General features: G+C 56.6%; 1 protein-coding gene across 1 annotated transcript; it reads right to left on the bottom strand.

The window, feature by feature from the left end:
* Nucleotides 1-1,505: 1,505 nt before the first annotated feature.
* On the bottom strand, nucleotides 1,506-49,557 carry C2CD2 (C2 calcium dependent domain containing 2). The gene is made up of 14 exons (XM_042954510.1): nucleotides 49,231-49,557; nucleotides 40,035-40,133; nucleotides 29,459-29,578; nucleotides 25,779-25,883; nucleotides 23,856-23,978; nucleotides 22,309-22,432; nucleotides 20,512-20,617; nucleotides 17,836-17,900; nucleotides 15,949-16,073; nucleotides 15,281-15,455; nucleotides 14,208-14,321; nucleotides 11,833-11,960; nucleotides 9,941-10,250; nucleotides 1,506-2,333 (listed from the first exon to the last, which is right to left on the bottom strand). Exons 1-14 carry the CDS (start codon nucleotides 49,501-49,503, stop codon nucleotides 2,071-2,073), a joined length of 2,130 nt encoding a protein of 709 aa, XP_042810444.1. The 5' UTR covers nucleotides 49,504-49,557; the 3' UTR covers nucleotides 1,506-2,070.
* Nucleotides 49,558-50,471: the final 914 nt, after the last annotated feature.

The following is a 50,471-nucleotide window of genomic DNA, read 5'->3' as shown; positions in this document are numbered from 1 at the left end:
TCACAGTATCCACAGGACCCGTTTTCCCACTGCCCGACCCTCACGCACGCTCCCGCCCCCTATTTTCTCTTAAACTCCCTGCTAAGTCCCTGTCCTCTGTGACTTCAGGAAGGGCCCTCGGCTGGAGAAGATGTGAGTGCATCTCGAGGAGGGGCTTCTGGGCCTCGATCAAGTATACGGGGCTCTCGCGTGCCGGACAGACACACGGAAACATGGATCTCCTGGACACCACGCTCCCCCTTTTGTGTGACGGTCCCGCTTCACACACGGGACAGACGCAGCCTGCCTGTCACTTGCCCGCGACCCGGGAGGGGCTTCAAGTCACCAGGAGGTGGAAAACGCAGAGCCCTTAAAAGTTAAAACGGTGAACAAAATCCTCGTGGGGTCAGTCAGGAATGGGACATTGTCTTGTTTTGAGCGAGAAAGCTCCCGTGTAAAGCTCAGAGACCATCACGTGGCATAGAGTTGATCTGAACCGCAAAATCAGACAGAAAACGGAGGACCGGAACATCGTCTTTAAAAACAGCATATGGTGAAGAAAGCCATTTTACAGTCACTTGATTAATTCCTGGGACACGGGAAAAAAATTTTAAATACGTATTTTTAAGTAAAATTCTTAACGTAGTCTTCTAATCTCTCTCCCTCGAGAAAAAGGGGGGAAGAAAGTTCTATAATTTTGGTTTTCGAAAAGGTTTCTGTGTGTCAGTAGCTCTCTTACCCCTGAAATACCAGTGTCAGGAAGAACAAAAATGTTTGTAGGAAGGAGTCCCCCCCCCAGTTTCCTATCTGTGACAGAAGTCGAGGCTTCATAAATGGCCTTTTAAATCTTATTGGAAAAAAGTGAATCTTATTGAACCATCAAAGCCTTCCACACAGATGACCACGGCCCTACCAAGCTCGTCCCCGCGAGGCGTGCATTCAGGAGGCACCGGCCAGCGTGCAGGCCCGTGGAGAGACGCACGGGCGAGGAACGTGGTCTGAAGGGCACACGGGGATACGGACACCGTGGGCCACGCTGATCTTTTCTTCCCACTGGAAATCAAAGCAGGCGTGCGTCCCCTCCAACACGTGTCAAGCACTGTTCACAGAATCCTGGAGAGCTCCCGGAAGCATGCGAGGCAAGTTTGGCCCATTTGTTACTATTCAACTTGAGTTCCATCCCTAAGCCTCACACCTGAGACCTAGAATGAGTTTTCTCTTTTGTCCCAGAAGTACTTTGTTTCAGCTATTGGCAACATTTGGCAAACTAACTTTGGACTAAAGAAAAAAAAAAAAAACCCGGTGTGGGTGGTCACCGTGTTCCGTTAGCGGTCACTTACTGCCCCGACTTCATTCCAGAGGCCCCTCCCTGCACTCCCGTGTGGCAAGTACCCCAGCAGGGCAGTGGGAAAAAAAGCCAGGAGTTGACGGCCCCATGGGAATCCTGAGCGCTTCTGAAACCACAGAGGAGACCGGAAAGACCACGTGGGAACTCACAGGCCTCCCGTTTGCGAAGGAAACACGAGTGCACAGGATAGATCTAGTGTTTGCATACTTTTCAAGTTATATGGCTAATAGCAAAGGCAACTCTGCTCCTACCTTTGTCACAGTGTCTCCATCACCACCACGATGTCTCTACTGACCCCCAATCCCGCCTCCGTCCCACCTGTCCGCACTCGGGGCCGGCCGCACTGTGTTGCTCTGAGCAGCCAGTCAGGACAGGTGACCCATCCGTTCCAGTCACAGTGACAGCACAGAGGGACACCTCCTCTTCGCGACGCGGTCCGGGCACGGACCCAAGATAACACGCGTCGGGGCACAGAGTGGGTGAGGTGGAGTCCCCCTCACCGGCCCCGTCACCGTCCATTACTGGAGGTTCTCCAGTCCGTTATGCAAGTCTCCCAACGTCTGACTTCAGCTCTTTGACCTGAGCGCAGCCCTTTGGCATCTGACTTGGTGAGTTTTCTCTGGGGAAAGCCTCCTGGCTGGAGACGCGGATCTTCGTCCCCCTTTACAGGATGGCAGTACGACCCGGCCGGACGGGGCGGCCGGCTGACAGCTTGCAGCTCTCTTGCTGCGTCCCGGGGGTGCTTAGGGGGGCACGCGTCTTCCCGCGTCCTGGTGGGGGAGGCCGCCGGCCGCGGGGTCCGCCGGGGCCCCGTTCATGGCGCTCTTGCTTCTGTGCCTGGAGAGGAGCTTCTTGTTGAGGATCCTGGTGAGCGTCGCCCCCTTCCTCCGGGCCCCCTCCGGCTGCTGCAGGAACACGAGGTCGTTGTGCGACTGGCTCATGCCAGGGTCCTTCTGTTGATGTCGCCGGCGGAAGAACAGCTTTGCGCCCTTCCTTAAAATCCCTCCTGGAAGAGGAAAGCAGAGGGGGGCGGTCAGGTGAGCTGAGGAGGAAACGCCGGGGCCACTAATCCGAGTGGAAAAGACAAGCAAGGAGGTTCGAACTACTCTAATGAGCAGTTTCTTCCATGTGCTGTCACTATCCACACGGGAGGGAAACGGCCGGAATCTGGCCCGGACCACACGTCAGAGTTTTCAGGGTGAAAAGACTTGGAAGGGAGCCCGGGCGGCTCAGTGGGTGAAGCGTCTGACTCAGGTCATGATCTCACAGATTGTGAGTTTGAGCCCCGCACTGGGCTCTGTGCTGACAGCAGGGAGCCGGCTTGGGATCCTCTCTCTCTCTCTCTCTCTCTCTCTCTCTCTCTCTCTCTCTGTCTGCCCCTCCCCTGCTCGTGCTCCTGCAGATCTCCCTTTCTTTCAAAATAAATAAGTAAACTTTATTAAAAAAAAAAAAAAAAGACTTTGAGCCAAGAAGCAGTGAGCTGGACTGTCCGGTGCATCCCGGGGCAGGGACGTCCGTCACCGACTTCCGAGTCAAAGCAGACGGCGGCAGGCTGTCCCTACCTCGGGTCCCCTGGCCACTCACTCTCCTGCATTAGGAAGGTTGTAAATGGTGAAGAAGTGCTATGTGCCCCCGAAAAGAGGGTCCCGCTATTAAAACACAAAAATGGTCTCTGAGAACAAGGGATACGTATCCGCTGTCTTAGGAGAGTTAAGATCTCTTCTTTCAGGGAGTTAAGATGTTGTTTCACTGCAGACCCCACCGTACGTGCCTCGGGGTGTCGTGAAATGTCTGTTTCGGGCTTGTTTCTGACTCACAAGACCTCAGCTTTGTGCGCCTCGACCTGCCTGCAGGATGTCAGCTAGCGGAACACGGAATACAAAAACGGCAGCGGCAATGACTCTTCAAAGACCCAGGGCGAGCTCGCGTAGCCACGGGGCCCGGAACCCACTACACGAACTCCCTCCGGCACGCTCCTGCCCGGGGCGCCCCCAGCAGGGTCCGGGAGCCTTTCGGGCCAGCCTGTGGCGCTCCTCGCATGTGCGTGTAGGCGTGGAGGGCTTCTGGAGGAGGAGCCTTGTGGCTCTTTGGCAGCCAACTATTTTCCTGACAGAGCCCGTGGATGCTTCGGTAGCCGTGACACAGACCAAAGCCACCGGTGTCTGTCCAGAGGGGACGAAGGGCGCCTGCTGGCTCTCCCACGTGAAATGCGTGTGGACGGCGGTGGAGTATGGCCCCGCCCTGTCTGTGGACAAAGCAGCACGCCCGTGACTTTAAGGGATCTTAATTGGATCTGGGGCCAGGGGAGAACTTGCCCTTGGCTCTGTCCGGGCTCAGCCGCAGAACAAGGCTCGAGAGCCCCAAGGTATAGGCTGAATGTCATCTGATCGGAGCTGCCGGAAAGATCTTTTGGGTTTTTTTCCATTTTCTCTTTGGATGTAGTCAAACGGCCTATTGGGAAGAATCATGGGGACGTTTCTACAACTGTCTAACGTGGAGAGGCTGCGTGCGGGGGGGTCCTGCGGACCGTGGGAATGGGAGTACAGACGTGTGAATGGCTTCACTCCTGCCGCGAGCCTGAGGTGCCGCATCTGGGGACCACGAAGGTCCGTTCCCAGAGCTGTTCAGGTCCCCCTAAGAATGCAGCGTATCACGAGAAGTCACCAGTTAGGGCGTGTTATTGCACCAACCGCGGCCACCAACCGGACTGGACTTTGGCCAGCGGGGGGCATTACACTGGTACCTGATTAATTACCCCGGCATGGTGACAGGCTCCAGCCGGAGGGTCGCAGGGGCCGAGGGAGTGTTTCTGACACGGGGACCTGCTTTAGGTTAAGCGTGGGGTCCCTGAAGGGCATATTAATGTGGGCTCTCACCTGGAACAGAGGAGGGGAAGGCGGGATCCGTTCTGTTAACTTAGAGTGCTCTGACCCCACACCCCCGGTCTCCCCAGGGGAACGGAAGCCCGAGGGGGGGCAGGCTGGCCCCATCCCCGGGTCAGCTGGAGGCCAGCAGTAACAGGTGCTGTCCTGGAGGGCCCCGTCTCCTAAGCCCGTCCTAGGTGTCCCCGCACTGGAATTTAGTCTGGGGTCTGGAGCCAGGGTCTGAGGTGTGAGCAGGGGTGCTGTTATGGGTGGGGTCGCGTCCCTCCAAAATTCCTATGTTGGGGTCCTGATCCCCAGCACCTCAGAATGTGGCCTTATCTTACAGATGGGGTCCTTACAGAGGTGATTCATCCACAGGGCGTCAAGGCAGGTACCACACCAGCGTGGCTGTGCCCCTACAGAAAGAAGAGATGTGGACAGGCACGCCCACGGGGAGCGTGCCAGGTGGAGGCAGGGATGGGGTGACGCTTCGATAAGCCAAGGAAGGCCAGAGACACTGACAAACACCAGAGGCCTGGCGAGAGCATCCTGGCCCACAGGAGCCACCAGCCCTGCCCACGCCTCGACCTCGGGCTTCTGGCCTCCAGAGCTGGGGGGACTGTCCACTGCTGAGCACAAGGCTGTGTGGATCGCAAGAGGCCAGCCCGCCCTGCAGGGCACAGCGTCTGGTTCTCGAGAAGCATGGGTTTGCACCAGATTCCGAGGGAAACCTGAACGCGGGGAGAGGCAAGAGGTAGGTGTTCAGATTCCCTCAAAAGGGAATCGGCACGTTGTCAAGCAACCCCTTTAACTCGTTTCAATGAAATTGCACTTGAAATAACTAAAATTCAAATTCCTGCCATATCACGATGGCATATCAAGGACCCCCAACCTGTGAATAAAACTGGAAAAGCAGAAAGATCTGTGTGCCGTAGTCACTTTGAACGGTCCTGCCGGCCGTGGTCTGTCCCACAAGCGAAGGTCTGCTCCCGTGCGTCCCACAGATGGGGCCCATCGCGGGGGGGGTTTTCTGTCCTTCCGGGCCCCAGGCAAGCTCTCAGAACAGGGCTGCTGTTTTGTTAAATAGGACTGTTCCAAATCAATACCAGAACCGATGATGTCCTGGGTCCCCTGGTAAAGTCACTTGGGGGACTCACCAAACCTGTGTCTTCTCTAACTTGATAGGACTTGTCACGGCTTTCTGGGGACAATACCTCCTGCTTGGATGGAAGGGTCATGTGAAAGGAGGGACTGAGGTTTGCAGATCTATAGGCTGGAGCCCCGCTTCTGTCTCCCAGAGACCTCTGAGAGAGATCTCCTCCCCAGCGGTGACGTGCTCTGCCCCACTAAATGGGCCCCAGTGCAGAAAGCCTGTGTTCTCACACCCGGCTCCTCTGTGCTCCTAAGGACGGTGTCTGAGCTGGCCGGGGTCGGGGGGGGTGGGGGGTCACACCGCCCAGCAGTGGCCAGCAGGTGTCTGGTAGAGGGCGCATCCGTGGCGGTCACCAGGGGGGCCTCCAGAGAGTGAGACGGGTCTCAGCTCCCAGAGGCGTCACAGAGCACAGCCCTGCGCTCCAACGCGGGCGTGGACAGGCTTTCCGGAACCACGTAGATCCCGAGAGGCGTGCTGGTAGCGTGTGTCGGGCAGGACGTTTTACGGACACACGGCCGTCTCCAGATCCACGGTTTAACTCCTCAAACGTGAGGAGTAACCAGAGTAAGCGGAGATCATCTCCTCTGCATTTCCAAATAAAAACGTCAAAGCCTGTTGAGCCTTGGGCACACATCACAGTTACCCTCGGGGTAAATAATGACGGAGGAACAAGGCCACGCGTGTGGCACTGACTCCCGCACTCCGCGGTGGCGCGAGGGGCACCGGACTCTCCCGTCAGCTGAGAAGTCACGCCGTCTGGAGCTCCCTCACCTCACCATGGCCATGCAGCTGTGTCTTCTGTGTCAAGGTGGCCAGCGTGCCCAGGGATTCAGTCAGACCCTCATCTGTTAGGTGAATGCACTCGGCAGATGTGGGGGTAACACCCGCATTCAGCTATCCCGGACTGAAGCACATTACCCCGGATGATGTGGACGGGCCTCCTCCAATCAACTGAATGCCTTAGGAGCCAACCCCGAAGGGCTCTGGGAGAAGAAGGGATGGTCCCCTGCCCGCCGGCCCCGCCCACAGATTTCAGACTGTCAGAGCCCATAATCGCGTGAGCCAGTTCCTTGAAATGTAGAACCGATTGGTGCCGTTCCTCTAGAGAACTCTGGCCAAGACAGTAATAGTTTGGTATGTGACGCTTGCCTCTGGGCCCCCAGAACCCGTCCCCTTTGCTGATGGGGAAGCTCACAGTGCCCAGGCCAGAGGAACTGGAGAAGTCTGGATTTCATAAGCCCCTTTTTTCCAGATTAGCTCAGCCACACCAGCAGTCAGGAGGCAAGACTCAGACCTCACCCACACTTTAAAGATCCCTTAAGGACAAAATCTGGAGAGAAGATGTGCAATGTGAAACGAATAGCCAAACGCTTAAAGGGGGGGCAGAGAGGAGAAAAATCTTTCCCTGGTTCTAACAAGGTTAAAAAAAAAAAATCACAAACACACTGAAAAGTAAATAGGAAGAAATTTGAAAATGATTATTCTAAATTATAGCTTTACTAGAGCAAATGTTTGCAAATCTACGCTTGTCTGTCTGCACAGACCCTGACAGACACAAATAGCTCCGTGAAGAACCCATCTCAAAATCTCATACGTAGGAAAGCAATGACCAAAAGCCACGTCACACATTGTAGTTTGCTGCCCAAAGAACAGCTTCTGAGTTCGAGCTAAGCCCCACATAGTCTGTTTATAAGCGACTGCTTGTTAGAACCAGAGCTCCGCTAAGGGAAGGGGCGTATGCAAATCACAGCGAGCGAGGCTGCGTGCCCCCCATCTAGGGGCACAGCGCCCGCGCCCCACCCGCGTAAAGTGCTGTCCCAACCCAACCAGGCCACTTGTACGGAGGCAACTGTGAACACACACTGGAGAGGGACAGGAAAATAAAAAGGAAGGGAAGGGGGCGGGGGGGGGGGGGTCAGCTTCCTGCTGTTACAAAATACGCTACTCTCGTGGCGAAACCGCACCTAATTTAAAAACACGTATAGAAGACAAAAGTAACTTACTGTGTAGGCAATCAATTCTGGTTGGCATAGCGATCCTCTTAAGTTAGAGGGAATGAGCGCGAGGTGACGAGAAGGAAGAGGTCAGAGGTCAAAAGAAAAGTGCGCGGGAGCAAAACAAGAATGACAGACAGTGAGTTCCAAAGCACCGTGCCCCACGTGCGGGTGAAGTGACAGGGAAGGACGTCTGGCAAGAGTCTGGGGGCTCGGATTGCTTTTTTTTTTTTTCTTTTTTTACTTTTTAATATTTATTTGTCAAAGTCTTCATCCGATACTTTGGTTCTTACTCGTGGGGGAATACACGTGGCGTAACCTTTGCCATCTCGGCCGTCTCTAAACACGCGGCCACGTTAAGTAAATTCCCATCGTGCAGCCCGGCTGCATCGACACCGTTAAGCTAGAAACAAGCCCACGTGTGGGGATAAACTGGCTGCGACCTCACAAGATGGACATTTCCAACCCGCGGGGTTCCAGAACTCCAACTATGCTGGCAGGTCTTGGAAATCTGTGCAAACCCACATAGGTGGTTCTTGGGCCAGAAACTAACCTTCAGTTATTTAACGTGGAAACGAGAGGAAACCCCACAGAGCCACTCCCTGGATCCCCAGTGTTGAAAACTGGTGCAACACAAAAGCTATTTGGCATCCGTTAACACATAACTGTCCAACGTCTCACGGAGATGCTGTGCCCAAGTCGCTGGCACTTAGGTCCCCAAGAGTGCCCTTCTTGAGGGGTGCCACCAACCTGGCCAGTGGCGGGCAAGGAGAAGGGCGGCCACGGAAGGGATCCCATGGGAAAGAACCTTCTGGAGGGAAAAGCAGAGGAAGGAGGAAGCGACGGGTGAGGGCAGGGTGGTCTCTGAATGGACTTGGGGTCGGCGAGGCGCGGCGGCCGGGGTTGACGTGGGAGGGCAGGAGGGCAGGCTGGGAGGTTGGGGCTCCGTGAGAACAGGCAGCAGACTGCTGGCCACCGGGAGAAGGAAGGGAGAGGAAGGGGCGCCCCACCCTGCACCCCCTTTGCTACCCCACCCAGCACTCGCGGCCTTCCTCCGGTCCAGGGGGGCTCCCTCGGGCCGTGCTGGCCCCAAGGGCAGGCCAGAGGGGTGCGTATGCGCCTGGCAGACCGACAGCCCGGAACCTGGGCTGCGCCTTCTGAACAGGAGCGAGGGAGCCACCAGAGGGCAACGCACAGGTCACCCAGGCTCAGCGCAGGGGCACTTAGCGGCCCGGGGTCCGATCTTCATCCCGTGGCTTAGAAGTCCTGTCCTCCTTCCCTCTTTCCTTCTCCTGGCTTCCAGCCGCTCCCCACGTGTGCCCACCCTGCTTCGGCAACCAGGGGCCTCGTGGGGACGCACGAGAAGCAGACGGGAGGGAGTGGGTAGGGATGAACGCAGAGGCCTCCAGCCGGGTTCTCAGCCCCGACAGCAAGGACACAGGGCCACGCACCGCCACGAGGCGGCCCATCCCGCACCCCACGGGGCTCCGAGCTGCACCCCGCCTGCTGCCTGTAGCACCCCACTCCCAGCTGTCTCGGGACGCTTGCCGGTGTCCCCTGAGTGGGGGGCACAACCGCCGGGTCTGAGAACCACTGGTCCCGGCAGCAAGAACGGGGTGGGGGGGCGGGGGCAGTGGGAGACAGCCACGGAGCAGCTCACCGGGGTCCCCGACCTCAGGAGTGACTGGGACGTCTGCGTTCTCAGCGGGGCAGGACTTGGCGCTGAGGTGCACCCACGACTCCCAGCTCGGATCGGGCACCTGCTCCCATCCTGTCTCTGCACCGGGGGCCCCTTACCACTGCCCGGGGGGTGGACCCACCCTCATGCGCCGAGGAGAAGCTGAGCGCAGGAGGCGTGACGCCTCCAGTGGAGAACAGACCTCAAGCCCCCGGACCGCGTTCGCTCAGAAGGAACCTTTACATCACCATCGTGCCGAAGCGCTAAGTACAACTGAGCACACTGAAGAAACGTACAAGTTAAAGCCCCGATTTAGGGCTAATGGAAAACAACGGATTATCCTAATGATGTGATTCCTCGGCCCTGCACACACGTTAAGTTGATGGTCGTCAACTTAAAACTGACCCCAGTTTCTGGGGTATTCCTCTCGCCCTGGGCCCTAGCAGGTCCGAGTGGTGGGGTCTGCCCTGGTTTTAGTGAAGGGAGGAGATTGAGACACAATGATACAGGTGAGTATCTGCACAGCCGAGGGAAGCCGGGTCTCTGGCGGCTACGTGTGGTGTCTCTCTGGCCCCACTGTGGGACATGACCCCCTCTAAATGCCCTAGATAGTTCTACTGGGCGGGGGTGGGGGGCAGAGAGAGGAAGGGGCCTCTAGGCATGACCACAAGCTGTTCCCCCCAGCCCCCCAATGCGGAGAGATGGAAGGATTCTCAATGTGGCCCCTGCCCAGAGGCTCTAGTCGGGCCCCAACCTCCTGCACAGGGGTGCTCGCTGGGGTGGGGTGCTGAGGAGGGGGTGGGTTTGCGCAGGGGAAGGGAAGCGGGTGATGGGAACCGAAAGTCAGCTCAGAAACTGGCAGGAGAGATCAGCCGTCGGGTGGGGCGGGCGGCGGGGGGACGAGAGGGGGGTGGGCGCAGGTACCTTTATGCTTCTTGGCAGCATCCGGCTCTGAGACACTCAGGGAGCTCTCCGACAGCTCGTCCCCATCGGGGTCCAGCGGGGCCTGGCTGTCCCACGCCGGGGCCTGTGACTCCTGGTCCAAGTCCCAGGAGCCTAGCTCGCGCTCCTGGGGCTCTGGGGCCGGCGGGGCCGGGGCCGGCGCCTCTTCCTCCTGCGGGGCAGAGACGGCAGCCGCCCCCGGAAGGGACGGGGGGTCCTCCTGGGGGTTGCCGTCCACGGAGGCCGCGTAGTCCAGCATGAGGGCGGCGGCATTGTCCTGAGATAGCGAGGTCTGTCCCGGGACAAGAGAAAAAAGCCAGCATGAGGGACGACGGCAAGGACACACGGAAGGAGGGCCGGCACGGAAAAGCCCGGAAACCTCTGTCCAAACATGCTGGGGGTGATTCCAAAGAGTCAGAAGTCGCCCACGGCTTGTCTTCCAAGGGGGCGGCAACTGGGTTTCCAAGGGACTGAAGTGCGGTGACTATGGGTCTCCGCTCACAGCAGAGGGTCGGGGCCCCTGGTACCAGGGGCCCTTCACACGTGGAGGGGCATCGAGGAAGCAGACACCCTTCTCCAGCCTGCGGGAGGGAGAGCACTTCCTTCTAGGAGGCGGACAGCACGCTGGAGGGGGGGGGGGGTCACGGCATGTGGGCTACAGATTCTGTCTTTTCACACTTATCCTACAGGACTTTGTTTTCTGCTGGCAGAAATTGCTCAGCATACATGTCGTAGCCTGAGAATCCGGGGTGCTCCTCTCAGCCGCGGGGCTGGGTGGCTGCAGGGCGGGAAGGTGGTCGCGAGGGGCCTGGGGCGGGCCGCTGTCTGATGCCCACACTCTGCCGGCTTGCGGCGTGCCCACTGGCTCAAGATGGGACAACCTGAGCGTCCGCAAAGAAATCGTAACTGCAGGGGGTTGGATATGTTGAACGTGCAGACCCTTGGGCTCCTAAAGAGCCACAGAAAGCATAGAAGACGTGGTCAGGAGACCCCGTGGGTCCCTCACAGCCGGCCGGGACTCAGGAGAACGCAGCCTTTGGGCCTTGGCCCTTCTGGGGACGCCGTCGCCCCCTGCTGGCTGAGGCCGGAAGTGCACTCAGGAAGCCCAGAGAGGCCCCCACCTGGGGCCTGGGGCCTCGGGGGCCGTGTCACGGCTGCCCGGCAGGCGTGGCAGCTGGTACGTGAGCACCAGCCACCGAGGCCCCGAGTACAATGGCAACACTGGTGACGCACCTCTGGCACCTGCCACGACCCACTGCGGCACGACTTCTAGACCCGCCACGCTCATGGCCTCCGAGCACCCCCCTCCGTGTTCAGAACGTCGTCTTCCTCGTCCCCCATGACTTCCTGGTCTCCCAAACGCCCCTCCGTGGCCCATTCCTGGCCCATCTGAGATGTCAAACACGAGTACGGGGCTGTAGCGTGGCTCCCTGCCCTGAGGGGCCGGCCCCTCTGGCACCCAGCAGGGCAGGAGAAGGGAGGGAGTGGAGACTGGGGTATGTTTTAGACAATCTGCACGTCTCTCTGGCTGCAAAAGGCATAAACACTCGCTGCAAAAAAACTTCAGTGGTTTGGAGGCGTGCGACGTGGGAAGTGGACGCTCCCCGTCATCGACCAGCGAGAGGGCAGAGGCTCGGTCCCAAAGGGGCCCCCCGGGCCAGAGACCTTCGAGCTGCCTCATCAATGGGACAAGCTGCATCCACACGACACCGTGAACGACCCACTTGCTGGGTCAGGAAGAGAACCTGCCATTTGCACGGAACTTTCCGGACGTCGTCAAGAGCTCAGGCTACCTTCCCCAAGGAGGAAGCCAGCCCGCCGACAGACGCAATCCGCGCCCCCCCCGCCCCGCCCCCGCCAGCACATGGCCGCACCTTGGAGATCCCTGATATGATGATGGTGCTTTTCTTCCGTGGAGACTTGACCCTCAGCTTCGAAGACTCGCTGAGCTGGCGGATGGCGACTTCCGCCACGGGGTCCGAGCCATTCAGAACCAGGAGCTCTGCGGGAGGGAAGGCAGCACTGAGCATGTGCACACACGCCCCCTGGAGACTGCCAGGGCTGACGGAAATGGTCCCCAGGCAGAGGTCGGCAGATACCTTCCGGAAGGGGCCAGAGCCTAAATGGTTTAAGGTTTGTGGGCCGGCGGGTCACCGGGTCCCGGCCACTCACCGCTGCCTCTGTAGGGTGAGAGCAGCCAGAGCTCTGCCAGGCTGGGCTCTGAGGCAATTTATGAGCAGGACCAGGGCCACATTTGGCTCACAGACCACCCTCGGTCCACGGCTGCTTCTGGAAGGTTCCACGTACTCACTGATGCACGTTTACTCAGATCCCTGCGTTTTCTTTTTTTTTTTTTTTTTTTTCAATGTTTTTTATTTATTTTTGGGACAGAGAGAGACAGAGCATGAACGGGGGAGGGGCAGAGAGAGAGGGAGACACAGAATCAGAAACAGGCTCCAGGCTCCGAGCCATCAGCCCAGAGCCTGACGCGGGGCTCGAACTCACGGACCGCGAGATCGTGACCTGGCTGAAGTCAGACGCTTAACCGACTGCGCCACCCAGGCGCCCCGATCCCTGCGTTTTCTTACACGCCAGTCATACCTCCGCAGGGTTGACGAGAAACAAGTCAAGCAGGTAGGCTGACAAACAAAAACACCTCTAACCTTGTGGAAGATTTGAACTCCGCAAGGCAATGAGGCTGCCCCTTTTCCCTCCCGAGGGACTCAGCACCTAGCATTCACGTGAGCCAGTTGGCCAAGGCAGCTCCGTCCCGTGGTTCCTACCAACCCCACCGCCGGCCGTCGTCTGTGGGATGCTTAGCACCTGGCAGGTGCGGTACAAAGGGCTCCGTGCACATTGTTTCGTACAGCCATCCCGCAAACCCCAAGAGCCAGGTGCCTTTTTTATCCCCAGTGGAGACACGGGGGACCGTCAGGGAGCCAGGGAGGCGGCAGAACCGAGAGGCTCAGCAGGTCTCGGACGCAAAGCCGGAACGCGTAACCTGACTGAAGTAGCTCCCGTGACGCCAGAGTCAAACGAGGCCATTAAAGGGGCAGGAACGTGTTCACAGGAACACCTGCCGCCTCAGTTTCGGCTGCGGCCCGAGGACAATTCCAGAGGAAGAAGCAAAGGGCCAATGAGGCCAAGAGCGGCCTGGCCACGGACCCACAGTGAGAAGGGAGAGGGTGACAAGAAGGGGTGGGGCGAGGATCCCCCCCCACCCCACCCCAGGAGAGAGCTTCACTGTCCCGCCCAACACCCCACGCCAAGCCCGGAGGTCCTGAGCTGTCCTCCGAAGTCCCATCAAAGTGCCAGGGGCGCCCGAGAAAGTCACTAGGGCACCTGCGGCACAGGGAGCTGACCTCGGGGCCGGCCCCACGGCCCATGCACCAGATGGGGAGCCCACCATGGAAGCGTCAGCCCGGGCTCCTTTAAAAAGGGACCCCTGTGCAGGGGAAGGTGTCCCCACGGTCGCTGGAGCACACTGCCCCTGGCAGGGAAGGGGGCGTCAGGAGCGGCCAGCACGGCAGGGACACTGCGTGCGTCTAGGAAGCTGCATTGGGGGAACCCAGCGGTTTGCAGAGAACCACGGAAACAGGGACGGGGCTGAGGGAAAACGAAGAGCTCCCTGCCCCTGTCCCCTCCTCCCTGTCCCCTCCTTGACCTCGGCAAGATCAGACACAGGACTCAGGGAATGGGGACAGGTGCCCACCTGCCCCTTCTCTGATGGCAGGTCACACCCGAGCCAAGGGACAAAGCCTCGTCCCCAGAGTTAGATCGCGCTTTGATCTAGGGAGACGGTGAAACCCACCTCTCCAAAGACGCCGATTACCTGAAAGTGACCATAAAAATGGGAAATTTGCAGGCAGGGGTCTGGGGGAAACCACTCCTAACAAACAGCTTTTCGGGGACAGCGGGAGACAAAAACAAAGCCGCCTTTAGGCTTTCGCCCCTGCGCCCTGCTTATTTTATGATGTTCACAGCACTGGCCCACGGGGCAACAGAAAAATAATGCTCGAAAGTTTTATAAACTGGGTTTTTACATTTATTTTGTTAAAGCACCTGCTAAAACTAAATGCCACTCCTGGTCTTTGGCTGGCTTCCCTTTCCGCTTTTTCCTAGTTTTTCTCCTTTTACTGGAAAAAGCTCCTCCCAAACTCTGAAAAGGAAATGCTGACCTCGGGACAGATGCGAAAGGCATGAGGGAAGAGGCCAGGAGGAAGGAAAAGGCGGTGAGCATGCCCGTTACCTGTGTCCGAAGAAGAGAACGTCTTACTGACAGGGGCGCCGTGACAGGAGACAGCTTGGACAGAGATGTCCTTCTCAATGACCTTCACCTTGACAGGTGTCTTCAGGGGAGACTCTGCCAAAGGAACATCCTGGTCATAAGAGGTTCCCCAAAGCCGTCTGAACCTACAGTTTCTGGAAAGTGAAATCACATCTCTCGCGCCAACGCCATCCGGGCGGTTGGAAACGGCCAGGGCAAACCTTCAGATTGTTGCACAATCTCATTCTTTTTTGGGGGGGTGGGGGGGGGGGGTGGGGAGGGAGAACCCAGGTTTCAGTACAATTTCAGAAATTAAGCCAGAATTTCACATTCTGTTTTGTATTCACGAATGGGGCCAGGCAACCTATTCTGGGAAGATAACACATCTGTGCGAACAGACGTACAGCCCGAATAAAAGTTAGTGACCCACGTATACAGAAGTTGTCCCTACAGCGGAGGCTGAGGGGACTGGTGCAGAATCCAGCTGGATCTAAAATGATGGCACATCAAGCCTACGAAAAAATGGTTTTCGGGGTGCCTGGGTGGCTCAGTCGGTTAAACATCCGACTCTCAGTTTCGGCTCAGGTCGTGATCTCACAGTTCGTGAGTTCAAGCCCCGTGTCGGGCTCTGTGCTGACGGCATGGAGCCTGCTTTTTTTTTATTTGTAATGTTTATTTATTTTATTTTTGAGACAAAGAGAGGGAGAGACAGAATGCGAGCAGGGGAGGGGCAGAGAGAGGGGGAGACACGGAATCCGAAGCGGGCTCCAGGCTCCGAGCTGTCAGCACAGAGCCTGCTTGGGACTCTCTCCCCCTCTCTCTCTGCCTCTCGCCCGCTCACATGCGCGCACGCTCTCTCTCTCTCTCTCTCTCTCTCAAAAAATAAATGGCCAAACTTAAAGACAAAAAAAGCTAAGCAGAGCCCTGCCGGTTCCCGCTCCTTCTGTGCCACGAGAGTGTCTTAACCTCACTCCCTGCGGCGCCCTGCTGGCCAGGGGGCCACGGTGCCCGGGGACGGCGTGAGTCCAGGCCGGGGGCCCACTCTTCATTCTCACCAGAGCTCAGCGGGGACGCCCTCCCCGTGTCGACACGCGGCTTGGTTTTCACGGCAGTGACGGTAGTGACCACGGTCCCACAGGGCATCACCATGCGGTCTTTTCCCACCTTCGCAGCAGGAGCGGGTGGAGCGGTCTGCCAGGATTTCCCTTCACCGGGCTCTACGTAAGAGAACTGCAGAGAAAGCTGGTTACGCGCTCCTTACGGCACCCGGCCCGGCGCCTGGACGGGGGGCGGGGGGCTGCCTTCCTCTGCCATAACCTCTGCCTTCTTCGATGAACGTCACCTAGTCTCGGAACCGTCCGACGACTGACCCGGGGTTCCCCACCACGGACAGAAGGCGGTAAGACCCGTGCTCAAACCCACCCACTCGCCATGCAACGACGGAACAGAGGCTGGAGAACCCAGTGCAACCAAGTGGCCCTTTCCGGGGCCGGCCCACGTGACACGGCGTCGTGGACCGCCACCCACGTGGCAGGCGACTCGACGCGACCGTGGGCGGGACGTGGCCCGTCCGAGTCTGGAAACGCACAGCGCGCAACGGGCTCTCGGGAGAGCGTCCTGCTTCAGGCAAGAGGAAGCCTGACGGGTGAAGACGTTCCTTATCTCAAGTGGGTCTCGAGCGGCTCAAGCCGGAGCGCGGCCACGGCGGGCAATGTCGTCGTACCTCTGCGGTGACCGAACCCAGCACCGAGCTGCCGAAGGAGGGGCCGCTGGTCAGCGTAAAGCTCTGTGGCCCCGCAGGCTGCTTCTTGAATAAATCTAAGGGAATGGTCGTCACCGCCGACAGAGCTAGAGAAACAGGACACAAGTAAGGAACCCCGTGGGCGTGCCTCCACGGGGTGCCACGGAAGCCACCGCACCCAGGACGAGTCCCCGAGGCGCCGCTCCAGACCACCGCAGGTGGAAAAGCCTGTGCGGGAGTCGAGAGTGACAGCCCTGAGGGCCAGGGGGCCCGACCTGCAAGGCTGGGATGCAGACCCACCGATGCAGATCTAGGAAGCCGAGAGCTGGGCAGCAGACGTCAGGAGAACATCCTTATTCTCAGGAAGGACTCGCCAAGGAGAGGGGGTGTGAAGGAAGGGCCCACGCGTGCATGTGTGTGCACGTGCAGAAACAGCGTGTGCAAAACCGAGAGCCGCCACCCAGCGCGAGCACAGGTAACAGAGGCAACGGGGCAAAATGTCAAAAGCGTGTGGGTGTGAGTAAAGGTTATATGGTTGTTCTTTGTTCTGTTTTGTGGTTTTCGCACGAAATTTCGCAGACCCCACGAGGCTGTACAGGACTGAACCGCCAGCAGAGCGAACGAGCCGTGCGTCAGGGGTGGATTCGGAGGGGCTTCTCCGCAGGCGAACACCTGCCCGGTCTGGGGTCAAACCACACGCCTGCCCTTGGCACTTGGCCCTTGGTCGGGAGCGCCTCCCTGCCTCCCCCCAAGACAGCAGAATCCGGGAAATGGGCTCCGAATTCTTGCTCATACATAGAAGCTTAAATTGCTTTTTCCTGGGTCTTGGTAACTTTAGGAGACATCCAAACGGCCCGGGTTTGTGGCAGGAGAAGCCAGGAGAGGGTCCCCCTCTCCAAGTTTGCTAAGTCTAAGGGCATCTTTAGAAACCTAATAAATATTGATACTCCTGACTCAAGCACATGTGCGCTCACTGTCCGAGCTCACTGTCGTGATTTTTACCTTTGACTGTCGCTCTCTCATCTCTAAAGCATGTGTCCAGTACAAGCAGCTGTGGCTTATTTTACAAGGAAGAGCCGGTTGAAATCCACAGAGACAGTAGAGTGGCGGGGGAGGGCGCCAGGGGCTGGGGGGAGGAGGGGACAGGGAGTTGTCTCAGGGGGACAGAGTCTCGGCTTGGAAAGATGGAGAAGTTCTGGAGACGGACAGCGGTGAGGGTTGCACACAGTGGGGATGTACTTAATAGCACTGAATGTTACCCTCAGAAATGGTTAAGATGGTCATTTGCATGCCACAAGCGTTTTGCCACAAGTTGAAACAAAACAAAACGGGTCAATTAAGGCTAAGAAGATTGAGAAGTGCATCTCTAAACCAAGAATTACTGAATAAAAAATTTTAGATATTTGTTTTAAAAAAGAGAGAGAGAGAAAGAAAGAAAGGTAAAAACCAGCTGAGTATATTCTTTTCCAAAATGTATGACCTTGGGGGCCCCAGGCGGCTCAGTCGGTTAAGCGTCCGACTTCGGCTCAGGTCATGATCTCACGGTTCGTGGGTTCGAGCCCCACGTCGGGCTCTGTGCTGACCGCTCGGAGCCTGGAGCCTGCTTCCGATTCTGTGTCTCCCTCTCTCTCTGCCCCTCCCCTGCTCATGCTCTGTCTCTCTCTCTCTCTCAAAAAAATAAACATTTAAAAAAAATGTATGACCTTGTCAAAAATTGAAATGGACTTTCAAGCCAACGTTGCCTTCGGAATTCCAGCATGCTCTGTGGGGTCTCCCGCCCGCGCCTCCCAGCTTCTCCGGGTCCCCGTCAAGGCAGCTGGACCAACCCCCCCGGAGAGCAGGGCCTCCATCTACCTGCTCGACACCCACCTCCTGATGATTGTTCTTCCTCTGAAATCTCCAAGTACAGCTCCTTCGACTTGGCATTCAACTCGCTGCAGGAAAGACAAAGAATCCTTAAGCTCCATTAACTTTTTGAAACGGTGTTTTTTTTCTGACTGTACAAAGAGATACAAATCACCATCAGTATAAAGATTATCTGCAACCTGACTACCCCCAAACGGTTGCCGTTAATATTTGGTTGCCGGTCTCCCAGGATTCTCCGCGACTTCCTGGCTGATGACAGAAACGTTGTACACAGCCGCTCTCTGATACGGGGGCCACTGGCCACAGATGGCCACCGAGAGCTCAAGGTAAGGCCAGGGCAAATGGAGGGCCTGAACTTAACTTTGTTTAAGTTTAATTAGTTGAAATTTCAGGAGCGACATGTAGCGAGTAGTTGCTGAATGAAAAAGTGTAGCTATATGGGCACCTGATGGCTCAGTCGGTTGACCATCCGACTCTTGCTTTCGGCTCACGTCATGATCTCATGGTTCGTGGGATCGAGGCCCGAGTTGGGCTCCATGCTGATAGTGCAGAGCCCACGTGGGATCCTCTCCCTCTGCCGCTCGCACGTGTGAGCTCTCCCTTCCTCCCCAAATAAACATGTTTTTAAAAAGTGTAGCTATGGGGGCGCCTGGGTGGCTCAGTCGGTTAAGTGTCCGACTTCTGCTCAGGTCATGATCTCACGGTCCGTGAGTTCGAGCCCCGCGTCGGGCTCTGGGCTGATGGCTCAGAGCCTGGAGCCTGCTTCCGATTCTGTGTCTCCCTCTCTCTCTGACCCTCCCCCGTTCGTGCTGTGTCTCTGTCTCAAAAATAAATAAACGTTAAAAAAATTAAAAAGTGTAGCTATGTAATTATCTAAAAACAAAACATAGAAAATGATAGACCTCTTTTTTTTTTTCAATTAAGATACGGGACATCTTTCCACGTCAGACACTACAGAACGACGTCATTTTTACTAGATACCCAGTGCTTCACTATGTGGCCTTTTATTTTGTCCGTTCCTTAATAACCAACCCTTAATAATTGTTGGTTGTGGTCAACGTTCCATAATTATAAACAAGCGAAGAGAAACATCCTTATCCATACATCTTTGTAAACACTGTGCGATTATTTCCTTAGGGAAACTGTAGATCCCAGCCAAAAGGTATGTGCATTTAAGAGATTTTCTCTCCCTCTCTCTCTTTTTTTTTTTTAAATTTATTTTTAACAGAGAGAGACAGAGCGTGAGCAGGGGAGGGGCAGAGAGAGGGAGACACAGAATCCGAAGCAGGCTCCAGGCTCTGAGCTGTCAGCACAGAGCCCGATGCGGGGCTCAACTCACGAACCGCGAGATCATGACCTGAGCCGAAGTCGGACGCTCAACCGGCTGAGCCACCCAGGCGCCCCATCTCCCTCTTTTTTATAATACGCCTGGAGGACTTCCAGAATGGCTATTCCAATCCACGCTTCCACTGGCTGTTCTCACTCCCCTACTCTCTACCACCCTGTAAGGTGAAAAAATTCTCTTCTGTCTACACACTTGTATTGAACTACTTGTGAGAGTGAACATCTTTTCAAAAGTTTCTAGCTACCTATAGTTCTTGCTTTCATATTTCCAGCTCATTTTTCCCCCGTTTTCCAAGGGAGCGCTCCTATTTTCATTAAGGATTTATAAAAGCTCTTTATGTTACACGTGGGACGTCTGCGGTCAGTACTTTTTCCTAATGGTTCATCGTGCAAGCATCAGAAAGCAATTGATTTCTGCAGAGTTAGCCACTTGACTGGAATATGACTTATACCGGTTTCCTAATATTCTTTCTAGCCTGTATCTATTGTTATTTCTAATAGTTTTAACTGATTTTCGCAAGTAGCCTAGACATGTAGCCGTATCACCTCCAGGTAATGATTCGTGTTGTCTCTTCCTTTCCAATCCTTGAACATGATCTCCTTTCCTCATCTCGCTGTACTACCCATACTTTTCGAACAAAAACAGTGGGTATGAGCCCAGCTGGTCTGGCTGTATCATTCTTAATGTTCCGCGGGGGTGCTGCTCGATAATTCCTTGCTTGGGTTTCCTACACCATTTCTTAGAATTTCCCTTTGTCCGCTCCCTGCCAGCGTCTGGTATCAGCCTGAAGTTTCCTCCATCCTGCTCCAGATGGCATGTGTATTTCTTTTCTTTTTTTTTTTTAATTTTTTAATGTTTATTTATTTTTGAGACAGAGAGAGACAGAGCATGAACGGGGGAGGGGCAGAGAGAGAGGGAGACACAGAATCTGAAACAGGCTCCAGGCTCTGGGCTGTCAGCACGGAGCCCGACGCGGGGCTTGAACTCACGGACCGCGAGATCATGACCTGAGCCGAAGTCGGATGCTTAACCGACTGAGCCACCCAGGCGCCCCAAAGTGTGTGTATTTCTAAAGAAAAGGGAGCCCGACCACAGTGCTCTCTGGTCACAGCAGGACGTGGGCAAGGAGGAAACCCACGCCCAGAGCCGCCTTCAGAAAGAAATCCACGTTCAACCTAAAACTACCTCGGATGTTGGCTACGCATTGAAGCGAAATTTATTTTTTAGTTTTAGTTTTTGGCGTGAACGGTGCTGCAAACCAACTGCCGGGTTGGGCGGTCTTGGACAGGTGTGGCTGTACAAACCCCAGCCCAAGATAGCCGGGCTGTACGCACAAGGTGAATTCTTCTTCCCAGGTGAGGTCCGCAGCGTTTTTCGCGAGGGCGCTGAACTTCTGAACGGGATCGTTCAGCCGAACTACACACTGTGGGTTCACGTAGCCTGTAATCGAACAAAGGGGCATTTTAATTTTTTAACCGCATTACACGTATACACATTTTGCATATAACAGGCGGCATTAAATGCCTGAGCTCTCGGCTTACCCGCTTCTGGGGGGACAGTTCTTTGTTTCCTTTGCCATTAGCAAACTCTCGAAGCACCTCATTTGAGGTTTAAGGTTTTCTATCCCCAACTTGGTATCTATTGACCTTGGACAGACCCCAAGTGCCCCTGCTCCCTGCCCTGGGCGGGAGGGGAGGGGGGGACACTCCCCAGGGGCGACATCACTACAGAAGATGCGGCCCCCACTTCTGGACAAGACTAACTGCTTGCAGAAGGCAAGTCCTCTGGAACGACCCCCAAGTGTGGGGGGTACCCCACAGGGAAGCCATGTCCCTACTTACAAGGGGTGTCTTTTTACACCTGACTCGGCTCAGTCGGACTCCTGTTTGGGGATCACTGATCCCCGTCACGGGACATTTCACTAGTGAACAGTTGTCCCACGGCATGAAGGTGTGGACACACGGCGTAGTCAGTCATCACCGGAACGCACAGACGCTTTACCACATACCCCGCGGTGCCACGTGTTCTATCACATTATCTTATGAATCTTCACAATCACCGTGGAGGGGAGACACGGACCCAGATGTGCACCTGCTGGCAGAGGCGAGGAACAGGGACCCCAGCCCTGGCCGACTGAGTCCAGAGAGAGATGCCCCTCGGCGGCTAAACACTGCAGCCCCAGACGGCAACATCCAAGTGCTTTTACCCGAACAATCACCTAGGACGAGCTTTGCACAGACTCTCATTTGTTACATGCGGACAGTCTGTGCTTTGGGGACCGGAAGGAAGTCCCTGCAGATAAACAACCCTTAGTGTTCTCGGACAATAAAGAAGAATTCATTCCCGGTCTCAGCAAACTCGGATCACAGTGGAAAGATGTGTCCTGTCCCAGGCTGCTGTGCATGTGGGGGCTCAGCAAACGTTCAGGAACAGCTAAAAAGAATAATCTGTTTGGGGCGCCTGGGTGGCTCAGTCAGTTAAGCATCTTGACTCCTGATCTCAGCTCAGGTCACGATCTCACGGTTTGTGAGCTCGAGCCCCACGTCGGGCTCTGTGCTGACAGTGTGGAGCCTGCTTGGGATTCTCTCTCTCGTCCCCTCTCTCTGCCCCTTCCCTGCTTGCATTCTCTCTCTCTCTCTCTCGAAATAAATAAACTTAAAAAAAAAAAAAAAAAGAATGGTCTGCAATACTTTTCACTCCGATAATAGCCCCTCCCAGCACCGAAGCATCCCCGATGGGCCAAAGCCCTTCTGATGCTCCCTAAACTGCCCCCGTGGCACCTCGGCTTCTAGAAAAGGAGAAGGTGCCTATCGCCTATCAGTCAGGGATGCTTAACATGGGTTTACGCGTTCAATAGTTCAAAAAAAAAAAAAAAAAAGGATGTGCCTTCCAGACTCAAGAGAAGGACAAGGTTACACACGACCGCATTCCTTTCTGCCCTCAGCCTTCATGTATGAAAGCCGGGACCGTTTTTTAACTGCCCCTCTTTGCTGTTATGGTTCTCAGGGGCTCTTTCTGCTCAAAGGCAGGGGTCACGCCGCAGACCCCACTGGAGGGTGCCACGGCGAAACCACAAATCACCCTGCGGGACGGTCCCTTCTGGAACCAGCGGGGTTCCCTGCGCCACCTGCCTGAAGCACCAGGATCGTGCAGCAGTGAGGCCCGGACGTTATTCACCGACAGCTTGAGTTCGTGGGCCCTGGGAGGTTTGGGAGGGCAGGATTCCTGAGGGCTGGGTGCAGTGTGCTGCAGGTTCTGTGAACAGAAGCACACAGGACAGTGACCTGCGGGGAAGAAGGGGCGGCCGCCCAACACCTCGACACCTGTCACCGGGGGGAGGGGGGCGTCTTCAGGACCGTCTGCACGGGGCGCCTGACCCTGGGGTCTGCTCTGCGACGATTCTTCCCTTCTCGTGGGAAGGGAGGGCCCCAATCAACCAAAACCTCTTCCCTTGCAAGGGAGCCTCTTATGCCCAAATAAAGCAGGTGCGGGGGCGCCTGGGTGGCTCAGCTGGTTAAGCATCCAACTCACGGTTCCTGAGATCGAGCCCCATGTCAGGCTCTGGGCTGATGGCACGGAGCCTGCTTGGGATTCCGTCTCCCCTCTCTGTCCCTCCCTCACTCGTGCTCTCTCCCTCTCTCAAAAATAAATAAACAAACTTTTAAAAAAGTTTGTCAACCAGGACCCTGCTGATTGTGACCTGTAAGAAGTAGTCACAAAAGTCCTTAGGCTCCCAGTCCATGAGTACTGGGGCCAGAGCAATCACAGGGCTGGGATGGAGGTAACATATTTCAATTATATATGCATGACGGTTAATTTTATGTGTCAACTTCACGGGGCCACGGGACACGCAAGTATTTGCTCATTGTCCTGGGTGTTGCTATGAGGGTATTTTTGCACGAGGTTAACATTTCAATCAAAAGACCAAGTAAAGAAGGTTGCTCTCCCTAATGTGGGTGGGCCTCGTCCAATCAGTTGAAGGCCTGAACAGAACAAAGGCCGACCTTCCCTGGAAAAGAGGAGATTCCTCCAGCCTGACTGCTTTAAGCCGGGATATCAGTTTTTTTCCTGCCTTTAGACTTGAATGGAAACATTAGTTCTTCATGTCTGCTGGCCTTCAGACGGGAAGTGCCCCCGGGGTTCTCCTGGGTCTCCAGCTCGCTGACTCACCCTGCAGATCCGGGGACTGTCGGCCTCTGTGATCACGTGAGCCCATTCCTTACAATAAGTTTTTGTGCATGTGAACAAATGTACATTTATATAAATACACAACTGGCTCATGCAGTTACGGAGGGTATTAGATAAAGCCCCCTTGCTTCGAGGGCATGTTCTCATAGCTGATTGGGTTTCCCAGGTCCCATAGTCCTGGAAGGATGAGATCCGAGACCACAGGCTCTGAGGGGACAGCCAACACAGAAAAGCAGAGGGTCAAGGCCAATGAGGGCTGGACCGTGCGGAGAGGCCCAGACACCTGTTCCTTCCATCCCACGGGGCTTTGGAACCCTGTGCCCTGAACTCGAAGCTCGTCCCTGACACGGTCAAGATCACCAGCAAGCAGCCGTTCACTCTGGCTCTCCCACGGGGGGTGGAGGGACAAGGGGAGCGCGTGCAGATTCTCCAGGAGGGGGACCCTGGTCCCAAAGGGTCGGGAAGCTCCGCCCTCCGTGGACTGACTTACCTGAACTTCCCTCACATCCACAGGCTTGGTGCTCAGAACCACCGACGGCGAGGCAGAACCAACCAGGTGCTTCAAGATATCCTTGAGGGTTTCAGACACTGCTTTCGTCTCAGCCGCCCGCTCCTGCCGGAAGAAGACAAGCCACCCAATCATTTCATGACCGTCGCCGTGCAGCCGGACGGGCAGGTGACTGCTCTCCTCACCGCATCCCCCAGGCAAAGCCCGCTGGGTGCGGCCTGGGCTCCCGGGAGGTCAGATTAGGACAGGTGACGTCTGGGAGACGGGGTCCTCCGATCTCACAGATCATCAGGCCCCTTATTTCTAAAAACGGCAAAAGTAAAGACACGGGATACAGAAACATGCTGCTATTTCTGCGTAAACCCTTTCCGACAGATGTGTTTTTTCTGTCTCGCGTGACATTTTTTTTTTTTTAAGTTAAAAAGTATTCAAGTAAGTGAAAAGGCCCAAGGAGAAAGACAAGCTTGTAGAGGAACAAAACTGGATGATTTGTGTTATCAGGGGTCAGCTCCATAGAGCTGTAATAATTCACACCCAACAGAAACGTGTTCCTGCGTTCCGGAATGCACACAGCACCACTGTTCATAAAGCCCCAAACTGGAAACTCCCTAAGTATCCGTCAGTCTCTAAATAGATACGTAAACTGTGGGGCAGTCACACGGAGGGAGTGCCACACCAGCCCTCTGGTGTCCCTTGTCTCCTCTGGGGTAAATGCCCTAGCTGCGGGGCTCCAGCTACCCCCGCCTGCTCAGGGGACAGGACGTTTGCAGGAAAGACCTCCCCCGGGACCACAGACCCATGGAAAACCTCTGACTTGCAGGGTTGGAGGGATCTCAGAGATCGGTCTGCCGACGGCCGGCCAGGTCCTGCTCTGGCCAACTTAGTCCCAACGTGCCCATTAGCGAACATCTACTCTCTGCTAGAAACTCTAGTAAGTATCAAAATAGCAAATACCCACGTCACTCTTAGGATAAGTCAGGCTCGATCTTAGGCACTTCTAGGTACTAGCTCATTTAATCTTCACGACCACCTTGACTATCATTGTTCCCACTCGAGCGACGAGGACACTAACGCACAGAGAAGTGAATTACCACGCGTAGGGTCACCCGGCGCGTGAGCGGCAGAGCCGAGAGCCAAACCCAGGCGTTAAGGCTCCGCGGTCTGTACTTAACATGTCGTCCCTTCCCTTCAACACGTCCTCGGTAACACCGATTTTCTTCAAGTGAGGTGAAATCCGCAGGACATAAAATTCACCATTTTAAAGCAGACATTGCGGTAGCTTTGGGACGCTCTGCTCTGAGCATTGGGACGCTCAGTGCTGTGCAACCACCCTCGCTCTGTCACCCGTACCCTGATCTCTCGCTCCCCGCGGCCACTCCCCACCCTCCCCAACCAACTGCCCCTGCTGGCCACTGCTCTGCCTTCCGCGTCTACGGTTTGCCCGCTGCGACAGCTCCTAGAAATGGGATCGTAAACACGAGTTTTCGTGTCGACTTGCCTCGCTCTGCTTGACCTTTTCGAGGTTCCTCCACGTGGCAGCAGGTGTCAGAACCTCATTCCTTGTTTGCGGCTGAAAAAATACTCCATCGTACGGATGGATGGACCTCGTTCTGCTCACGTACTTGAGTCTTTTTTTAACCCCGCCCCCAATTTCTTGTCGCTTCACAGAGGAGGAAATGGGGTGCTCAGATGCCAGAGTTCATGCCCAGATGAGCAGCTGGGTCGGGCCGGCGTCGGATTCATCCCACGCCCTGCCGCGGCCGCCCCGTTCTCTGGGACGAGGGGAGAAGCCTGCCCGGGGAGGCGCTGGTCCGAGCCTCTGCTCCCCAGATCGGGCGCTCGCGACCTGCGAGCACGTTCACACACACCGATGGGGGGAGGGATCGTAAAAACTTACGGACTGACCTCCGCCGGTGCTTTGGGCTGGACGGTAACGGCCGTTTCTGGAGTGCTGACGAAGGACCACTTGATCTGGATGTCGTCTCTCCTGTCCTTCATGTGGAGCTCCAGCTACGAAGAAACACGGCTGTTGGGGAGCTGCCCTTCCCACCAAAACCCCAAGCGTATCCGTGCGCGCGTAGGCCTGTGTGTGTGCGCGCGTGTGCGCGGGTTCATTTACGTTCTTAGACACCCGCCTGGCCTCCCCTTGCCTTCTCAAAACGGTAAGGAAAACTCTAGCCCGGCCCCATCCCCGCCAGCGCCTTCCTCGGCCTCAACCTGCCACTCAGGGCCCTCAGCGCTGGCGGCTGAAGGCCAGATGTCCCTCAACCCTGTAGTCTATCACATGAATAATTCCCTGGGCCCTGCATTTCTCCGCGGCAGTGTCACCAAGGCGCTAAGGAGAGGGAGGAACGGAAGGAAGCCAGAGCTCAGCCCAACCCCACTCCCGTGCACTCCCCGCGGGCTGTGCACCTCCTCTCTTGCCTGGGCCAACACCCACCCTCTAACCGGACTCTGAGCCCTGGCAGCCATCCGTCGAACCCGCCCCATCTGTGGCGGCAGAATAATGCCCCCCCCCGCAGAGATGTCCTCGCGAAGATTCTCGTAATCTGTGACTAACGTGGCCTGATATGGCAAAAGGGGGCTTCGCAGGAGAGACTAGGGTAAGGGCCACCCCAGCGAGCCCCGGGGAATCAGGTGAGCCCTTAGAGACGGGAGAGGAAGGCAGGAGAGCAGGCCAGCGAGGGGCCTTCACGACGGAGGGAGGATGCCAGGAGCTCGGGAATGAGGGGGCCCGTCCAAGCTGCCGACAGCCTCCAGCTGACCTCCGGCAAGGACACAGGCTCTCGGCCCTCCAGCCCTAAGGACCCGAATCACGCCGACAGCCCAGTGAGCAAGGAAACGGGTCCCCCCAGAGCTTCCAGACCAACGGGCCTCCGGAACGGGGACGTGGGACGTTGGTGGCATGTTAAGCTAAGCCTGCGGGGACTTGCTTCGGGGCCGCGAGGCCAATGCAGGCCCCCCGATGCACTTGTAGCGGCCACAACAGAGGGCCTGGAGTGTCTCCCGCCTTGGTGGTTAGTAACCCAGCCACCTCCAGCAGCCCCCTGTGCTCCGAGGGGGAATCCACAGAGTGGATTCAAAGTGTGTCAAGAGATCAAAGATACAACTGTGCTCCTTGTGTCTGAGCTGCACGAAATGGCACGTGAGCCATCTCGGAAAACCCCATTTCCTCGCCGGAGGTGGATGGGTCTGGCAGGACTCCGTCTGTTCCGGAACAGGCGGTGAACGTCGGGTAAGCGCGTCCCAGACGTTGGAGGTGTTTTCCAGCTACACCGTCCAAAATCTCGGGGGCGAGCGAGAGGGCATTAGCCTCTGACGAGTGCGTGTTGTGACGCTCACCCCCCCTCGACTCTCAGAAGGGAAGTGTTGGCGGCTGGGGCTGGGGGGGAGCGGGGGCTGGATCTCAGAAAAAGGCCATTTAGGTAGCCAGAAAATCTGGTTTGCCCTGGGTATGCAAAACCACGTCTGTGTAGGAAAGGCATGTGGGGCAGTGTCCTCCCTTGTGGCTGGGGGCGCTGGATGACTTGGGCTCATTCCCCACTTAGGCCGCCAAGCACAAGGACAGAGGAAAGGAAACCCAGGGTTGCATCAGCAGGGACCCCTAGAACAGACCCAGAAATTTACGGTGTTCACACGCTGGCCGAATGGGGCGCCCGTGGACCCCCGCTTCGCGGGAGAGACACACAGTTACTGACGCTTTGGGCACCCGGAGCTTGACCACTAAGCCTCTTATAATTACTATACGTGTCTCTACGTAACTTCTATACGTATCATCGTTAACAGTATGCAAAATATATACCAGCACACCTCACAGACACTGCAGGTTCGGTCCAGACCACGACAGAGCAGGTGTCACGAGAAAGCAAGTCAAATGAATTTGCCTGGCTTCCCCCCCCGGCGCATAAAAGTTACGCCGACACGACACTCTCCGCGTGCGACAGCGTCACGTCTGACAGGTGACGGCGTATGTGCGTTGACTTAATCAAAACACACTGTATTGCTAAAAGTTGGTAACCATCATCTGAGCTCTCAGTGAGCTGTAATCACGGATCACAGATCTCCGTGAGAAACAGATTAAGGACAAAGTAGGACGTGTTACAGAATCACCCAACTGTGACGCAGAGGCCACCGCAAGCCTTCGGTTGGTGAACGATGCAGTATCTACGAAGCGCAATAAAACGAGGGAGGCCTGTACGAGTCTGTAATTATCATAATAAGAAGACTATAATCAGAAAAACTACAGGAACACTCATCTTTTAACTTGTAAAACATACTAAGAGTTCTTTTAAAGATCTTTCTCTTTTTTTTAAGTTTATTTATTTATTTTTGAAAGACAGAGCACGCGCATGGGAGGGGCAGAGAGACAGAAGGGGAGAGAAGATCCCAAGCAGGCGCCGTGCGGTCAGCGCAGAGCCCTACGCGGGGTCCTGTCTCACAAAGCACAAGATCGTGACCGGAGCCGAAATCAAGGGTCGGGACACTTAACCAACTGAGCCATTTTAAAGTTGATTTTTCCATGGGTGGCTCAGTCGGTGGAGCGTCTGACTTCGGCTCAGGTCACGATCTCGCGGTCCGTGAGTTCGAGCCCCGCGTCGGGCTCCGTGCTGACGGCTCGGAGCCTGGAGCCCGCTTCGGATTCTGGGTCTCCCCCCTCTCTGCCCCTCCCCTGCTCACTCTCTCTCGCAAACATAAACATTAACAAACAAACAAATAAATAAAGCCAACTCTTTCCGAAAGAGTCCGGCACTGGGTCCTGAAGCAGCACAGCTGTCCTCCACCTCAGATGCCACTTGCCTTGTCCTTCCTGCCAACGACATCCCGGATTTGTGGACGTGCCTTGAGAAATATCACATCTCCCACTTTCGGTGAATCGGCAACCTCTGAATTCGTTGTGTGTCTGTGTGTCTGTGTGTGTGTGTGTGTACACGTGTGCACATGTCTGTGTATAGATGTGTGCGTGCATATGTACATGCGTATGTGTGTATCTTTGCACACAGGTATTGTGCACGTGTGTGCATACATGTGCGCATGTCTGTGGGTGTACATGTGTGTGCACATACGTACGTGTGAGCATGCCGTACATGTGTGTGCACGTATGGATGTGTGTGCATATGTGTGCGCATGTCTGTGTGTAGATGTGTGTGCATGTGCACATGTCTTTGTGCATGCATGTATGTGTGCACGTATGTGTGTGCATGTGTGTATGTGCATACGTGTGTGCATGACTGTGTGTACATGTGTGTGCACGCCGTACATGTGTGTGCACATATATACGTGTGTGCTACGTGTGCACATATCTGTGTGTAGATGTGTGCGTGCATGTGCACGTGTCTTTGTGCATACGTGTGTGCATGTATGTGCGTGCATGTGCACACGTGTACGCGTGTCATACGTGTGTGTGCGCATATACACAACACGCACGCTTTATTTCCTGCAGGTACAATATAATACAGAAGGTCTGGAAACTATGAAATGAATGATTAATAAAATCAGGGAATCACAGCCCCATGGGCACGCCACGCTTACCCCACAGGTTTACGAGCACTGTCTCCCCACGACTCACTCGATCTACCCACGCTTACCTGTAAATGAACTGGGGACAGCCTGACACCGTACAGCTGGCGCCCCGTGTCTCCCGGGGATGCGGGCCCCGCACTGACCAGGAACTGCATGGCCTCGCCCACCACGTGACAGGACACCACCTGGTGGAGGGACAAGGTATGACAGGAGAATTCGTTCCGTGTACCTCTTTCAGTTCATCGACTGCAATACTCAGGACGTTAAAAGTTAGCAAGGACGAGAATTTAGAGTTCCAAAGTTGGATAAATACCCAGATTCACATGTTTTCTATTACTTAGTTTGAAAACTGGGAACAGTGTTGCAAGTCTTTTCTTCCTGATGGTTTCTCCAGAGCTAACACTGTTTCGCCCAGCAGTTGTTACATTCTTTCCCCACAAGAAGTTTTCCCTTGACACTGTGTTCCATTTCTCCCCACCAGCCGATTTAAAATTCCCCGGACATTTCCAGGTGCCTATGGAGTAAAAGCCATTAGCCGTCTCCGCTCACTAAAAATGAGCCTCAGAAACAACACAAGTGATAGATGTTGCAAGCACAACATTTAAAAATATACCCAGGACACAAGAAGTTGTTTCCATCTGAATAATTTTAAACCTATTATGGTTTTCTAAGACGCGGGGATAATTCAAAGGACATATAAAATATTGAACGCTTAGGAAATTATATGGCCTCAACAAAAATAGAATCATAGAGTGAGTTCGCTGAAGGACCTACACGACAAAGACAAGTAATCACACCAGGAATAAGCCAGACCGTATCCCCGATAAAAATCACAAAGCATTTTAGAGAGAGCTGTTACCGAACAGAGAAATATCAAGTTTCTGCCACAGATTCCCGCCACGGGAGAGGATCTTCTAGAATGGAGGGTCACCCCCACCCTGGAAGACTGCCGAGCAAGCCCCTGGGGATGACTGGGACCCATCAGGAGGCCGGGCGTAAGGCAGGAGGTTACCCCCACATTCCCAAGGGAACACCGCAGGCTGTCACTTGGGAAGGAGAAGAAAATTCTTTAATTCTCTGGTGGATTTATCAGAATCTAAAATAAAATACCAAGCGGAAAGATTATCAAAACAGTTACTCGGTCAGGCCCGCTGTTTCACAAAGTTCAGGCTGGGACATCTGCCCCCTTCCTCTTTCCCAACCCCAGCTAGCTCCTCCCTCCCCAACCCAAAGCCCCGCCCCCCCGCCCCCAGGGCCTCTCCACCCCGGGCTCATCTGCCCCTCCCGCAAAGACCCTACCTGGACGCTAACCCCCCCCACCCCCCAGGACAGGGTCCATTTCCAGCATCCACCGCGGAAGGCCTCGATGGCACAGAATGACAAAACCTCGCCTTTTCTCAATACTGCAGGCAACCCACGGCACCCATTCCGGTGGGTCGCTCTCGGAAGCCCGGTCTACACGGAGGAGTTTACGTATCCCCAGCCTGTTTTTGCCTCTCCCGAGTTCACAAAAGGTTGGAACAAAAAAATGTTTGTGCAAGAAATGTCGTCTATTCATTTCAAAAATAAATGCTCTGTAAACAATCCTTTCTGGAGGAACATAGCTTCGTGCCAGAGGAGTTACGTGCACAGATGACATGACACGGAGAACATTCACTGTCCTTTGTCACAACGGCCCGGGCCTCTACGCGGCTTCGAGCAAAACACCGCGGGGTGAGAGCTTGACTCCTGTTATGTGTTTGGAACCGGCTCTAATAAGCTCACTGGAATTTTACCAATAGAACCCCATGGCTTCGGGCGCCTGAGTGGCTCAGTTGGTGGGGGATGTGATTCTTGATCCCAGGGTTGTGAGTTCAAGCCCCACACTGGGTATAGAGATTGCCTAAAATAAAAAAAAAATTTAGGGGCACCTGGGTGACTCAGTTGGTGGAGCGTCCGACTTCGGCTCAGGTCACGATCTCGCAATCTGTGGGTTCGAGCCCCACATCGGGCTCTGTGCTGATGGCTCAGAGCCCGGAGCCTGCTTCGGATTCTGTGTCTCCCCCTCTCTCTGCCCCTCCCCTGCTCGCATTCTGTCTCTCTCTCTCTCTCTCTCTCTCTCAAAAACTAAAAAAAAAAAAAGAATAAATCATCAAGCAGATTTAAATTTAAAAAGACTTTAAAACTTCTCGAATACAAGGCTCCAACGGTCCCAATTACTACTCAAGTCACATCAAGAAAGTAAGGGCAATATTATAAACACGGAGTATCTGTAGGTCCCAAATGTCTTTGACCCAGACCAAGTGCAGTCTTGCCAGACCTATGGGTTCCGACCTCCTAAATAAAACCGGTCACACAGACAGGTGTCCCAGCCCCATTCAGGTGGAAAAGCTAACGAAAGCAACAGTCTGAACCTGCCTCAACACTTCAGCATGGCCCAACAAAACGCGACTGGAGCTGGGGCTGCTGGGAGCCCAGCTGGAGGGACAATGAGCAGGGCCAAACCCTCGTCCGGGCCAGCCTCCGCCCCTGCCACCCTGGGAATAATAATGCCCCATTTGTCAAATGGACAAGAACAAAATGGAAAGGCTTTCACCATAAGTAATCTTCTCTGAGTGCATTAAGGTGTTATCCACAATGGAGATTAAATTCTCTCAACCCCGGCGAATGGTGGCGAGCCTTCACCACCGCACAGGGGACCCCTTCCGGAGCAGCAGAAGGCAGGGTCGCCTGACCCGAGGTTCCAGAGACCCTTCCACCCGGTCAGCTTCCCAAGGGGCCAGAATGTCCAGGGTTGACATCCGCCTAAATAAGGACGAACAGGTAGAGACCCTGATCTTAACCCGCAGTCTCCCCACCCCCAAGCACGCCCACGTTTACGAGGATCCCTTCAGAAGTTTTACAGTCCTCGGTGCTCGGGCTGCTCGCTGAGGTAGTCTGATATTGATGATGGACTTACAAAGTTAGGCAGAAACTGGGAGCACCTGGGTGGCTCAGTCAGCTAAGCGTCCGACTTTGGCTCAGGTCACGATCTCACCGTGAGTGAGTTCGAGCCCTGCGTCGGGCTCTGTGCTGATGGCTCGGAGCCTGGCGCCTGCTTTGGATCCTGTGTCTCCCTCTCTGTCTGCCCCTCCCCCGCTCTCTCTCTCTCTCTCTCTCTCTTTCTGTCAAAAATAAATAAACATTAAAAAAATATTTTAAGTTAGGGAGAAACAGTATCTAGTATCTGCGATGGGACCAAGCACTTCTCCGAGAACAGACATGAGCCTCCAGCCCCAGACCAGGACTCCACGAAGCCCTGATCTGGGAGCACAGGGAGGGGCTCCCTTGGACGCAGCCAGCTGCCAACCCACCTGTGCTTTATGCCTGAGACATTTTTTCAAAGGCAGCAGACAACTCCTCGATTACATAAACCATTTCAAAATCGCACCAATGAAAAGCTGCACCGTGTACCCCAGACAAAGCCCCCTCTTCTGCAGAAGGGAGCGTTTATGGGGGACGGACTTCACATAGTGAGGGTCCCAAAGGTAAAGGCCTGGTCCACTCCCATAGATCGAGGGAGAAGCCTGGGAGGGATGCATCACGGGAACGTGAGGGCGAGCTCACATCACCGTAATCTGTTCGGACAGAACAGACCGGGGGGGGGGCTTCATTCACTTTCCTGTGCCCTCTCTCTCCAGCTTCAAGACCACAAGCTCAAACGGTCGCTCGCCTCTGCAAATAGGTTCTTATCTTGAAACTGTATTCCTTTGTTTCGACTCGGGGCCAAAGGATCCCAGGCCTAGGCACCCCTGAGTTTTGCTAACGCTTGCCAGAGAAAGGCCTGTAATAGCTTCACCTCTCAGGGCACTCTTTCCACGTTCCTTTCCAATTAAGCTTCCCGTATAGCTGCCTCAGCTCCTTCTTCTCTTAGAACACTCCAGAGAACTGGAAATAATGTAATCACTTCTGTCCCCACAAGAACCGGGAACACAGCCGTGAAAACGCAACGGAAGGGCTGATGTCACTGGATCTTTCTCGCCGTGATCACGCTTTACAACAGCCTGAGGAAAGAGCTGCAAAATGAAATGCACGCAAAGCCCCTTCGCCAATCACTCGGAGCTCCCAACGCTGCTCTCCAGACTCCCCTCTGTAAATATTCTTTACGACGGCGCCAGGCTGACGCGAACAATTATTTCGACTCTGGGGTAGAGACTCGATTTAAAAAGTAAAGCCCATGAGGGGCGCCTGGATGGCTCAGTTGGTTCGACGTCCGCCTCTTGCTTTTGGCTCGGGTCGTGATCCCGCGGTTCGTGGGATGGAGCCCCAGGTCGGGCCCTGCGCTGACGGAGCCTGCTTGGGATTCTGTCTCCCCCTCTCTCTGCCCTTCCCCCACCTCAAAAGACGGAAATCCACTTTAAAAAACAAACCAAAACCAAGCAAAACCCATCAGAGGTCAATATAATCAGAATGTCTACGAAGCTAATCCTGTTCACCCGGGGAGAGACGAAAGACGCTGGAAACAAGATGGCAGCCGACCCCGTGGAATGCTGGGCCCATGTCCTACTTGATCGTACTGATGGGCGTGCCCCGGGCCACACGGGCTCTGACACCCTACCCCAGGAGTACTCCCATGCCTCCTCTCGTTGGGACGCTTTCCGATGAACAACAAGGCTTTGCGGGAAGAATACACCCCCAGGAAGTACTGTTACTACGTAACGCGGTTACCGTGGGCATTGCTTAGCTTAAAACTCTGTCCGGGAACGTGCCATTCTCTTTCATCACCCCTGTGTATTATACGACACGTACAGGACACTCCCTTTAAAACAAAGGCAGGAGGCGGGCACCTGGGGGGCTCGGGAGGCTAAGCGTCTGACTCTCGGTTTCGGCTCAGGTCATGATCTCACCGGTTCGTGAGATCGAGCCCCGCATCAGGCCCTGAGCCGACAGTGTGGAGCCTGCTTGGGATTCTCTCTCCCTCTCTCGCTCTCCGCCTCTCCCCCACTCGTGCACGGGCTCTCTCTCTCTCTCAGAATAAATAAATCTTCTAAACAAACAAACAAATAAAAGGAAGGCCGGAGGGAATCGGGTCTTTTCTCAGCTGGCTGCCACGCTCCCTGTCTAGAGCAGCCCTGCTATCACACGTACCCTGAACGCTGCTTCCCAGAACTCCAACACGCCAACAGAGCTGCAGCTGGTCTGCGGGTCCTTTACCCGGAACCCCTGGGCTGGCTCAGCCCGGAACTCGGTACGCGCGAACCCACGCAGGTGCAGCTCCCAGGAGGCACGGCTCCCCGTTTCCAGGGTGCCCAGAAGCAAAGGTGAGTTCTTGCCCTTCCCTCTCGCCCCCCCCTCGCCACCGTCTCTTTCACGGCCGGGTGGGGGCGGGAGCAGGTGGGAAAGAACGGCAAGAACGCGCAGTCCCAGCAGGGACGATGGCGCGCCGCGCTTCAGCCTGCTCCTGGAGGCTGACTGGGCTTCAGCTCTAGCCTCTACTACGTCGTAGCTCAGAGTCAAGTTGGCCAAGTGATTGAGCCTCTCTGTGCCTCGGTTTCCTCCTCTGGACAACGGGCGTGGTTCTTGTTCCGGCAGAGAAGTACGGTGAACGCGAAGAGGCCAGGCCCGTGGCCCCGAGCGGGTCGCAGGCTGATAGCATCGGGGGCCAGGGCACAGGCTGGCCCTCGCTCGTCCCACAACCCTGCCGGGGAAGGACGCGTCCTTCGCCGACCCTACCTGCCTACGGCTCAGAGCGAGAAGGAGGCACCCAAACGAGCCCAGATCCAGCCGGTGTCTCCCGGGCTTCTGAGCTGGGCTTTCCCCCACACTGGGTGGCTTATTACGTCGATTCTAAACTGTAACCTACAGATGATCATTATACCATTAGAAGCCCCTATTTATTTACGGATGGCGCTGCAGACAGGGATGATTAAGGCTTTCCAGAGGACACCTGGCCTCACACCAAGAAAGCCAACGTGGCTCACAGCCTCCGAAGACGGCTTCCAGCACCAAGCGTGACCCTTGTTCTCACCCGCAAGCCTTCCGAGCGGTTGCGTCCGGAGAGATGCACCACGCTCCCGGCAGGAAATGCACGGCTCCGTCACTGGGTACCTGTCACGGCAGGACTCTCAACGCCTGACTCACACTGGAGGAGTTGCCACACGGCCCTCGCAGACCTCTTACCTCCACGGAACCCGGCGCGGCATTTCTAAATCCACGGCCACGCCGTGAAAGGGCTATTGGGACGTCTCACGGGGGCAGAACTCGCTCTCGGGCCACGTGCGCTGCAGAAACAAAGGCTCTCCTTTTCTGGGTCAAACGTTCTGCAGCAAAACTCTCCCGGGATGTGTGCAGAAAGAGAACGTAGGTAGAAACTCGTCGCTCTTGTGTAAGAGGGTAATTACAGTCTCGGAGAAATAAATATATTCAGTGCGTGTTGGGACTGGAAGAGAAGGCAGAGAGAGTCCCGGGAGAAAAGTTCAAAGGTGATGCCTTTGGTGCAGAGGGCCCCACGGGGAACGCCTGGGTCCGGCCTCCCGCCGGGGCCAGCCGAGACCGCACACAGGGAGCCACAGCGACAGGGATGTGACAGAAAGATGTCCCGCCAGGCGAGCACAGGCTCGCTGCAAGGACAGAATTCCTGCAGGAAACTCCACCACTCAAAACCCCCGCAGGGCTTGGTGCCTGGGATAGATGTCTGGTCTTTGTCCCCGGCTCCCGGCTCCCAAAACCACCACAGTCTCCCAAACGATGACGGTGTTTTGCGTGTGCCACGGAGATGACTGGTGGCGGGAGGTCCATGCGTCGCTGCGGGACGGGGGCTGGTTACCAGCAACGCCAGCCACGATCAGGGCGTTGGGACCTTCGGCCCCACTCCTGGCCTCCAGGGAGTTCAACCGTGATTTGCTAGTGATTTACTCAATCCCGCCTGAGTAATGAAACCTGCAGGAAAATTCCAAACGGTGGCATTTGGAGAGCTCTGGGTCCGCCCACACGACAGGGTGCTAGGAGGGTGGTGTGCCCGAGAGGGGCCCCTTGCCCCAGCCCTTGCCCTGTGCATCTGTCCCCTCTGGCTGTTCTTTCCCTGTGATGCAAATACTAGGAAGCAAGCTGGTTTCCCGGATGCCGTGAGTTGTGGCAGCAAATTATCAAACCCGAGGAGGAGTGGGAATCCCCGACTGGAGACTGGCATCTGAAAGGGGGGTAGTCGTGTGGGGCTGCGCCCTTCCCCTGGGGCCCCGTGTGGAATTCGGCTCAGAACGGAACCGAGCTACCGAACACCCAGTTGGTTGTTGCGGGTTGGAAAGAGCCCACACCCCTGGCGTCCGGGCGCTGCAGGCACGCGGCACACCTGCTGAGCCAAGGCCGGCCAGGGTGAGCGTTCGGCACCCATCACGGGCTGTGCAAGACGACTCACGCCTCCCTAAGCTGAGCGAGACCTCATTCTCGGCATGGGACGTGGCGGCGGGGCATTTGCTGATGAGCAAGACATCTGCCAAGGCGATTACTTTGGCGCCCGGGGGGCTCCAGGGGTTGCAGGAAAAAGTCCAGCACCGGGCACCCTGAGAGCAGGTGTTCCTTGGTTCCTTGGTGGCCCACAGGCAGTCAGGGCCAAACATGAGTCGGGAAGGTGCTCACAAAGGGAGATCAGAGTCCCCATTCGCATCTAGACCACCAGAGATGTGACTGCACGCTCGACCCGCTTGGTCCAGCCTGGACGTGTCCTTGTCATTAACTCAGGTGCCATCCCACATGTCCCTCATCAGGGCTGGGTCGGGGAGATGGGAAAGATACAGGCCGATCACACAGGGCGAGCTCAGGAAGGGGAGGGTGACACCTGCGAAACCACACGTCTCTATTTCTTTCTAACCTTTGCTGGTGGGTCCCAAGTGCTGTCACAGCTTCTTCCTTCTCAAGAACCACGCGGGGCACGGAAGATAGGCAGCGAAGCTGACAGAGGTTTCGGTACGTGTGAACATGTTGGGGGGTTGGGGGGCGGGCAGATCCTAAGAGGAGGAGGACCCCATTGCTGTGAGCGTCCTGCCCGATGCAGAGGTCCAAGAACACAAGGTTCGAGGTCCCGAGGGCGAGGAGAGACAGGCCCTGGCGTGTTACCACCTCCCCTGGCACACAGGTGTCATGGGACCTCCCTCCAAGGTCACAGCACAACAGAGACTCTGATGAACCTGCCTTCGTGACTTCAAACGCACCGTGGTCAGCCAGAAGGCTCGTCCGCCCGTCCGTCCGTCCGTGAATGGGGAAGGCGGCGCGCAGGACCCTCGAACTGGGGGGTTTCCTACACCCAACCTCCCAGGGGCCAGGCAGATGCCAACAGGGCGCCCCCCCCACTGGTCTGGGGGGGTCTGGGGGCCTGACACCCGACTGGCCGGCCAGCTGGCCTGAGGACAGCGCCACCCGTAGCCTTGACAAGGCAATGACAAAGTCCCGTTTCCTCATCTGACCAAGAACACACGGAAGTCAAAACCTCTGAAGAAACTCGTAAGACGAAACAAGATGCTGTATGCGCTCTGCCACTTGTCTGAAGTGCATAAGATGCTTCAGAGAGTTCACTGGGGGCGGGGGGCAGCGGCCCCTTCCCGGGGGGAGCAGAGGAAGAGGGCTACATGCAGGGGACAAGAGGGCAGGTGTCTATATTGTTTTCAACCTTTTTTTTTTTTAATTTTTAATGTTTATTTATTCCTGAGAGAGACAGAGGGCGAGCAGGGGAGGGGCAGAGAGAGGGGGAGACACAGAATCCAAAGCAGGCTCCAGGCCCCGAGCCGTCAGCACAGAGCCCCACGCGGGGCCCGAACTCACGGACCGCGAGATCGTGACCCGAGCCGAAGTCGGACGCTTAACCGACGGAGCCACCCAGGCGCCCCATACACTGTTCCCAACGTTTTAATGAGCGTGCGCCATTTCTGTCGCTGTATTAAAATAAGCATGGCTTCACCATCCGCTTCCTGAGGTTGCTTGTCTGGCACTAAACGTGAAGACCTTCGAAAATGCTCGATCACTAGGTCCACCCGTCGGTTCCCTCCTCTACACCTCCGGGCCAGCCCTGAACTCTTCCTCCCCGACCGGGACAGTGTCAGATAGCACCAAGCAGAAACTGCCACCACGGAGGGCTTCGGTCCCTATCGGCCCATGACAGGGAGGGGGCTCCCGGAGTGAACTGCCCTCAGCCCCCCGGTGTCATAAAAGCACCGGGCACCTGCTTGCCCAGCCCCTTCGGCCCTCGCGGGCCATGCTGGTCTCAGCACCCCGGCATCGTTACCACCAGCCTCCTCCTGTAACCCCAATATCTTCCAGAGACTTCCCCACCGTCGTTACAGGGAGAACACAGCACGAGACTCCAGCGCCGGCAAGGGGGAGGGGGGCGGAGAGCCCTCCTGGGCCGCCAGGACGCAGCAGGCGGGGAACGGCGCTCTGGTGGCCAATCCCAGAACCCTTGGTCAAGGTGCAGCGGGCACGCCTACAACCCTGCAGCTCAGCTGCTCGTGAGCCGTCCCCCTGCTGGCGCCTGAGGACTCGGGACGGTAACCCTGCCAAGCGCCATGCGGGTTTGCTGTGCTTGTGGAAGACAGAACACAACTCGCTTATCCACCGACAGAACATGAACACGGAGGCTGTGGTCCAGCCAGAAGCCTGAGCTGTAAAGAGAAGCAACCAGGCGCGCCCGGGGGGGCTCAGGCGGTTGGGCGTCCGACTTCGGCTCAGGTCACGGTCTCACAGTTCGTGGGTTCGAGCCCCGCGTCGGGCTCTGCGCTGACAGCCTGCTTGGGATTTTCTCTCTCTCCCCCTCCCCCGCTTGCTCTCTCTGTCTCTAAACAAACCAACCAACAAACCAACAGAAATGGAACCTGAGCGGCAAACAACACTCTACAGCAGGGACGGGGAGCAGAATCCAAGGGGCAGGGCTCAGGGTCCGGCGATGCTCTCCTTCTCCAGCCACCTGGGCTCACGCAGCTGCCCCCCACTGTCTGCTAAATGGCGCGTGTGCAACTTGGCAGGGAAAGGTAGACAGACACGGGGGGGTAACCCTTGTATGTAAGAGAAAACGTCTGAGGACTTTTTGCAGATACTTGCCATTAAAAAACAAAATTTCTGTTTCCACCATTCACAGCATTCGACCCGTCTAATAAGTAATTTTAACCTGTGAACGATCACGGGCTGGAAGATGAACTCTCCGTAGCATCGAAATGGCTCAAATCTATGCCACCTGTATATACGCACAGGCAAAAATATATGCATTTTGTTGAGATGTAATTCACAGGTCGTTTAACTTGCCCGTCACCCCATAAAGACACTCTGCGCCCGCGGGCAGGCAGAATCCGTTGCCCCCCACCCCGTGCCCGGAGACCCTGAGTCCACGTCCCGTCTCCCTGGATGGATCCATCCGGGACACGCGACATAGACAGCGTGTGTTCAAGGCCCCGGGCATGCGGCATGCGTCCGCCTCTCCTTTTTTAAGGCCAAAGCACATCCCGTTGTGCTGATCGACCATAGCTTACGTATCCGTTCATCACAGGATAGACCAGAATTTTTTTTTTTAGGTTTTTAAGGTGCCCACGTTTTCAATAATCCTAAGACCCAATAACCTCCCCCCGACCCCCGCCACCTAGGCTTTACATTTGCTCCCTCGGCAGGTAAGGGTCCACGGCAGGCGCCCACGCCCCAGCTCACCTTCTCCTGGGCTGACCTGGCCACACTGGAGACCCGGTGCACCTCCAGCCCCAGGGGCTGCCACAGCGGGTCCTCCTCAAAGGACAGGAGCAGCGGGCCCTGGAACAGAGGGAGAAGCACGGTGAGGCCCTCCTTAAAACCGGCATACTGGCGAGAAAGCTCTGCAAATCTGGGAACGTCATCTGACTCCTGTCACTCCAATGTGTGCTTCTAAACAGCAGCAGGGGTCACGGAGAACACACGCCCCCGAGAACCTGCTCACGACACGGTGTGCCCGGGCCGGGCTTTGGTTCCCAGAGCAGGATGGCAAACAACCCAGGGAGGTGGCCCTAACGACGGCAAAGGGAACCCTGAACACCCGTGTTTACACGGGCAGGAGAGAAGCCCGGCTCCCGGGGCAGCGTGCTTGGGGCGACCCCGCAGGTCCAGCACCGTATCTGGCCAAGCACGGCAAGTTCAAGGGCTCCGTCCTCTTCTCCTGGCAAAGGCCAGACTTCTCTCTGGTCTTAGAGGACCGCCTCTCCCCGTCCACGTGGTTGCCCGCATTGTGACTTCAGGTGCGGCCCCCTCCCCTCTCCCAGGGCCCGGGCGCCTCTCGCTGGAACTTGAGACCCCTTGGCTCAGAATGAACCAGCCTGGCTGCTGTGCCCAAGGAGCAGATTCCTGAGCCCCTGCTGCCCAGAGCTTTGGAGCCGCCGGGCTCCTGCCCCCCAAGGTCTCCTGGTTCAACTCTGCCCTCAGCTCTGTGCACCTTACCGCACCCCGTGAGTAAACCCTTCTGCGGCTTATCAGCCTAGGTCCATTTTGGTTTTTGCAATTAAAAATCTCCAAATGAGGGGTGCCTGGGTAGCTCGGTGGGCTAAGCATCTAACTCCTGATTTCAGCTCCGGTCATGATCTCACAGTTCGGGAGTTCCAGCCCCACATCCGGCTCTGTGCTGATAACACGGAGCCTGCTTAGGATTCTTTCTCTCCCCGTCTCTCTACCCGCCCCCCCCTTCCCAGCCCAAGCTCACGCTCTCTCTCAAAATAAATAAACCTAAAAAAATTTTTTTAATCTCCAAATGAGACGTAGGCAATTAAATTAATATGTCCACAAGGCAGTAACACTGATGTTTTATAAAATAATAAATCAGGGCAGGGATAGTCAACCAAGTCTTGGCCTTTTAAGTTTCTTATGTTTTTAAGTTTATTTATTTATTTTGAGTGGGGGGACAGACAGAGGGAATGAGAGAGAGAGAGAGAGAGCGAGAGAGAGACAGAGAAACCCAAGCAGGTTCCATGCTGTCAGAGTGTGGGGCTCAAACCCACGAACCATGAGATCATGACCTGAGCCAAAATGCACCAAAGCTCTCCTGGCAAGCACAGTGCCAACGAGCAAGTGATGGAGTTCTCCTGGGGCTGCTTCTTAACAATTCCCGAGGACCAAGAGTGACACTGAAAGACACAGAACGTTCTCGTTAACATGCTTCTAACCTCGCCCTGCTTTTAGTGACATCTACCTCACCCCCTAAAGGTCATCAGGGGAGAATCCAGTCTACTTCTCGAGAGAGATGTAGTCACGGCCCGGGCCCCTCTGCAGACACTCCCCGTGGCCGGAGGTTGTGTCCCGTGTGTGTCCTGCTGGCCAGCGGCAGGTGCCCGCCGCGAGCTCGCTGAGCGCACGGAACCGCTGGCTCAGGGAGCTGATCGATAGAGATTCAGCATCATCACCTGCTGCCCCCAGATCAGTGGATGCAGGTTGTCCTCTCCCACCTCCGGCACCTTTGGGACTAAAACCCTGAAAAGGTTCCGCTGGGAGATTCAATGTCGAGCGGCGGTCTCGCAAAGGAAGTACGGTATTTGTGTTCAAATAAGGACCCGGGGATTCCTTTTCGCTCCCACGCTGCCTGAGGCTCGGGTTCCGGAAGCCCGGCGAGCACGCGGAATCGTTCACACCCTGCCCGTTGTAGAGTCTACAGGGCAAGACTTCACGCCCACACGGAGAAGCAACACACAGGCATCGGCAGGAGCACGCTGAGGAAGGAACACCAGGAGGAGGGCCACCCAGCGTGAACACACGTTACAGAACCTCCGCAATTCAAACTGTGTGGTGCAGGTGCACGAACACGCAGACGGTCCAGGGGACTAGAACAGCCCGTCCAGAACACACCCAAATGCACGGACACACGTCATATACGTCGAACGTGGCATTCCAAATCACTGGGTAAAAAATGAATTTTAAAAATCAGGAGCGGGGGGTGTCTGGATGGTTTAGTTGGTTAAGCATCTGACTCTTGCTTTTGGCTCAGATCACAATCTCACAGCTCTGAGTCGGGCTCTGCGCTGATGGTGGGAAGCCTGCTTGGGATTTTCTCTCTCTCCCCCCCCACCACCCCTCCCCTGCTCGCTCTCTCTCTCTCTCTCTCTTAAATAAATGAACTCTTGGGGCACCTGGGTGGCTCAGTCGGTTGGGCAGCTGATTTCGGCTCAGGTCATGATCTCACAGCTCGTGAGTTCGAGCCCCGCGTCGGGCTCTGTGCTGACAGCTCAGAGCCTGGAGCCTGCTTCGGATTCTGTGTCTCCCTCTCTCTCTGCCCCTCCCTTGCTCACCCTCTGTCTCTCTCTCAAAAATAAATAAACATTAAAAAAAAATAAATGAACTCTAAAAAAAGTCAGGATGTGGGAGAAATCCCAGATGGAACACCAACACCAACGAACAAACCTACCCCTATTACAAATGAACGCCATAACCCCCACCCCCAAGGGGTGGGAAGACACACATCTCACCTAAGAAACTTTGGATGACAACAGCCTGACTGCAGCAGGCATAACCTCGTCTGTAGGTGTGTTTCTCGTGGGTGCTAACCTTAGCAATGCTGAAACGACTTTGTGCGAGTCCTAGAACTGACCCAGTAAGTAAATATGTTACACACAGGAAGGGCCAGATGCCTCAGTCTTGGAGACGGAGGGTACAATTAAGGAAAGAAGGAGGCTGAACTCTGCGCTGTTGGGCTGCAATCCGAGCCATCAGTGTGAAGTCATGCTCTCTCAGAGGTGGACAGAAAGGTCCAGAATGGCCGACATGTGCAAACACACACTTATTGCCGAGCTCCGTGCACTGAAAGGGTCTGGAAGGAATGAGACCCCAGCAGGAATGAGCACACACGATGCCCAGATCTTGGTTTCTAAACACCTCCCCAAGGAAAGGCATCAGCACTGCTGGCAGAAGTGGCTGAACCCAGGGCCGGAAGAGGGGAAAATAAAAAGCTGGAGAGGAGTCTAGAACAAACGTCTTGTGGAGTCACGAAGAAAGGAAGTGCCAAAGCAATACATGTTTGGTATCTGGATGGAAGAGCACAAGAGGCTACCAAGAAATATCCACGAGCCCGCACGAGTGCCGATCATCGAGTGGATACGGACAAGGAGGAGACGGGTAGCTCTTTCTCGCAGTAGAATTGCAATGAACAAACGCAGGAGAGAAGGAAACGGAGAACCATCATCCACAAACTGTACGGAAGCAAACGTTGCAGACCAGGTACACCCTGGGTGCCAAAATCAGTGAGTTGAAGTTTGACAAGTGCCAGATTTACATCGTCTCAAAGCAGCTCCCCGAAGTATCTGTTCACCACAAAGGCGAGGACAGGACAGGAGACAAGGTATAAAGCAGAAAACCCGACAGAAACCATCCTAACCACGGGACCAAGGCCAACGTCCCAGCAGTAAGTACTGTGACATCACAAAGCCCACGATACAGGACACTAACAGGGGCACATGACTCCTGTGGTTTCACAGCCCAATCCTGTAAAAACACCAAGCCGAGGGGCACGGGGCAACACGACAATCCATCCTCTTCAGAGTCCTCAAGGTCATGCAAGACGATGAAAGCCTGGGGAACGATTATAGACTCGGGGAGCCTGGGCGAGACCGCGGTTCAGTGCCCGCCGTGGGACCTGCGTGGGACCCCGGAACGATGAAAGGGTACTGGCAGACTGGGTGAAATTCGAGGAAGGTCTTCAGCTAAAGGCTTTGTGCGGATGTCAATTCCTCCTATGTCACACTGCTTGTATCAGGGCACTAGGAATTCTGGTAACATCGTGCCGATGTTAATTTCTTGGTTCGGATGCTATGTTCTGGTTACGTAAGGCCGGGAGAGGGAATGTATGGAACTCTGTTATTTTTGTAACTTTATCTAAAAGCAGTAAAAAGTTGTTTTGTTTTGTTTTTAAAGGCTTTACAAGGAAACTGCCCACCTTTACTGACCCTTCTTCCTACCTGCCCCACGCGGGGCCCATCTCACCCGTGGTGGACTGTTTTCCAGGTTGAACCCCAAACTGTCCTCTTCTACCGAGGAAGCACAGAGAGGTCAGGCTTGCCCAAGGTCACACAGCCCCAGAGCTGCCTTCTGGCCTCAACAGGGCACACACTGCTGTTCCAAGCTGTTCGACAAGTCCCCTCCCTCCTCAGCAACCCACGGCCGGGCCGGTGGGAATGGAAGTTAGCTTTGGCCGCGTTCTAGTTGACGTACGCACGACACCCACTCTTCCTTCCCCCGAATTCCTGTCTCTTTAGGAGAACGGGTGAGCGCAAAGCACAGCCGGAACTGGAGCCTACTCCCGGGTTGCGGATTGACAATTTGCAAAGTCATCAGTGAGCCTCCTTTACTGTTGATTCTTTAGAAGTGAAAAACAAAGCACATTAAACAGCTTGTTTTGCCCAGGCTTGGCCGGCTCCCAGGGAGGGAAGGCCTGTGTCCAGACGGGGTGATGCACATGCCCCCACCCCCCTCCCCGGTTCCTCCTCCTCCAGGGACAGGTTCCTACCAGGGCCTGACATTCACCCCCCGACTGCCACCTGCTCCAGGCCAGCCTTGTGCTGGGTGCAGAGGCGGCCGTGCCCGGAGGGTCAGGGGTCTGGCCGGGCTCACCATCCCGGGAGCAGACCAGGGCACAAGTGACCACGAGGTGCAGGGAGCAGGGCAGGTGGCTGGGCTGGGGCTGGGGCAGCATCCTCACGGAACGGGAGGCCCGGGGGCCTCTGCCCTGAGACCTGGAAGGTTAATGAAGTGTTCCAGACAAAAGGAATGGCCCGTGGGAAGGCCCCACAAGGACAGAACCCTGAATGTTTGAGCAACAGAAAGCTCAAACAGGGCGGGACAGATCCACGGCCCTGACCCAAAGTCACCTTCACCTTCTTACCGACTGACCTCCTATACTGTGGCCGCGCGCGCCGGTCACGAAGTTTGGATTTTTTGTGAGCACCGCTCAAAGCTCGCGGCGAAAAACCGTGAAGTCTTGTCGCTTTGTTTACTTTTTCAAATGTCAAGGCTCATACACAAGTCAGAGCTATTAATAACATGGTTCAAGTTCACACGGCGTCTTTTTTTTTTTTTTTTTTTTTTTTTTTACAAAGACCACAAATTGTCCCGCAGTGCTGGTCCTCTGCATTGAGAACATTCCTCCGAAAAAATCCCCAGGCAAATGACTCAAGAGACAAATAGCTTTGGTGACCCTCCTAACTCAGGGCCTCAGCCAAGCTGGGCAGCCCCCTTCCATCCAAGTCCAGAAGCACCAGCCACGGAACACAGCCCTCCCTCTGGGCCCACCCCCAACCCCCCACCCTCCCCCCGTGTGGCCCGGCAGCGTCCGCCCTGAGAGGGACACCCTGCCCCGGCTGCCCGTCCACCAGCACCCTGGCTTCCAGGGCCTCCTGGCTGGGTGCTGGGGACACACAGCACCAGCGGGGCCGCTGACGCTCACCACAAACCGCTTTGTAAACATTCAGGTAAGTGCAGGGGGGCTGGAGGGGGAGCGCCAGCTGTTGCCTTGGGATGCTGGGGTATTAGTTCCCAGGCCGGCGACTGAGCCAGCTCTGGCGGCTTTCTGTTCTCCGCGACTCAACCGCCACCAGCTGGATGGGAATCCCGTGTTTGCAGCACCAGGGGGGACGTGTGGCTGGGTGGGGGGGGACCCTGATTGCCTGGTGGCCGGCTGAGGGACAGGGGTGTCTCTGCAGGCCCCTCACTGGTGAGAAGCTACCTGGGGAGCTGGGGACAACCACAGTATATGCTGCCTGCGTTTGGCCAACCTACCGGGTCTGAACTGTGGGGCGGGGGAGGGGCAACCCGTCTGCGCTCCCCAAACCCCCGGCACCACCCCACCAGCTGGCCCAGCGGCGAGGCTCTCCTCTCGTGGCTCCCCGAGTCACCATCCCGTCTAATTTACAAATGCCTCTGGAGCGAGAGCCGGAATCCCAGGGGCCCGTCTGACACGAGCGGCCTGCACTGCCACAGTCACTGGTCATCCGGGGTCAAAGGAGAGGCCAGTCACTGATCGTCCTCGGACACCAGACATGCCCATTGTTAGGACGCTAGGTCAAACAATCGCGTCCTCTCACCCTTTCCGGCTGTGCCTCAATCACAGGAACGTATGGGTCTCAAAGGGAAACCTGCCGTGCACGGCGAGCGTGACTCCAGCCACGGGCACACCACAGGGACACCCGCCCGGGGGCTAGGCGAGCCCGGCCTCTCCAGCACACGGAAGGGGCTCTGCTACAGAGTTTAGGGTTCCCTCCAGAGTTAAAATTCAGAGCTGGAGCAGAGAGCTTACGTGGGGAAGGGCCACTGTCTCCGGTGACAGACAATTCCACCTGCACGGAAGATGCCAGCCGGTGTGTCCTCAACCCCCCGGTGACGGGCTGAGAAGGGGCGTCCCAGGCCAGGGCAGGGGCAGGAGGGCGCCCCTAAGCTGCTGCTCTGGGGCGGAGAGCAGGCTCCGGGTGTCAACCCTAATCGGGGATTAGCGGGAACAGAGCCGGAGGAGGACGACAAGGGAAACTCCCGCGGGGCTGGCCAGCCACCGGGGTCGGGACAACCACTCACGCCACACCAACACCTGCCCTACCCAGGCCCCCAGTCAGCGCAGGGACAGCGGTGGGCCCGGACAGGGCAGGGTACGATGACTCACTTACCCAGATCCTGTCTGCAAAACGTGCCATCTGAGATCAGATCAAGCAACGCTTCCAGGCATCAGGGCGGGCAGAGAAACACCAGGCACCCACAGCCAATCCGCACGTGACGCCACAATGGCAACGAACCCGCGTCCTCGCAAAGCCATCAGAGCAGATCTGCCCGTTTTCAGCTTGACCCCGGTGCATTACTGCCTCTTCCGGGCAGGCGCCGGGGAAACACTGACGTCTAAGACCCTGCAGGTGTGGCCACCAGCAGGTAGAGAACAGAGAACACACAGGCCAAATCTCTGTCCCCGAACACAGAGCGCGGCCCGCTCCCACACAAAAGATGAGGGTGACCCGGGCAACACCTTCAGCTATTTCTTCGGTGTTCTCGGCTTTACCGGGCCGACCAAAGACCAATCCCAGACCAGAGCGTTCCTCCTTTCTTCCTCAACACTCCAGGCACGTGGGTAATCCGGAAGCATCCCATCTAAGGCAACCCTATTTTTTTTAGGCCAATCGAGAAACGTCAGGACATGAAGAGACACGACTGAAGCAGGGCCATCCCACATCCGCAGGACGCAGGGTCATGCCTCTGCACCGGAAGCTGTCGGGAGTCCCACGGTTAGACGTGAGGGGCGCCGCAGATCACACGGCCCAGGCTTGCTCGAATTTGACAGAGACCTGGGAAGGGGCTCCCACCTGTTCACACCACCAGCCCAAAGTATGCGCAGCCACGGAACCCAGGCCCACGACGCCAGGTCACCCGCGGGGGTCAAAGACAGCGGCCTCTTGGGGAAACGAATCCGTGTTTGCGCACATGCGTGAGGTCACATGGCTTTAAGTCCCCCACAAGAGGTGGGGTGGTTCCAGAGTCTCTGGCTGGCTCAATCAGGAAAGCTCGTGACTCTCGATCTCAGGGTTGTGAGTTCAAGCCTGGGTGTGGAGATAACTTAAGAGAGAGAGCGAGAGACGGGGAGAGGTGAGGGGGTGCCCCTGAGTAGGAGATGTCCAGCTCTGGGCAGCTGGGGCACAGATTCTAGGCATCAAGACAGATGGCAGTCAGCTGACCTTGAGCTGTTTTTTTTTTTTTTCATCTAAAAGGTACAGTTTATTTTTTCAATAGCTCAGAACACAGTCTTTTGAGTTGATGAATTTATATTCATTAACACTCAAAGACTCTTCGTTTTTTAAATCTCTGGCTGGGCACGTCAAGGCCAGGGGGAAAGACCAGCCAGAGGGGCCCCTAGGGACTATTCTGGAGGGTGAGGCATCCAGACACGAAGCGTTCAGTCTCCTTAAAGCGAATGGCCACAGGCTTCTCCCCTGAGCTGCACAGGCAGGTGAAGGAGGATGACAGCCAAGGGTGATGAGCAAAGACTGGGGGGTACCTCCCCAGACACACCAGGCCTCGATCCCTCTGTGGAACGCCTAGAAAGAGTGGACGCCGGGGGTTTGTCATCAAGATGTCTCAAGCGTAAAAGTAAGTCACCACATCATCAGCCACGGAAGAAACACACCGCAGGAGAACGCAGGAGCGGTTACGTGATAAGTCCCTGAGCTTTGAGGGCGGAGGCAGCTGGCTCCCAATCCCAGCTCGGCCACCCACAGGCCGTGTGACCTTGGGCGGGTCGCCGAGCCTGTCTAGGCCTCAGTTTCCCCACCTGTGCAATGTTGACAACGCCTCTGTGCCAGGTGCCCTGAGGATCCAAAGAGAAGATCGAGGTACTGAAAGCCCCCCGAACAATGTCCCGCAAGTGGCGGGCACTCAGCAAACGGCCACCACCTCCATGGGTCAAGGAACGCAGGCCTTTGGGAAATACATTCTTGGGGAAAAACGCATTTCTATACAAGGGATCATATTGGGGTCACGGTTACTCATCCATCAGGTGCACAAGCAGTAAGTGTCCCGCTGGCACCGGAATCCACCTGGGACTCCAGAAGGGGCAGGGGAGCCAGGAGGGCAGTGGGCGCCTCCCACAAGTCCCTCCCGGGGCCCGCGGGGTCTGGCACACGTGACGTGTGGGGGGCAAGATCCAGCCGCTTTGTCTTGGTCCCCCATCACGGGTCCTTCGCTCTCCGGTCTGTCTCCTAACTTTCAGGAGCGCTCTGCCGCGGGGGGGGGGGGGGGGGGGGGGGGGCGGGGGGGGGGGGCTCACTTGCATCAGGCCGGGGCTGTGGCGAGGCTCCAGGGCAGAGCGCTGCCGCGACCGCCCGCACCCGGCCACCAGCCCCGCGGCCACGAGCCGCCCTCGCAGACAACTCACCCCTTTCCGTTCGGCCTCATCATTCAGGGCGGTCACCCAGGCGGCCTGCCACTGGTTCCTCCAGCTGTTCAGCGTCAGGATCCAGGCGAGCAGCGCGTCCGACTCGGGGCGCCGGCCCTCGCCAGGCTCGGCAGCCCGCCGCGGGGGCCGGGGTCGCGCCCTGGCCAGCGCCCACTGCGCCAGGTACAGGCCCACCGTGCCCAGGGCCACGACGAAGAGCGACACCAAGAGCAGCCACTGGACCTCACCGAGCCACCAGCCCAGGCGGGACATGGTGATGGCGCATACCCGGCGCGCCTGGCCCCAACTTCCCAGGGCAGCTCCCCCCGGCCGGGGTGCAGGGCCCGCGGGCGGCGAGCCTAGGACATGAGCGCGCGGCCGGCGGGGCTCGCGGGGGGCGTGGAGGGGGGCGCGGCGGGGCCGGGGGTGCGCGGCTGGCGGCGCGGGCCCGGAGGCCGGGCGGCCGCGCGGGGCGAGCAGGAGGCGATGTGCGGCCGCGGCCCGGGACTGCGCCCCGGCCCCGCACACCTGGGAAATGGGGACGCGGCGCCCGGCGTTCCCGACCGGCGCGTCTGGGCAGGTCCCGGGCCGCGGCCGGCGAGCTTCCTCCTCCGCGCGCCGCCCCGGGCGTCCCGCCCGCGGCCCAGCAGTGGCCGGAGGAGGCTCGGGCCGGGGCGGGGCCTGCGGGGCCGGGACCGCCCCTGCGCCCGGGCCGTCCCGACCGCGTCCCCCCCAACGCCCCGCGTCCCGCCCCACCCTCGGCCCCTTAAAGGCCCCGCGGCCCGGCGCCCCGGTCGGGCCCCGCCCAACCACGTGCGCGCGCCGCTCGGCCCTCCGGCGACCGTCGCGGGCCGTGGCGGGGGCGGGAGGGGCGGGGGCCGGCCTCCCCCCGCGCGGACGCGGCCCCGGCGTGGCGCCGCGACAGCTCGGTGCGCGGGGCTTTCCAGCTGGGTGGACCCCAGGGCCGCCGCGGGGCCGGCCGGCTTGGCTTCCGTGCGCGTGTGTGTGCGCGCCTGTGCGCGTGGAAGGGTGGTTTCTAGGATCACCATCTGCCCAGCGGCAAGACACTGTCTGGCTTTAACGGACTCGGAAAGTCCCCGGAAATCCACGGCTAATCCCTGAAGTCTGGAGGGCCTGGAGCCTGGCCTCACGGGCTGCGTGCTCCTGCCCCAGAAGGTCTCAGAAAAAAATGCCCCAACTTCGTGTGGGTGTGTCGTTGCGAGTTGTGCGCGTGTGTGTCG

The sequence above is a fragment of the Panthera leo genome, chromosome C2 (genome assembly GCF_018350215.1).
Source record: "Panthera leo isolate Ple1 chromosome C2, P.leo_Ple1_pat1.1, whole genome shotgun sequence".
Classification (NCBI taxonomy): Eukaryota; Metazoa; Chordata; class Mammalia; order Carnivora; family Felidae; genus Panthera; species Panthera leo.
Note: the sequence above shows the minus strand (reverse complement) of the source record. Positions and strands in the feature narration are given on the sequence as shown.

Bases quoted from the DNA above. Each gene is read 5' to 3' on its own strand.
- C2CD2 (XM_042954510.1), bottom strand. From the start codon at position 49,503: ATGTCCCGCCTGGGCTGGTGGCTCGGTGAGGTCCAGTGGCTGCTCTTG. The intron at 23,979-25,778 runs GTCAGTCCGTAA...TTCTTCCGGCAG, and splicing joins AGCCCAAAGCACCGGCGGAG to GAGCGGGCGGCTGAGACGAA. The intron at 14,322-15,280 runs GTGAGAATGAAG...TTCCTTTGGCAG, and splicing joins GGCGTCCCCGCTGAGCTCTG to AGTCTCCCCTGAAGACACCT.